The following is a 72,089-nucleotide window of genomic DNA, read 5'->3' on the forward strand; positions in this document are numbered from 1 at the left end:
GTGGCGGCAGGGAGGCGCCCGGAGAAGGCGGGACCAGCCTGAGGCGACTTGAGGGACTGAGGAAGGGCCTTGAAGCGGCCAGATAAGGCCAGAGGGGTCAGGGGGCTGGGCCAGGTGCACTGGAGCTCTGTGTAGAGAGGTTAGGGTGTCAAGGCAGGGCAGTGGGTGGGTGGGCGGGCTGCACAATTTTGCACACTGGATTCCTAGTGTAAAAATAATAGGAGAAAAGGTAATGACACTTGTTTTTAATACAGCACACCAATACAGCACAGCCCTATCAGTCTCCATTTGTAACTATCTCATGCAAACAGGTAACAGAAGAGAACTCAGGCACTTTTGACATAAAATCAATTATGAAATTGGAATGAACATGTGAAATACAAGGAGTTCATTTACTTTTATTGAATTTAAAAAACAATAACAAAGGATGTTTTAAAAAATATTTCATATTATTGCCATCTGTGATGCTTAATCTTATGTGTCAATTGAGTGGGCCACAGGGTGCCCAGATAGCTGGTTAAACATAATAGCTGGGTATTTCCTTGAGGATGTTTCCAGGAGTGATAGCCATTTGAATTGGGGATCTGAGTAAAGCAGATGTCCCTCCCTAATGTGCATGAACCTCATCCAATCCACTGAAGGCTTTAATAAAACAAAAAGGCAGAGGAAGATTGAATTTGCTCTCTGCCTGACTGCTTGAGCTGGAACATTGTCCTTCTACCCTCCGCACTACTGGCTCTCAAGCCTTCAGACAGACTGCTATCTACACGATCAATTCTGTGGCTTTCATGTTTTAAAATTATACCAGCAGCTTTCCTATTTCGTAAGTCTCCAGCATGCAGAGACCAGATTGTGAGACTTCTTAACCTCAACAGTCAGGTGAGCCAACACTTTATAATAAATCTCTCTCTCTTTCATATATATATATATGAAAGTGCCTGAGTTCTCTTCTGTTACCTGTTTACATGAGATAGTTACAAATGGAGACTGATAGGGCTGTGCTGTATTGGTGTGCTGTATTAAAAACAATTATATATATATAATCTATATGTTGTTTCTTTGAAGAACCCTGTACACACATTTTAATATTTTAACACAATAATAAAAAAAACTCTATTGTGAATATTACATATTGAAATTATATATTTGGGTTTCTCTGGTGTTTTTCAGTCTTACTCTGAGGGTATCTCCAGGGCTCCACCATACAACTTTGGCAAAGCCTCTTTTATAACCATTTCTTCTTCCAGCACATTCTGATATCTCGTTGCTTTTTGAAGGTGATGGTACCCAAGATTACGTTAAGATCATCGTGTGAACATATGTCTCAGCCTATGGTGAGATCTCTCATGGTGCATACATTTTCTAGGATATTTTTCACTTCCCCTTACTAAGTCAGAACAAAGGGGATTGACATTATATTTGTTTTGATTAATTATGAAAATATTGATTTTCTCTACTTCCACATTCTGTATTGGCCTTGATGTGCCTACACAGATTAATGTTTTATTCTTCTTTCTTCTATATTACACTAATAAGTCTACTCCTTTCTAACTTTATTCAGTTATTTGTTAATTACAATAGTAATTCTTATTCATACCTCTGCTCTCTTTTTTTCACAGATGCCTTCTTTTTCTGACTTAAACACAAGTGGCATTGCCTTTTAGGCGTAGGGTTATATTGTTTGAGATTTTTTCTTGCTTCTTGAGGTAGGCTTCTAATGCTATGAACTTCCTGCTCAGGGCTCCTTTCGCTGTGACCCATAGATTGTTGGGTTGGTCTGTGTTTATTTTCATTTGTTTCCAGGTCATTTTTTATGTCTTCCTTGATCTCATTGTTAACCAATTCATTGTTAATAACATGCTATTAAACTTTCATGTGTTTGAATGTTTTCCAGTTTTTTTTTAAATTGTAGTTGAATTCAAGTTTCATGAATTTGTTAAGACTTATTTTTGTGTCCTAAAATGTGGTCTATCTTTGAGAACGTTCCATGTGCACTTGAGAAGAATGTATAGTCTGCTGCTTTCGAATGAATGTTCTTTAAATATCATTTAAATCCATCCAATTGAGTATGTCATTTAAGGTGGCTATTGCCTTTTTTATTTTTTATCTGGAAGATTTATCCATTGATAACAGTGGAGTGTTAAAATGCCCTACTATGACTGTATTGCTGTCAATATCTCCATTACAGTCCATCATATAAAGAAAGTCTAGATGGACTGTAATGGAGATATTGACAGCAATAGACTTTCTTTTTTTCTTTTTTTTTTAAATATATATTTTATTGATTTTTTTACAGAGAGGAAGGGAGAGGGATAGAGAGCCAGAAACATCGATCAGCTGCCTCCTGCACACCTCCCACTGGGGACGTGCCCGCAACCAAGGTACACGCCCTTGACCGGAATCGAACCCGGGACCCTTCAGTCCGCAGGCCAACGCTCCAGCCACTGAGCCAAACCGGTTTCGGCTAGACTTTCTTTATATATTTAGATGCTCCTACATTGGGTGTATATATGTTTACAAGGGTTAATATACTCTTGTTTGATTGATTCCTTTAGTATTATGTATGACCTTCTTTGTGTCTTTTATAGCCTTTGTTTTGAAGTCTATTTTGTCTAAGTATTGCTACCCTAGCTTTTTTCATTTCCATTTACATGGGATATTATTTTCTATGCCTTCACTTTCAGCCTGTGTGTATCTTTTGTTCTGAGCTGTGTCTCTTGTAGACAACACATATATGGGTCATGTTTTCTTATCCATTCAGCTATCCTATATCTTTTGATTGAAGCATTTAATTCATTTACATTTATGGCTATTATTCATAGCTATTTACTTATTTACTAGTGGCCCAGTGGACGAAATTCGTGCACATTAAAAGGGGATTAATTAGAGGAAATAATTTAATATTGTTATTTGCCCTTTCTCTATAATAGAAGTGTCAGAGATGAAAGAAAATTAGTAAAATGTATATGAAAACCTTTCTCCTATCAGAGTCTGGGGCGAACCATGGGACCCAGAGTCAAGTCCCCGCCCACCCACATGCACCTCAAAATCGCGTGAGACCCAGACCCGGCTGGCCCTCGCCCCCATTGGGCTAGATCCAGACCTGGCCAGTCCCACCCTTGTCAAGCCCTGCCAGGCAGGGGACGTAGCCTCAGGTCCCCTGGCCCGGCACCAGGACGGGGGATGTGGCCTGAGGGCCCCCAGCCCAGACCAGGGTGGGGGGTGTGCCTTGAGGTCCCCCGTCAAGCCCTGCTGGGTTGGGGGCATGGCCTGAGGTCCCCCAGCCTGAAGCTGGAGTGGGGGGAGCAGCCCGAGGTCCCCTAGCCCAGCACCAGGACAGGAAGCGCACCTTGAGGTCTCCCGTCAAGCCCTGTCAGGCGGGGAGTATGGCCTCAGGTCCACTGGCCTGGTGCCGGGGCGGGGGGCATGGCCTGAGGTCCCCCAGCCTGATGCCAGGGTGGGCGGCGTGGCCTGAGGTCCCCTGTCAAGCCCTTCCAGGTGGGGAGCACAGCCTGAGGTCCCCTGTCAAGCCCTGCTGGGTGGAGGGCGCAGCCTGAGGTCCCCTGTCAAGCCCTGCCGGGTGCGGGATGCAACCTGAGGTCCCTGTCAAGCCCTATGGGACGGGAGAGGGCTTAGCCTCAGGTCCCTGCTGATTGCTTGTTAAGGCTCCTTATGGGAACTTGGCTTCAGCTGTGGGTGCAGCCATCTTTGTGATGGAGTGATGGTCAATTAGCATATTCGCTCTTTATTAGATAGGATTACCTTTTCTTCTTTATACCTATGTGCCTCTCTTCTTCTCAAAGCAGTCCCTTTAACATTTCTTGCAATACTGGTTTGGTGGTAATGAACTCCTTTAGCTTTTATTTTTTGTCTGTGAATGTCTTTATTTCACCCTCATTTTTTTAAATTTTATTTTATTGTTTAAAGTATTACACATAGTAGTAAATATATCTACTTTTTTTCCCCCATTGACCTTCCCCCAGTCTCCCCTAACCCCTGTTGAATTTTTTTGAATTAAGTCTTTATTGTTGAAAGTATTACATGTATCTCCCTTTTCTCCCTATTGAGCTCTTCTTGCTCACCCCCATCCCCAACCCTAGGCCTTCACCATCCTATTATCTGTGTCCATGGGTTATATATGTATATATGCATTAAAATTTTTGGGTTGATCTCTTCCTACCCACCCCTTACCTCCACCTTCCCTCTGAAATTCCACAATCTGTTCCATGCTTCTATATCTCTGGATCTATTTTGTTCATCAGTTTATTTTGTTCATTACATTCCATGTGTGAGTGAGATCATGTGATACTTGTCTTTCTCTGACTGGCTTATTTCGCTTAGCTTAATACTCTCCAGGTTCTTCCATGCTGCATAGTATTCCATGATATAAATGTACTACAACATTTTATCCACTCATTTACTGATAGGCACTTGGGCTTTTTCCAGATCTTAGCTATTGTAAATTGTGTTGCTATGAACATAGGGTTGTGTACATTCTTTCTGAGTGGTGTTTCAGATTTCTTAGAATATATTCCTAGAAGTGGGATCACTGGGTCAAATGGCAATTCCATATTTATTTTTTGAGGAAACTCCATACTATTTTCCATAATGGCTGCACCAGTCTTCATTTCCACCAGCAGCATACTAGGGTTCTCTTTTCTCTACATCCTCTCCAGCACTTGTCATATGTTGATTTATTGATGGTAGCCATTCTGATAGGTGTGATGTGATACCTCATTTTCATTTTTATTTTCATTTGCATCTCCCTGATATTCAGTGACTTTGAACATTTTTTCATGTGTCTCTTGGCTATCTATATTTCCACTTTGGAGAAGTGTCTACTTAGGTCCTTTGCCCATTTTTTAATTGGATTGTTTACCTTTTGTTAAGTTGTATGAGTTCTTTATATATTTTGGATTTTAAACATTTATCAGATATATCATTGCCAAATATATTCTCCCATACGGTGGGCTCCCTTTTCATTTTGTTGATGGTTTCCTTTGCTGTGCAGAAGGTTTTTATTTTTATATAGTCCCATTTGTTTATTTTCTCCTTAGTTTCCTTTACCCTTGGAGATGTATCCATAAACATATTGCCACAAGAGATGTCTGGGATTTTGCTGCCTATGATTTTACAACTTTTTGAGTTTATGCTTGTGTATGGTGTAAGTTGGTGGTCTTCCACTTGTTTATATCTTCCTCTATCTCTTTTTCCAATGTCCTGTAGTTTTCTGAGTACAAGTCTTTTATCTCCCTAGTTAAATTTATTCCTAAGTATCTTAACTGTTTGTTGCAGTGGTAAATAGGATTGTTTGTTTAGTTTCTCTTTCTGAGAATTCATTATTGGCATATAAAAATACCATTGATTTCTGGGTGTTAATTTTGTATCCTGCTACATTGCTGAATTTCTTTATTAAATCTAGTAGTTTTTTGGTGGAGTCTTTAGGGTTTTCTATGTACAATATCATGTCATCTGTGAGTAATGAGAGTTTTATTTTCTCCTTTCCAATTTGGATGCCTTTTATTTCTTCTTTTCTGATTGCTGTGGCTAGCACTTCCAGTTCTGTGTTGAATAAGAGTGGTGAAAGTGGACATCCTTGTCTTGTTCCTATTCTTAGGGGAAATGGTTTTAGTTTTTTGTCTATTGAGTATGATGTTTGCTATAGGTTTGTCATATATGGCCTTTATCATGTTAAGATATGATCCCTCTATTCTCACTTTGCTGAGAGTTTTTATTAAAAAAATGGATGATGGAATTTGTCAAATACTTTTTTTTTGCATCTATTGATGTGATTGTTTGATTTTTGTCTTTTAATTTGTTTATGTAATATATCACACTTATTGATTTGTGAATATTATATGAGCCTTGCATCCCCAGAATAAGTCCCACTTGGTCATGGTGTCTGATCTTTTTCATATATTGCTGGAACCCATTTGCTAATATTTTATTGAGGATTTTAACATCTATGTTCATCAGGGATATTGGCCTGTAGTTCTCTTTCTTTGTAGTGTCTTTATCTGGTTTTGGAATTTGGGTAATGCTGGCCTCATAAAAAGAGCTTGGAAGTGTTCCTTCCTCTTGTATTTTTTGGAATAATTTGAAGAGGATATGTGTTAGTTGTTTTTTGAAGGTTTGGTAAAAGTCCCCTGTGAAGCCATCTAGACCAGGGCTTTTGTTTGAAGGGAGTTTCTTTTATTACTGCATCTATTTCATCAGTTGCTATTGACCTATTCATGTTTTCTGATTCTTCCTGATTTAGTTTTGGAAGATTGTAATTTTTTTAGGAATTAGCCCATTTCCTCCACATTGTCCAGCTTGTTGGCATATAGTTGTTCATAGTATTTTCTTACAATCTTTTGTATTTCTGTGGTGTCAGTTGTTACTGCACCACTTTCATTTCTGATGTTACTTATTTGGGTCCACTCTATTTCTTGATGAATATGGTTAATGGTTCATCAATCTTGTTTATCTTTTCAAGGAACCAGCTCTTGGTTTCATTGATTTTTTCTATTTTTTTTTTTTTTTAGCCTCTATGTCATTTATTTCTGCTCTAATCTTTATTATTTCCTTTCTTCTACTTACTCTGGGTTTTTCTTGTTGTTCTCTTTCTAATTCTTTAAGTTGTAGGGTTAAATAATTTATTATTAATTTTTCTTGTTTTTTGAGATAGGCCTGTTGTGCTATGAACTTCCCTCTCAGGATGCTTTCACTGTTTCCCAAAGATTTTGGGTAGTTGTATGTTCATTTTCATTTGTTTCCAGGATATTTTTTATTTTTATTTTTTCTGGATCTCATTGGTAACCCATTCATGGTTTAATAACATGGTATTTAGCCTCCAGGTGTTTGAATGTTTTTGAGTGTTTTTACTGTAGTTTTACTGAAATTTCTAATTTCATTCCACTGTGATCTGAGAAGATGCTTGATATGATTTAAATCTTCTTGAACTTGTAGAGACTTGTTTTGTGTCCTATTCAGCTTCAATTTTAAATGATAGCCTTGGTGGGTATTCCTACCCCTCTTTTAGGAAGAGATATCCTAGCTCATATGGGAACTATTGTTCCAGAACAGGTTCTATGCCTCCCTATAGTGGAGACTGAAATTAACCCTGATGTTTGGACCATGCAAGGTAAGATAGGACAACCCATCACAGCCTCCCCAGTCCAGGTCCATCTCCAGGATTCAGCCTCATACCCACATCGGAGGCAATATCCTCTCAAGTCTGAGGCTTGAGAAGGACTCATGGTTATAATAGACAATCTAAGGACACAAGGCCTGTTAAAAATATGTAATGGCCCTTGAAGTACTCCCATATTAGGAGTGTGAAAACCTAATGGTGAAAGGAGGTTAGTTCAGGACTTAACACTAGTAAATGAAGCGGTGATTCACATTCTCCCAGTTGACCCTAACCCTTATACTCTAGTTACCCAAATTCCAGAGGACACAGAGTGGTTTACAGTACTAGATCTCAAAAGATGCCTTTTTCTGTATATCCCTGCATCCTGATTCACAGTTCCTATTTGTCTTTGAAGATCCCAGTAATCAGGGTAGTCAGCTAACATGGACAGTACTACCCCAGGGTTTTTGGGATAGCCCTCATTTATTTGGGAAGGCCTTATCAAAAGACCTTGGGCAATTCAATTTCTCCAGCACAAAGGTCCTCCAATATATAGATGACCTTTTACTATGTGCCTCATCAGAGGAAATCTCTGAAGAAGGGACTAAGGCTTTACTAAATTTCCTGTCAGAAAAAGGCTATAAGGTCCCCAAAGCCAAGGTCCAGTTAGTTCCCATTCAGTTAAATACCTAGGTCTTAATCTACCAAAGGGAGCACAGGCTTTGGGAGGGACTGGATAGGCCCTATTCTCAATTGAGAGGCTTCTTGGGCATCACTAGATATTGTAGGTTATGGATCCCTAGCTATGGAGATTTAGCATGCCCAATTTACCAACTAGTTAAAGAGGCACAGAAGGTTAGCCTCTCTATTTTAGTCTGGGAACCCGAGGTTGAGCAGGCCTTTAAACAACTAAAAAAGGCCCTTTTACAGGCACTGGCTTTAAGTCTCCCAACAGGCCAGGAATTCAACCTATATGTAACAGAAAGCAGGGGGAATGGCCTTGGGAGTCCTGACTCAACCTAGAGGACAGACCCATCAGCCAGTAGGATATCTGAGTAAGGAAACTGATGTTATGGCTAAAGGCTGGCCCTCCTGTTTGCGAACAGTGGCAGCTGTCACTCTCCTGATTCCTGAGGCAGTTAAGCTAACTTTGGGATGGGACAGTATACATCCCCCATACGGTGGTCTCTCTTTTAAATACAAGGGGGGGGTGGGGGGGCTGTGGCTTTCAGATAGCCGACTGTTAAGATATCAGGCCCTCCTGCTTGAGAGCCTGGCTGTACAGATCAGGACCTGCCCTGCCTTGAACCCTGCCTCATTTCTCCCTGAGGAGACTGGGGAGCCTCTGCATGATTGTGAACAGATTATCTTACAAACTTATGCGCCAGGAGAAGCCTCTAAATGATCCTGACCTGGTTCTGTGCACTGATGGCAGCTCTTGTGCTGAGCAAGGAGTCAGAAAAGCAGAATATACAGTTGTTTCTTTAAATAACACCATTCAGAGCCAGCCACTTCCCCTGGGAACTAGTGCACAACGGGCAGAATTAACTGCTCTCACGAGTTTTGGACTTAAGCCAGGGAAAACGATTTAACATCTATACTGATTCCAAATATGCCTTCCTGGTTTTACATGTCCATACAGCCATCTGGAAGGAGAGGAGTTACTTAACTGCTAATGGGTCCCCAATTAAATATCATAAGGAAATTGACCGCCTCCTATTGACCATTTTTCAGCCTGCAGAGGTCGCAGTCATACATTGCAAGGGGCATCAAAAAGGAACAGATGAAATAACAGAGGGAAGTCATAGAGCAGATATTGCAGCCAAGGCTGCCACCTGAGAGCCTTGGAAAACTATAGAAGCCCCTCTCGTCTGGGAAGACTTCCTGTGGGATATTAAGCCCTATTATACACAGAAGAAAAAGGAATGGGCTGACTCCTGAGCATATACTGTACTCCCCTTTCCACCGAATGGATATGGAGAGAGGGGGATAAGCTCCTCCTTCCTAAAGCCAATCAGTGGACAGTTACACCAGGCATTTCATCTAGGGGGTGAAAAGACTGATCAAATAATTCAGCAGTTATTTACAGGAAAGGGTCTCCTGAAGACTACCCAACAAGTAGTCAAATCTTGTGAGGTCTGCCAAAGGAATAATCCTAACAACCAGGAATTAGTATTACTTGGTCATCAAGGAACCGGAGGTTACCCAGGGGAAGACTGGCAGATAAACTTTACCCACACGCCTAAAGATAAAGGGTTTCTATGCCTCCTCGTGTGGGTAGACACCTTCACTAACTGCGTAGAGGCCTTCCCTTGTAAGACTGAGAAGGCACAAGAGGTAGTCAGAACTGTAACTTCAGAAATTATTCCCCGCTTTGGATTACCACACTCTCTCCAGAGCGATAATGGCCCTTCATGCAGGGCCCAGGTTATTCAAGTGGTCTCAAAGGCCAGAAGAAACTAGGCTTTCAAATTTGAGAATTCTAGAACATTAATAGATTTACCTCTATACATCTTGGTTCCCTTAAACGTTCTTTTCTTAGAAAATAATGCAGGTCCTGAAGAAATAGTGCTTTGAATAAAAAAGATTGCATCCTAGCATCTTCATGAATTCCCCATGCCCAGCTCTCAATTCACAAGGACTTTCACAAGGGGAAAAAGAACTTGATCTAACACTGAATACATTAATTATAAGGCGAGTTGGAGAGTATATGCACTGCTTTTTATCCATAGAGAAGGTAGAAAATATATACCCATTCAATAGAAAAAAAAGTCATATTCACACCATTGCCCTGAGCTTTCTATGAGCTGTGCCTTCTCCAGGGGAGACAAGTTGTCATGTATTTATTGGGAGCCCTGTGTTTATATGCGTAAGTATGTTACAGGCATCTCTTACAGACACCAGAGAAGTGTTATCAGACAGGCCCCTGAGTCAGACGGAGTGGGCTGCACCCACCTCTATTCTTGTCATGCCAAAGTGGACAGAGGAATTTGCCAAATCAAGTACTCATTTGGTTTGTTTCAATTTTCTTCCCCTGAGCACAGGCCTAATGTGTCTTTCTAATTTTTGTTATACTGCCACCCCCTAAACCCTGGTGGCAAAACAGAAAAAGAAATCCCCGAAGGGACTGAATTCACTGTGATCAATTGGAAGGAATCAAGGACAACCATGCAGCCAAGAGTTAATGGGTAGCAATCCAATTCGAGTCACGAGTCACGACACCAAATGTCACAGGCAGTCCAGAGACCCCAGGAAAGGTGTCATCAGACAGTCCCCTGAGTCAGAGGGAGAGGGCTGTCCCCACCTTGATTCTTGTCTTCTTGTCTAAATGAATGCAAATGAGAGACCCTGATTGCGTTGTGATAAAGCCAATTTATTTAAAAAGTAAAGCATGGCTCAGCTGGTGTGGCTCAGTGGTTGAGCACCGACTCATTAATCAGGAGGTCACAGTTCAATTCCTGTGAGGGCACATGTCCACGTTTCAGGCTCAATCCCCAATAGGGGCTGTGCAGGACGCAGATGATCAATGATTCTCTCTCATCATTGATGTTTCTCTTTCTCTCCCTCTCCCTTCCTCTCGGAAACCAATAAAAATATGTATTTAAAAAATAATAAATAAACTCTCATTTGAAAAATTAAAGCATGCACATTTATTAAAGAAGCAAGGCAAGCAAATCAGTACATCAGGCTTATGAAGCGCAGATCAGCTCTCAGCTAATATTAAGAGCCAGTTGGGTGGGGGTTTGAGACATTATAGATTACAAAATTCTGTCTATAGATTACAAAATTCTTCTGCAGAATATTTTGGTACAGATTAATTCTCAAGGTCCCTTTTTACTTTGTTGTGGCCTTCCCATAATTCATGAGAAACACCTGGCAATTTTATCTTGCCAAGCCTTGAGGTTGCTGGCTTTTCTGTGTAGGGAATAAAAAAAACACCAAACTTCCCTTTTTTCCTTTCCCCTTCCCCAAAAGGCTGATTAGTGGCTGAGGAAAGTTTCCCTCTTCTCTCCCCCTTTCCTCTGTTCTCTAATTGGAAAGTCATTTAACCATTTGCTCTCAAGCATGCCTGGTTTGGGGAGATAATGGCTTATTATTTACAAGCTGGCTGCAAATTGCCCACACTGTTTGGACTTGTTTTAACTTTCTTGGAATTTTCCTAGCTTTTCATTGCCCTTCATTGGCCCCCAAGTTCTTCCTTTAAATAAAAAATAGCCATAGATGTCATGTTTGTCTCCATCTGGGGCGGAGGAGAGGGATTGCGGGGAAGACCAAGGAGGAAAAAAAGTCCCCACTTGCCCATCCAGATCCATTTTCTGCTGTTAAACAGTTAGGTAAATGGTAAGACTGCGATGGAACATTCCAATAGGATAATTGGAGGGGCATTTCATACAGGAGTTTCCCCTGAAATGTGGGCAGGGTGTAGAGAAATCCCAAGTGACAGAACAATACTGTAGCAGGGAATAAAAACCTTGTACTACTCTGATGAACCATGAAACTGAATTAGAATGAAATGTACTAAAAAGCTAATAAAGGAACTCACATACTGACAGTTTCCTTATAAGCAGATTGTTGTTGCAGTCAGTTCCTTGCCTGACCAAGGAACAACCCTGACCGCAAGAATGTGGGCAAGTGACCAGTAAAATCGCTGCCAGAAATGTTGCCTAAATGTCCTGTTACCAGACACCAGCAGTAAAACTGCAGTTGGAACAATGAAACTGAAAGGTGAACATAGCTGATTAGCATGGTGGTGTGCAGGCAGGCTAAATAGCCATCGCAGACAGTGATAAAAATATTGAATTTATTTAAGGGAATGGGATGGGGGATGAGATATCCATGGGGAAGGGCTGCCCAGCACCGAGCAAGGGGGCATTGGGTCAATGATGGCAGCACCCAGGAGCTGGGATTTCATCCTTCTATGCAGTCACTGGCAGGAAACTTTTGTCTTCAGTGGTTTTGGGGGTTGAGGTGAGCTCGGCATGCAGATGGAATGTAAGTGTACGATCAGATATCTTCAGCACAGGTTCAATTCTTGGTGTCCAGCAAGGTTTCCCTGGTCTTTTGTTCTGTGGTGAGAGGCTTACAAATAGCCATTAAGAATTGTATTGCAGTACAGTCCTAACATTTCCCTTCTCTATCTATTTGTTAGTAATTATTCTTAACTAGTGGCCTGGTGCACAGATTCGTGCACATTGAAAGGAATTTAATGAGAAGGTGGATGGCGGGTCGGGACTGGGAGAGAGACAGGCCAGACACGTCCTGAAGCCAACCTCCCGTGGTCCCTCCCCGGCCAGCTGCACTTGGGGTGGTGCTACAGCGTGAAGGGCATCTAGGAAGTGAGCGGGGTCCCCACAGCAGGTGGGGTCCTCAGCTTGGCCTGTGGGGATCGGTCTGAAACCGGCTCTCTGACATCCCCCTGAGGGGTCCCAGAGTGCAAGAGTTGCTGTCATTGGGCAGCTCCTGAAGTTGAGCGTCTGCCCCCTCGTGGTTAGTGCGCATCATACTTACTGGTTGCTTAGCCTTTTATATATATAGATGGGGCGAAGGTGTCTATCTCTGTCAGTTGTCCTAACTAACAAAGCATCCCAGTGCTGTTGGCAGGGATATATAAATAAACAGTTACCCCACATATTAGAAACTTACCAGCTGGCAGCTTAGTATGTCCATTACTATAAGGGAGAGTGAAATGATCAGAACAGTTTATATTGTAAATGGAGGCCCAGTGCATGAAATTCCTGCATGGGTAGGGTCCCTAGGCCTGGTTGGCGATCAGGTCCGATCGGGGCCTTCCAGCTGCCAGCTGGAGCCTTCCTTCGTTCCGCGCTGCCCCCTGGTGGTCAGCACACGTCACAGTGAGCGATCAAACTCCCAGTCTCCCGGTCGAACTCCTGAAGGGACACGTTGCATATTAGCCTTTTATATACTAGTATATAGATTACTAGATACTGAAAGAATAACTAGAACACCTAGTAAAAGTCAGACATGCACCACAGGAAGCTACTGCAGCAGCCTTTAGAGAAAACATCCCTGCATCTTCTCCTGGACAGTGGGTCCCAACACATAAAAGTCCCCAGATGTGACTTTTCCCCCAAAATGAATAGAATGAGTATAAATCTGTATATCAGTAGTAGGTGTTCCAACTCCTACTAGGCAAGATGTAAAGGTCTGTTTACATAGGTTCCTCCTGAAAGGCAAAAGTATACCCAAGGCTGAGGAAACCTGTTGAGTGAGTAGGTAGGTAAAAGCTGGTCCTGACGCAGCCATGGCGTCACTTGTCTCATTTTGCTGCTTTTCTGGGCCTGGAGCTGAAATACAGCTGAGGCCTAGATGTTACCTTTAGGGAGGAAAGGGTCAGGGGGTTTAAACTGCCTGACCAGCGATATGAAAGATCTAGAGTCCAGACCACATGACAAGTGATATGCTAAGGTAGGAAAGGTTACTCGGGGTGAGGTTCTGGTTTTCCCAGTTTTGTTCCTTGCTAGGCATCTGGAGCTTTCTGTCCCGGTGAGTTTCTGTACCTGGCCCATCTTCATTGTTCTGGGGGTCTCAGGGTTTATATCCACCCCCAAGGATTTTTGGCACTGAATTTTTTTCAGAGAAGAAGCGGTGTCATATCTCTTCTATAACTGCTTTCTGCTGAAAAGGAATGACGTCTCCCTTCAGAGCTAAAAATCCTTGCTCTCTGTCAGAGGGACCATAAGACCTGGGCACAGAAAGAGGTTGTGATGGTATCTAGGGGTGGTATTTCCTGAGTATAAGTGAAAGGAGTTAATGTAGAATTAGGTAGTTAGGGTAAGGGATGGAAGAAGGAGGAATGGTGGAGCTAGCTGAAACAAAGGATGTGTTTTGCAATAAATAGGATGTTTTTTCTTAGAAGTGAAAGAGAATGTTGCAGAAAGGCCAGGAACCAATAAGAGAGCAGCACAGATAGACAAAGAGCAGGCCTTTAGCAGATATAAGGGGAAGAGCAGAATGCTTCCATGGCAACCCACTTGAATCTCCCTCCCAAGGAGCCACGCTGTGTTTGCAATAAATTCCTGCCTTGTTTGAACACCTCTGGTTTGTGGCTTCATTCTTTGATTCCTTGAGACAAGACCCAAGGAAAAATTTCTGCTCTCCAGTTCCAGTATCACAAGTAGGACTTATAACCTGGTGGAGACGAACTGTGGGGCAAAAGCTAGAATGACAACAATAATAATAAATAGTATGGTGGAAGGAAAAAGTTCCAGTTGCTAATGCCAAATCAAAGAATGAGAGGAAAATGAAACATTAGTTTGGGGGGTTATAGCCAAATATTTAAGGAAACAAATAAACAAAAAAAAAAAACCACTTCAGGATTTAGTTTAATTTAGCTCCTGTGAAAAATAAACTTTGAAGATAATGAACTGGAGCCTAACATTTACAACTGTATATATGGAGCCTACTGCAATATAATTTTCCCCCTAAAGTCACCCTCATTTTTATTAAAGAGCCAAATTAAGAGCAATTCATTTACTATATTGTCTACTTACAATTTGGCCTGATTATTTGCATGAACACAATAAGAATAACAATTGATTATGCAGGCTTTTAAAAACCTGCTTTGCTGGAATGTCATGATTGAGTTTTAATTAGCTCTTCAGGGCAAAGAACTGAGCCACCTAGCTGACATGAGGTTTTCCTGAAATTACTGTAGACTTGGGTGAGTTTCTTAAGTTCTTGAGGTCCCCAATAATGTGTTGAGGTTCTCTCCTTGCCATCTTCCAGGAAAGCAACCTTTGTTCCTTATCTGTAAAGACTGCCATGAACCATGTGATCAAGCAAAGTACCAGGCTTTTTCTTGCAAGTGGCTTTTGATTAGCTTTGAAGTTTTGAGAATGCTTTCTGGTGGTGCCCAGAGTTCAGGCACATCCTTTTCAGACATGACATTCCACAATTGGAAACTGGTCTCATTGAACTCCTGCAAAGAAACATATTGCCATGACTCACTCATTAAGAACTGCCAGATTCAGGAGGGATCAAGTAAGGAGAAAAATATAAAAGCTTCCATTTTGTTTATGAAGGCATAATTTACCAGATTGTTCTAGGGAAACACATGTAAGCTTCTTTATATCTGGAAGACAGAGAGATTTCCAAATAACTAATCTTTTGTCCTGATTAGTTGCCAGAATTTTATGTTTTTAGTCATTCTTCAGAGTTCTATAATTTTTCACTTATCGGGCCATCAAAATGAAAGGTGAACATGGCTGGTTAGCATGGTGGTGCTCAGGCAGGCTACTAAACAGCCATCTCAGACACTGATTTAAAAAATTAATTTTATTTAAGGGAAGGGGATATCCAAAGGAAGGACTGCACAGCACCATGCCAAGGGGACATTGTGTCGATGATGGCAGCACCCAGGTGCTGGAGTTTCATCCTTATATGCAGTCACTGGCAGGAAACTTGTCTTCAGTGGGTTTGGGTGCTAAGGTGAACTTGGAATGTGGATGGAATGTAGGTGTGTGGTCAGGTATCTTCAGGACAGTTTCAATTCCTTATATGGACTGACTCTTGGTGTCCAGCAAGCTTTTCCTGGTCTTTTGTTCTCCTGTGGCAGGAAGATTACAAATGACCATTAAGGATTGCATTGCCCTGCATTCCTAACAGAAACTACTAGTACATGATGAAGGGTTCATGTTTCTCCCCTGGGGGCTTTGTTATTCTCTCTTACATGCAGCCATATGCAGTACCCCTGAGTGCCCAGTTCGTTTCTGTGTCTCCCTGTCCACCAAGCACAACCCTTTATTCTCCACACCAACACTTATTATTCTCCACTAAACACTTATCCAATTGAACTGCATTTAATTGGTCACTTGTCATTCATAGGAAGTAAATGTGGGTGGGGAAACTGAGCTCTAGGCATCTAGTGACACGCCCTGCCCCTAGGGCTATGTCTTAGATCTTCCTAAAAGTATTTCCCAACTGAAACCAGTGTGATTGCTCTTTTGGAAATATTGAACTCACTGTGTTTTTTCTTTCCGGAATAATAGGTCGCCTACAACAAGCTCTGGGAAAGAGGAGCAAGGGAGACTTAGCCACTGGCAGAACAAAGTGAGTATACTTAATCTAATGGTTTCTATGGGTAGCTCAGGGATGCTGATAAGGTTTTTCTGCCAAATGAGACTTATGATAACTGTGGGTGTGAGGATGAGCCCATGGCTGGGTTCATTGTACTAGCTTTTGAGAGTGTCCTCCAAAAAAAGAGGAAGGAAAAGAATTCAGTCAGGTTAGACACTTTGCTTTCAGCCTTATTATACCCAGATCAGGGACCCCAGCCATGCCAGACTTTTGACCTTTACAGACAGGAGCTAATAAATGAATTCTGTGTGAAGCAGCAAAATTTATAATTCCTAATACAAAGTGCTCTCCTTTAAGAAAAATCAGGAAGACTTTGCAGCCAGAGAGCTTGTTCAAAATCTGTGTCATTGGACCCTAAATTGGAAATAATGAAACTTTTTTCTCTTTAGTTACCGTCTCTATAAAACAAAAGTAGTAATATATTATCCCCCCCACAGAGTTATAAAAATTAGAGATCATGTGTATAAACATCTGTGAGAGCAGCTTAGAAACAAACTACAGTGAAAGTGACATGATACCAAGTTACTTACCAGATACTCAGAGGGAGCTGTTACAATTATAACTAGTAATTATTGTCACTGTTGTTTAGGAACTTAGAACCTTATAGAAGGGATATCCATGGCGGTAAATATTTAAGTAAATATATGTATATCAGTTTATGGCATTGAGGAGAAAATGCAAGTAGTGTCTGAAGAATAGGAAAATAGATTAAAAATCCACCAGATAAAATGCCCCAAAGAATTCACTCTTTCAGATGGGAGATTCAGGTCTGCATGGTAAGTTATTTTAGAATGTTCTACAGCTGAGAGCCCTACCAACATGGCCAATCATCAGAGGTGAGTATTTCTGAAGGTGTACTGTACCATTTTATTTTCAAATGTATTTGTCATGCTACCTTTATGGAATTCTGTGAGTCATTACCTTTACCTAAGGTTTATTTAAAAGTTGCTTCCTGATACGTTATTACAATTCATTTTAACTTTTTCTCTAAATTTCCTGCACGAAACGTAAGAGTTCTGTATCCAAATGAAATGCACAGTGGAAGGAGCAAAATAAATTTAACTTCCTTTGTATCTCTTAAAAAAAAGAAAGAAATTTTAAAAACGAAACCAGAATTCACAAGTGACCTAGAACACTGAGCAGCATGAGCCCCCCAGTGAATATACTCAGCCCTGGCAATGGGCTTCCTTGGAGGATAAGGATCTCCACTTAACAAATATTTATATGACTGGGAACTAGGGGAATTCATGGCCACACTCCCAGCCTCAGTTTCCTTTTTCAGATATTGAGAGAATTAGAGTCACTGTTCTGGAGACTCTCCAGCTCTGCAGTGTTGAAGTACCACTTTGTGCAAAATGCCCTGCTAGGTATGATGAGAGATACTAAAGTGAAAACGACACAGCCCCACCCTCTGTAGTTCTTGTCCACTTTGGGCCTCGGTTTTCTCACCTGGAAAAATGGCCACCTGAGAGGATTCAAGATGTATTTGTAAAGCAGTGACTGTGTATGTGCCCTCTAACTGCTATCTAATATCTCTAAAACAATAAACCCATAGGGGATTTAGATGCTCAAATGAGTTAATGGAAGCAAAAGTCCTTTTTCAATGCAAACATTAATGCATATGTGAGGGATGATTCTACTGCATTTAATCTTAATATCGTGAATTTAATATCATGACTTTAGCAGGCCCCACGGCCAATTCTGTGTTTGTGATGGCATCCCACAACAGGTATCCTGTGATCCCGGGAAGCATGTCTCAGGTGCCTGTGTATCCACATAACCAACCCCAAGTCCACCAAATTCCTGGGAACCCACCTAGTTTGGAGCCACCTGTGTCTATGCAACCTGCCCAGAGATCCTTAAAAGAAGCCAAAGTTTTAGGGGTAAGTGAAGTTTCACACTGTGTGCACTGGCCACGTGGCTGGAGTCAGGCGTGGGAGGAGGTTTGGAAACACAGAAACTCCAAATCCAGCAAGTGGAGCTGGTGCTGACCCAGCCTTGCCAAACTCAGGTCTTTTAAGAAGCTCAGCTCTACAGCATCACCAGGGCCTCTGGATGGGACCTTGTATTATCTATCTTGGGCATTTTAGGAATGAAAAAACAACAACAAAGAAGCAGTAAATTGGAATGTTGGTCCTGTTGCCAGAATCCATGTTGACCCATGTGGCCTCTGGAAGAAAGTGGGCCCAGAAGGTAGATTCTAAACCCAATGTGCTTGAATGGAATCTTTCTCCAGTGGGAACAAAATAAGAGCTCACGATGATTTTTCCCCCCAAAGGCTGTCCTGGATGGGACAAGGGAAAGCCCACTCCATTACATGGGTAAATGAATACATGCATGGATTCTGATTCAGGCTGTCCAGGTTCAAATCCTAGCTTCACCCCCATTTACTGCTCATATCAATGTCAATCAATACAACCTGTATGAAAAGTTTTCTGTATCTGCCAAATTTTAAAATACATAATAATTCCATTTCTGAAACTTGTCTTATAGATATGTTTGTACACATAAGAAATATGACATGTATGAGGTTATTTATTGCAGCATGGTTTGTAATAGTGAAACTGGCTCAAATGATCCTCAGGTTCTTTTGCCTGCTGCTGTGAAGCCAAATACACGACACCATTGCTGATGGAAGGAAAGTGATTTATTTAGGTGCTGACTCCCTGAGAAGAGAGCAGGCTCATGTCTTAGCAACCATCTTAATGTCTCAGGGTAGGCAAAAGGTTTTTATAGAGGGATCGTGGAGAGAAGGGTATTAAGGAATGCTGATGACATTAGTTTTACATTTAAGCTCTCACATGGGTTTGATGCTCTCTTTCATGTCTGTCAGCATCTGGTATTTTTTTCTCTCTGTGGGTTTTATTTCTGGGGATAGGATATTGCAGGCCTGGCCAGCCATCGGCATCTATTACACAATTATGGTAGAGGCCAGTGAAAAGGGGAGTTGGAACTGCTTTTGCCTGTAACATACTTAAATATGGAATTATTAATATTTTAGACTATAAGTTTTATTAGTATATTCTTACTTTCAATCTTTGATTAGTTAGTCAATTAGACATGAGGTTTTTTTTTTTATATCCTATATCCTATACTCTGTTATAATAGGAAAAGAATGGGGATAACCAAAATATTTATCAATATAATACTGGTTAAATCAATGTATTATATGTCTAAAGAATGAAATGTGATGGAGCTATAAAAAGGATGCTTTTTGCCCTGCCAGACTCCATCTCCAGGAGGAGGCAACCAATCAATATTTCTTTCTCATAAGTATTTCTCTATCTCTCCCTCTCCCTTCCTCCTTCTCTAAAATCAATGATAACATATTTTAAATATAATATGTACATATATTATATTTAATAAAAATAAAGCTCTTTAGCTCCTTTTGTAATGATATGGACATACCCCCCAAGCTATACCATTAATGAAAAAAATAATTGGCGGCAGACATTTTGTATAATTTTCTAACATTTGTGCAAATTTAATGAAATAATATATTTGTATTCTTTGTTATGTTTGTATTATATACACATATTTATCATTTGGGCAAGAATATATATTAGTTTCTTAGAGCTGCCATAACAAAGTACTACCAATCAGGTGGCTTAGAACACAAGAAATTTACTGTCTCAGTTCATAAGTTTGTAATCAAAGTATCCATGGGACCATGCTCTTTTCGAAGGCTCTAAGGGTGTGTCTGTTCCAGGCCAGTCTCCTAGCTTCGTAGGTCCTTGGCTTGTGGCAGCAAAACTCCCATCTTGGCATTCTCCTGGGTGTGTATGTTTCTCTTCACATGGAATTCCTTTGAAAGGATAGCAGTCATATAGGGGCCACCCTATTCCATTATACCTCATATTATCTAATTGCATCTGCAGCAGCCCTATTTCCAAATGAGATCCCATTCAAAGTCACTGGAGGTTTAAACTTAAATCCTATCTAATAAAAGAGTAATATGCAAATTGACCATACCCCCCTATACCCACAAGCCACGCCCACCAGCCAATCAGGAGCGAGTATGCAAATTAACCCAACCAAGATGGCTGCGGGTACGGAGCGAGCAGGAGGCTTGGGTTTCCTTGGTGATGGAGGAAGCCAAACTTCCTGGCCGGTCCTGGCCTCCGCTCAAGGCTACAAAGTTTCAATTATAGAAGATAAATAAATCCCAGATCCCAGGGCCTCCGCTTAGGTCGCCAGGGGGCGTGGCTGGCCTGCAAACCACCACAGGCCCCTCGCCCAGGCCGCCCCATGCCCCAACGGAACCCCCACCCTGATCCAGGACACCCTTCAGGGCAAACCAACTGGCCCCCACCTGTGCACCAGGCCTCTATCTTATCTAATAAAAGAGTAATATGCAAATTGATCGTCACTCCAACACACAAGATGGCTGCCCTTATGTGGACACAAGATGGCCATCAGGGAAGGGCAGTTAGGAGGGATCAGGCCTGCAGGGGAGGGCAGTTGTGGGCGATCAGGCCAGCAGGGGAGCAGTTAGGGCTGACCAGGCCAGCAGAGGAGAGAAGTTGGGGGTGACCGGGCCTGCAGGGAAGGGCAGTTGGGGGTGACCAGGCCTGCAGGGGAGGGCATTTAGGGGCAATCAGTCTGGCAGGGGAGCAGTTAGGCATCAATCAGGCTGGCAGAGGAGTGGTTAGGGGGTGATCAGGCTGGCAGGCAGAAGCGGTTAGGGGCAATCAGGAAGGCAGGCAGGTGAGCAGTTGGGAGCCTGCGGTCCTGGATTGTGAGAGGGATGTCTGACTGCCCGTTTAGGCCCAATCCCGGTAGGCCTGATTGAGGGGGTCCCAGATTGGAGAGGGTGCAGGCTGGGCTGAGGAACACACACCCCCATGCACAAATTTCGTGCACCGGGCCTCTAGTATATTAATATGAGCCCTGGCCAGAGTTTCTCAGTGGTTAGAGTGTAGGCACGTGCACCAAAGGCTTGCAGGTTTGACTCACAGGCAAGGGCAGATAACTGGGTTGCAGGTTCAGTACCCAGCTGGGAGGCAGGCAATTGATGTTTCTCTCTCATATCAGTGTTTCTCTCTCTTACTCTTTATCTCTCTCCGTCTTCCATCATCCCTCCATTTCATTCTAAAAATCAATGAAAATAATATCCTTAGATGAAGATTAACAAACAGAGATATATAAATTTGATGAAAGAAGACACAATTCAGTCTAAAATAAGATTCCGAAGAAGTAAAAGATGAGCACAAAGACTTATCTACAAAGATGTTTATTGCAGTGTTGTTTATAATATGGAAACATATTATACCTGCCCAATATCTTTGGTCTTAATCCTCCACAGATCATCCACATAATGGAATGTGGAAAGACCTTAAAAAGCATATATTTAAAGAATACTTAATGCCATAGTGACGTTTTCATAATGAAATATTAAGTTAAATATGCAGAGCCTTTTTGTATTATCAGTGTGTATATTTAAAAAAATAATGGAAGGTTATGCACCAAAATATAAGTGGTTATTTTCTTTGAGTGGGGGGCAGTTATGGGAAGTATTGTTTCATTAGTACATTTTAAATATGACTTTATTGACCAAGATAACAAAATATTTATTAAAATAAAAAGGAGGCCCAAGAGTGCAGGGGTTAAGATCTGGCCTCAGAAACAAAGATCTCCGCTTTTGGCTCCCCTGACAGGCCATCCAGATCCTGATCGGCCTGATACACATCGGCCTGGGCATCATCATGGGGACCATCAAGCCTGGGCCCTACACCGCTGTCTCATTCTACGGAGGCTATCCCTTCTGGGGAGGCATCTTGGTAAGTAATGTAAGTTGCCCTGCAAGTGAGGACCAGAAATGCCAACACACTGGCAAGTTGTGTACTTTGCTGCGTAAGTTTTTTAGCCAAGAGAGCACATGGGCTGTGAACCCAGCTCAGGCCTTGTTCACCAAGAACTTTAGTCCATGTGGGAAGCCAGAACAAATACCACAGACTCGGTGGCTAAACAACAGACATTTATTTATTATCTCATAGTTCTGGATGCTGGAAGTCCAAGATCAAGGTGTGGGATGGGTTGTTTCTCCTGAGGCCTCTCTTTGGAATGTAGATGGCTATCTTCTTCCCTGTGTCTTCACATGGTTTTCCCTCTGCATGTGTCTGTCTTATTAGAACACCACTCAAATTATTTTAGGGCCCACCCATATGACCTCATTTAACCTTAATCATCTCCTTTATTTTTTTTAAATAAATTTTATTGGGATGGCATTGGTCAACATGAACATATAGGTTTCATGTGTGAATTTCTAAGTTATAAAATCTGTATATAGCCTCATGTGCCCACCACCCAAAGTCAAATCTTCTCCTGTCACCTCATATTAGGACCCCCTTTCCCCCACTCACCTTCCTCTGCAACCATGACACTACTGTTTTTGTTCATAAGTTTCAGTTTTATATCCCACATATGAGTGAAATAATATGGTTTTTAGCTTTTTCTGTCTGACTTATTTTACTTTGCATAATGTTTTCAAGGTCCATCTATGTTCTTGTAAATGACTCTATTTTATCCTTTCTTATGGCTGAGTGTTAATCACCTTCTTAAAGGTCCTATCTTCAAATACAGATGCTCTTCAACTGATGATGGGGCTACATCCTCAAAAACCCATCATAAATTGAAAATATCCTGAGTCAAAAAATGCATTAAGTACTACACTGTAGAGAATGGGTTGTTTAGGCTCGTGATTGAGTGGCTGACAGGGAGCTGAGGCTGGCTGCTTCTGTCCAGCATCACCAGAGAGTATCTTACTACATATAACTCACCCAGGAAAATATCAAAATTCAAATCCAAAGAACAGTTTCTACTGAATGCATATCATTTTCACACCATTGTAAAGTAAAAAAAAATCATAAGGCAAACTATAGTGAGTCTGGAAACATCTATACAGTCACATTTGGAGGTCTTAGGGGTTTAGACTTCAAAAGATGGATTATGAGGAGACAAAATTCAGTTCATATACCAAGTGACAGCCCTGTAAAGTGCCTTTGCCCCAAAGCAGGCAGCTTCCTAATTAGCCCACCTCAGAGGTTAGGAAACCTTTTCCTAGTTCATCAGCCCAGCGCTCAAGTGTTGTTGGACTCAGGCTCAGAGCTGGTGCTCCAGGAGAAAAACCCTTTCCCCAGGAGTTAAGATTGGCTTCCCAGCCACAGAACAGACATTAAGCAGTGGGAACTCAAACCGGAGTCCTCTGATGGGCTCAGAGTCCACCTTGTTGCAAAATATTTGGTATATTAGATGTTGTGTTTTTTATTTTTTTTTTCTGGAAAAGCCCACAGTTTTTATCACATTTTCAGGGTGATCTGGAACCTCTTAAAAGGTTAAGAACCAGAGGTCCTTTCTCTTGCCAATGTATTGCCTTTATGATTGTTTTCCACTCTTCTTAGTGTCTTCCCTCTTCCACAGGTGCACGCGCGCACACACACACAATCCAATCCCTCTCCCACCAACCATGTCTGTCTCTACCTGCCAAAACACAGTTTTTCTCTCTAATCACTTATCTGTGACCCAAGGCAACTTTCCTCACAAATAGCAAAACTCCAGAGTAACCTGGACATCAACCAAGTCACCATACACTGAGATTTAAATAAAAATAGCCTAGAGTCATTCACCACCCTCATACACACACAGCCTCTGCAAATGGCAGGGCTTAGATTCTTGGGAGCGTTTTTGTCCGAGTACCTGCTCTCTCTTGTTCCCATTCTTGTCTCATCTTCTGAGGCTGAGATCTTCTCTCTCTGTTCAGCACAGAGCCAGACTTGGAACTTAGTCAACCACAGACACCTGTGTGTATAACAGACTTCTGTGGAGTTTGGGGAAATGGAGAAAACTAACACCACAGCCACAAAACAGTTCCTATTGAGTGTTAGATTCTCTTAAGGCATCTCAAAGACCTTGGCCATCTCCCCTTCCACCAGGCTGCTCAGGTCCCATCACCCTTATGACACCACCCTCCCTTTTTCCTACAGGGCACCTTTGCTCTTTGTTGCCTTCTTGACTCCAGGACTATTTATTTCCTAAAGGTCATATGGTCCTCCTCCAAACAAAAGGCCCTCTCCTTAGGCATCTCAAAAGGACCAGCAGGGACATCAGAAGTCCAGCCTTCTGTTTCTTTCCTTCCCCATCAAGTCTCTATAAAAAGAAGGACATAATGATTCACAGTTATTCTTCCATTTATAGGAAACATGGCATTCCTCTTAGAAGGCACAGGTGGCTAGAGTAAGTTTTCATTGTGAATATCAATTTCCATTCCCTGATGTAGAATGAGTACAGGATGAGGGTTAAGAACATGAGATCTGGGGTCAACTACCTGGATTTGATTCCCAGATATGCTATTTGCTGGATGGTCTTGGGTGTGTTATTCAAAATCTCTAAGCCTCAGTCCACCCCTCTATAAAATAGGAATGATAATGGTGCTTGATGGGCCATCATCGAGTTAAGTAAGGCAAAGTTAAAAGCAGTTTGGGTAGGACTGAGCAAAGCTTCCATTAAATCATAGCTGATGCCCTCTCTAACCCTCACTGATAACAAAGAATTCCATCAGCCACTATGCCTGCAGAACATTAGTGTTGAAATAAATCCAAACATTCTACCCTGTAGCCCTCATAGTTGATGTACTGCATATTGCAGAGAAGCAACATTCTTTGGATTAACTAAAAGACACATTGGGCTGATATCTCAGTAGTGAAAATGTGTGAATCCCTTCCCCCTTCCCTCCAGAACCCCTGTGCCTGAGTGAATCATTTTGGGAGGCCAACAAGATGTGCCTGTGGGAAAAGAAAAGGCAAGAAAAGAAGTAATTGTATTGAGTATCTACCATGTATAGGATCTACCATGGGCAAGATATACCAAATGCTAGAAGCAAGGGACAAATTATCATGATAATAACACTTAGGAAGACATACAGTTTTCCTCATTTTTTGAAGAGGAAATCGTCATTAAGAAAAATTAATAACTTACACAAGATCACAGGAGTTTAAAAACTGGTATACTGGATTCTAAAATATATATTTATCCCTAGTCACTGCCCTGTCATGTGATACAAAATAGCCTTCCTTCCACATCTTCCTTCCTTCCTTCCTTCCTTCCTTCCTTCCTTCCTTCCTTCCTTCCTTCCTTCCTTCCTTCCTTCCTCCCTTCCTCCCTTCCTCCCTTCCTCCCTTCCTCCCTTCCTCCTTCCTTCCTCTTCCCCAAGTTGAGTAGGAGATCCCAGCAGAGGATCCTAGCATGTTTGAAAGAATATGTGTGTGACCAGAAGCTTGGAGCTTGAAGGTGGGGCCCTGACCACTGACCTTTTTCTAAACTCCCTCTCTTCGGTGCCAGTTCATCATTTCAGGATCCCTCTCAGTGGCATCAGAACAGCTACCAAGATCTTCTTGCCTGGTAAGTCACATCCTGAGACAGGCTCTCTGAACCGTGGACCCTTAGGAGAGACACACAACAAGGGAAAGAAGCTCACACACAATGCCTCCTTCATCCTTGCACCTACTTATAACCAGACATAGGGCACTGACATGCATATTCACTCATACTCACTTACAAGACCACATGAACCTGGACAGAGTTACAAATGGGAAAAAGTCCAGAAGATTCGGTGGAAGGAAGGGCAGCTTCAGGGTATGGAGAGACAGAGAGAATAACTTTCCTAAGAGGATCTTACAAGAGGAGGCAAAAATTTACTAGGGGTGCATGGCTCTCGCCTCTAGCAGAGCAGGCACTGACTGCCTGCAGCACACAGAGCCCAGTGCCAGACATTTCTACAGGGGAGCAAGGGGAAGCTCAAGCAGCAGCTTCCCAAAGGAATCCTTTCAAACAAGTTCTGTGAATTAACGCAGGCAAGGATTGGTGGCCCCAAGTATTGGACCATGAAAGTACCTTTGTTTCCCCAGGATGGCCCGGTCCCACACCAGATGAGATCTATTTAAAAACTCCACAGGGAAAATCAATTCTGGGTGTGCCTTTCTGCACGTGGACCAGAATCATGGAGCATCAGAGTTGGTCACATCCCAAAACACTTTGGTTGAGTCTTCTAGCCATGTCCTGTGGGATAAATGAGTCCAGTGATTCCTAAACATTATTCTTGGGGATACTTGTCCCACAAGATATTTTATGAAGATGGTTAGATAACTTGGGAGGGATCTCTATTTAGTAGTCTCCTCTCCAGGGGATCCATATTCCTTGTTAAAGGTTCTGAGAAGTCCTGCACAAAAGACCTAACTTTGTGCAACCCAGGTGTTTTCAAAGTTAATTTACCACCAAGCCTACTGTATTTTGCACAAGACATCTCTTTACTTGCCTCACATCTAGGGTTCCTGGAATTCAAATTATGAAGCACTTGTTGAGTCCCTGTTCATCTCAGCTACAATTGTTTTCCTCTCTCATACTGACCCTCTCTGTACCTTCTTCAGCTGAAAAGTAGCATGGGATTGAGTATCGCCAGTGCAATCTGCTCTATGATTGGAATCATGCTCCTCATCACAGATATGGTTATCAACTCCCTATATAGGTACCAGGACCCCTCTCATTACATTGATATGGTAAGTATCCCTCTTGACCAATTCTCCTCCGGGTTCCAATGTCGCTGTCTTTAGGAAATCATTGGAAAAGGCCCAACTCCACCAGGCTTCTTTACCAAGCACCAAAGAAAACAAAGCTCTCTAAATCAGAATAGAGTTTCAAGTCCATTACCTGTAGATTTATTGCTGTTACTCTAAGCATGTGACTTTTCTTAATCTTGTTTCCATCTTTATAAAACAGTACCTACCTTTTGACATTGTTGGGAGAATTAAATGCAGTTATACAGAAAATACATCAGTACCCACCAACCTGCTCATCTTCCTGCCCATTACTGTGGACAGAAGGATCAGCAAAGGTGTTAAAAAAAAAAAGGATATAGTGTGAACATTTAAGGTTTTGCAGGCCATCTGGTCTCTGTTGCAAATACTCAATCCAGTGTGAAAGCAGCCATAGAAATGAATAGGCGAATGAGCCATCCCATGCTATAGACCCATTCTGTCAAATAGAAATCTAATGTAAGCCACATGTGTGATTTTACATTTTCTAGTCTCTGTATTAAAGAGTGAAAAAAACGGAAATTAATTTCCACAATACATTTATTTAACTCAATAAATACAAAACATCATTTCAATGTGTAACCTGTATAAAAAGTTATTAATTCAATATTTTGCATTTTAGGTGCCACATCTTAGAAATCCAGTGTGTATTTTGCCTTTACAACACATCTCAAGTCCTCACGGGACAGTTGGCTAACATCTGAAAATTCAGCTATAGATGAGTCCGATATAAACTCAATGTCTCCCTCTACACAGCAACCCTGCCCTCTCTGCTCACTCAAGTTATCACTCCATGTGCTTCTCCCCTCTCCCTGGCCCCACCTCTCTTCTACATCACTACCTGCCATTTGCTACAGCTTTTCCATCAACATCTGAACACACGTCTGTCTCTTTCATCTTCGATAACACACTAACCTTCTCTTGGTTATTTCAGCTATCACTCCATTTCTCTGGCTCTCTCTGCAGAAAATTCCTTAAAAGAATTGTCTGCCTCACTGTTTCCAATGCTCTCCTCTCATAATCTCTCTTTAACCCATGCTAGCCATACTTTTAGCCTCAGTTCTCCAAAAACCTCCTCTACTCAAGCGCCCAGTCATTCCTCCTCTTTGGTGGACTTCCCGTTGGCTTCCAGGCCCTGCAGCTGTTGTTTCTGCACCCACACTGGTTGCTCTCTTCTCTGTCCCTTTTGCTGGTTCTTGTCTTTCCTCCAACTTCTCACACTCCGTCCTCAATCTTCTTCTGTTTCTCTCTCTACTCTCTGCCTTAGCAATCTCATACAGTCTGGTGACTTGAAACACTTTCCTTATGACAATGACTCCAAATGCCTATGTTCCAGCAAATCATCTCTCAAAAACTCCAGTCTCCAGTATCCAGTTGTTCACTTACCATCTAATATTTGGATATTAACATATCCAAATCTCATCTCCAGATTTTACTTCCCAAACTTTCTCTCAGGTTGCCATTTCTAGGTTGATGGCAACTGCATCCTTCCAGTCACTCAGGACAAACTCTGGTGAAATCATTCACTCACTCTGCCTCTGGCACCTCTGAGCCAGTGCCTCAGGGAATCCTGCTGAATTCACCTTTAAAATGCATCCAGCATCCAGCCATTTTCACCAGTTCCTCAGTCACCACACTGGCTGGAGCCACCACCCCTGACTTCTAATCTCAGTTCTGCCAATATCTGATCTCTTTCATCCCGTGCAGCCACACACCTCTGGCTTCAGTCCAGAAGAAGGAGGGCTGGATTTCAACATAGCTTACCAAAAGATGAGCCAAGGGATGGGGTGCCCCAAGGTCTCAACAAGCATGAATTAATACTCACCAAATAATAGCTATCTAAACTGCTTAAGGAACCCTTCTCCCTCATAGAAGGTTTTATTTATTTATTTATTTATTTATTTATTACAGTTGAGAAACAATACCATATTAGTTTCAGGTATATGGTGTAATGATTAGATACACATATCTTATGAGGTAACTACATTCCCTATACTGTACTTTAATTTACCTCCCTGTGACTGTTTTTATAATTCCTTATTTGTTGTTCTTAATACCCTTCACCTTTTTTTATCCATCCTCCCAACTCTCCTCCCATTAGAAAGCTTTCTTTATAAAAGAATTAGAGGCCTGGTGCACAAATTCATGCACGAGTGGGGTCCCTCGGCCTGGCCAGTGATCAGGCTGATAGGGGCCGTTTCACCCTGTCCCGATTGGGGCCATTGGGAGCTGACTGGCTGGGTAGGGGCCACAGGAGGGCTCTAGGGCGTATCCGGCCCTCTCGCCCACTCCTAATCAGCTGGACCCCAGAGCAAGCTAACCTACTGGTCAGAGTGTCTGCCCCCTGGTGATCAGCGTGTGTCATAGCGACTAGTCAAGCGGTCAACTGATCCATCGGACACTTAGTATATTATGCTTTTATTATATAGGACGTTGTTGTTAAAAACATTTGAAAAAAAACCAGCATCATTTGTAAAGGCCCCTCCACCCTAAGCTTCTGTGATTCCGTTACTCAGACATCACCAGCCTGCTGTTCCCCTAGCCTAAACACATGTCCAAACCCACATCATTGGATCTTCAACTGAAAATGAAACTTTCTCTCCTCAGTGCCCTGAGGCACTATTATTGGCTCTTTTATAGCTCTTACCAAGTCTGATTTAAATTATGACTATCTCCATCTGTATCTGCCTCCCTCACTAGACTGTGCCTCTTGGGATGCTTTCTTAGCCATTCATAGCAAATAGATGTTTAATAAGTGCTTGATAAATTGAGAGGGAAGAGAAGGAAAGTGCTGAGGAGAGGTCTTTCCATGAGAGAATTCTCTGAGCAGCCAGCTATCACCAAAGCCATTTTAAAAATTATAATTGACCAACATTTGTTTGATACCTATCATGTGCCATGCACTTTCACTTTCATATTCAGTCTCTCCTGTAATTGGAATCCAAATGTTATTGGGGTCATTCATCTCTTGTCCTTTTATGATTGAAGTGGATTCTACCCAAATTCTCTCCCCAGATACAGTGGGAGATCCCATTTTCCTGAGCATTGTTGAAGAACAGCCAGGGAAGGGCTTAGATGTCTCCTGATGCTACATGAAATCGACTACTGCTGAATTAGTTCCATTTGAGGATCCTTTTACTGACCATTTTTCTTAAGTTAAAGACAGTCCCAATTATTTCTCTCCACAAAATGCCACAGTCACAAGCCAGGAAGGTTGCTTTAGTAGCTGACTTTCTCTAAAGATTCAGAGAGGTGGTGGATGTAACTACTGATGCCTAGAGGTTAGACATCCCTGCTTTATAATATCTTAATTTCTTACAAGATGCCTTTCTTTGCAGACTCCACCTTCTCTTCATGTTTCTCAGTCCCGTCTTTCTCCTTTATTCATCTTTCTTTGCTCTATCCATCTCCCTTTGCTATCTCTGAGGATTGTCCATACTCCCAAATTTCTCTTCGCTTCCTACACAGAACAGTTTCACTGTCTCACTCCAGACCCTATCCTTAGATTTTGTGCCCTGTACCCGAAATAAGTCATCAAGGTGTTTCCCTAAACAATGACTATTCTTTTCCTTAGAAGAACACAGGTCGTAAGTGTTAAAATAATTCTTTTACAAACACACTTGACCCTCACAAAACCTGGTGAGATCATTTCTCCATGAGGCTGAGATGAGGTTAGAGGTCTTCCTCAAAGCCCTAGCCATGGTCCATTGCAGAGCCATGCTTTGAGCCAGACCTCACATTCCCGGGGCAGCACTCATGACCTCCGTGTTCCTCCTGGTTCCAGGCCTTTGGACTAGCTACTTCTGCCGTGCTGTTCATCTTTAGCCTCCTGGAGTTCTGCATTGCCTGCACGTCTACCCACTTTGGCTGCAAACTCGTCTGCTATTCACATAACAACGTGAGTGTGTAGGATCGTCAGTGGGTGGAAAGATGCTCAAGAGTGTGAGAACTAGAGAGGTTTTCAAGCTTCCTCTTCTTTCCCAGGCACATGGGGAATCCCAGAATGTCTAAAGGCCTTTGTACAATTGTGGTTCTGACTAACGCAACTCCATGTACTTGTCTTTTTCAGGGCACTGTGGTTGTTCAAACCGTCTATGTGACACACCCAGTGGCCAATCCTGAACCAGTGAACTCTCCACCATCTCATTCCAGTGAGGTCCAGGACTCCCAATAAGCCAAAGGTTCTAGAAGCATCTTTCACTGGAACTAAAAGAAGAACTCCCCTTTCTGATCTTCTGATACTCAGCTTCTTCCTTCCCTGACAAACTAAGAAATGTGTCTCTCCAACTGTCGGCACCCTGTACTTCATTCACTTCAGCTTGGTTAATCATGCTGTTTCTTCATTTAAATGGAGACAGGACTTTAAAGTGGATTTGAGCAAAGAGGTCCTCCCTAGGGCATCTGTCTAGTGCACATATGCATGTGCTTTCCTGTGTGAGCTTATGAGCTAGTGAAACAAATGTCTAGACAACCCAAGCTTCATTCTCCCAATCATTCACTCACTGAATAAAAGTGCACTGAGCATTTGATACATTCAGAACTCAATTAATGGCGGGATGAGGGTGAACATGGTGAATTTGCAAAGTCCTTGACCTCAAGGAATGTCTGCCTCACAAGAGAAGAAGAACACGCTAGCAATTTTCTCTAACTTAAGGCAGAATGTGGGGATGTGTACAGAGATATCAGAGAGGGAAATGATTTATTCTGGCATTGATTGGAAAAGCAGAGAACAAGCCTGGTTGAGGAAGCAGCATTTGTTGGGGGCATTAAAAGAGAGTGTGTGGTTTTTATGTTGTTTTTTAGTGCAATAATATACCATTATTTTGAGAAGACCTTCAGAGAGAATCATCCACTGAAATTATTATGCTTTTTATATGCTGTTGCCACTGATGCAATAATACTCAAGAACAAGCATTGTCTTAAGATATCTTCCAAAGTTATGAGGCAATTACATCTTTATTTAACAAAGTTCAGAACTCATTCAAAGAAGTTATGTATATAACTTCTAGATGTCGGCCCTTTCAATTTAAATATTATTACCCATGATGGCCAATTGGCTCCCTAAAGGTTATGTGCCTGCAGGTTATGGAAATTATCTGTAAATTCCAGGTGCCATCAAGTTTTCCTTTGCTGCACAGCCTGGCAATGACTCTTTTTATTATTATTAAGTACAGACATGTTTTTACTCTTGTAAATATTTTTAGGCTCTGACTTTACCTAAGAAGTTTCCTCTCAATAGCTTGATGTTCAAAGTTCTGTCTCTTTCTGCACCTGTGCCTTCTCTGACCAGGGAGCCTTTGGATGCCCATCAGCCAGTCAGGAACAACTGAGATTCTACAGTGTGTTTTCTAGAACTTAGTGGGTCTTAGGAAATGACAGACAACAAAAAATGTCAGTTGGAGCATGTACTGTTCTGATTTAGACCAGCCCTCCACCTATCTGTTTTGTAAGCTGAGTCCAATGTTAGTACACTGAGCTCCCCATCATGGGCTGACTTGTTTGGACCAGTTTTGGAAGGCTGGATGGTCAGAGTGAGTCTGGCCCTCTCTCCTTCTTTTTCTTTGTTGTTGCCTCTCACTGCCCCATCGGATTTGACATCTTCTCACTCCACAGATCTCTAGTCCTCCAAATTGATCCTACACTCTCTTCTCAGCTTCCTTCCTGACTTATCTGACCTCTGAGTTAACATAAACACTCCAGATGTGTCTCACCTCCTACATGTGCATCATCTCAGAGAAAGCATCTTCCAACACACCTGGTGCTTCTTCAGAGATGGATACCTTCTACCTGCCCTGCTGAAATCACCGTGGGGCTAGTTTGAAAAGAGTCCCTTTTTTATCCTACTACCTACTTTATTAGTTCTGTGTGCTAGGCCCATCATCCCAGAGGATTCCTTCCCCAACCTGGAGTGATAGCTCACTGCCTCCAGCAGGTAATAAAATTGCATACTTGCCCTGCACTGTCCCACAAGCAATCTGTCTGCACACCTCCATTTTTAGGCTCTGACTTTACCTAAGAAGTTTCTCCCATTTTCTTCAGATCAATGACACATAAAAGCTGGAAGAGACCTACGAATCAATGGAAATGCACAGTTTCCATCGATGGAGGGCAGAAATATTCCCAGGGTTATCAAGCTTCATTTATGACCATTTCATTTTGCAGTACATTCAGATACCTCATTGCTTTTTGAAGGTGATGGTACCCAAAATTATATTAAGATCATCACATGAACATATGTCTCAACCTATGGTGGGATCTCTCTTGGTGCATACATTTTTTGGAATATTTTTCACTTTCCCTTCCTATGTCATAACAAAAGGGATTGATATTATATTTGCCTTGGTTAATTATAAAAATACTCATTTTCTCTACTACATTCTGTACTTTGCCTTGATGTGACTACACAGATTAATATTTTATTCTTCCTTTTCCTATGTTAGACTAATAAGTCTACTCCTTTATAACTTAATTTTGTTATTTATTACTTGCTAGTGTCCTGGTGCATGGATTCATGCACATTGAAAGGAAATTAATTAGAAGAAATATTTTAATATTTCTCTACTCGCCCTTTCTCTATAACAGAAGTGTCAACCAAATTCACGGTCAACAATGACAGATCGAAACACAATTGGCACCAGTGAGAGCTTTATATGTATTGCGCATGCGTGAGTTAACTTAACCTTTTATATATATAGAATAATCGTGCTTAATTAGACTTGCTTTCTGATTTAGCTAAACTTTTTCCAGCCCAGCTTCTCTTTCAGGGAGTTGTCAGCAACACAGCAGTAAATATCAACACGAAGCATTTTATTATTGTAGATCACACAGGGAGAACAAAGGGTAAAATATTTAACTGTAGCAGTGTTTGACTATATTCTGCTCAGTGAGAAAACCTGAAATCATTTATTGGGAGCCCTGTGTTAACTTGCATGATTAGGATTCAAGGTTCTTCCTTTAAATAAAAATAGCCATAGATGTCATGTTTGCCTCCATTTGGGGCAGGGTGGGTGTGGGGACCCTATCTAGAGTGTGTTGGATGTTCAAGGCCACTCTGAGCATGGGAATCCTAATCAGGGTGTTCAAGGCTAAGTTGCTATAAGCAGGTGCAAGAAGCAAGGACACGCTATCTTACTGTATGTATACTGCAAAAGGGAGCCCTTCTCTAACCCAAAAATAGTGAGGTCACTATTTGGAAAGAAGCCTCTTTTGTCTAAGTTAGTATTAAAGTACGTTACTGACCAGCAGGTAGCAGGCTCAGAGGTGGCTACTTAGTGAGGCTGTAGCTCTAAGGATGGCTCCTGTATAGCTCCTATGTTGAGGCTACTACTTTGTAGGAAAGATGTATTGTTACCTAGCTGGTGTACAGCTACTGGGGACTGTACTTTGAAGAACTGCTTTGTCTAATAGCTTATGTCTCAGCAATGGCTACTTGGGCTACAATAAAGACTCTCTTATATACTCACAACTTCTCAGGGCTTCTCCGTCAAATACCCGGCATCCAAGAAGGTCCAGTCCCTGGCAGAAGGGCTCAAACCTGATGTTGGGGGAGACCAAGGAGGCAAACAAGTCCCTACTTGCCCATCCAGATCCATTTTCTGCTGTTAGAGCAGTTAGGTAACTGGTTATGTTATCAGAGAATCACACAGGTGGAATTTTTCCGTTGCTAGTGGGATTCTTACGATATCTTGAGAAAATGAATTTCCTAAGACTCACATGGGAGAATGAGATGTGGTAGAAAGGTTTATTCAAGTGAAATTATATCCCTGGGGTGCAAAGTCCCATTTCTCTTAAACCAGTCCTGGAAAATGTGCAGCTGGGGCTTCAGCAGAGCTAGAAGCAAAGCCAGTGTCCAAAGTTTCCATTCCATGAAGGAGTTGAGTTGGGCACAGCATCAGTCTAGTCACAGTGCATCAGTCCATTGTATGGAGTCCACAGGGCTGTGAGAGACATGGGTGCATGCAGGGGAACATGCCCCCTGTAACAGGGGAGCCAGGAGCACAAGAGGGCCAAGAGAGAAAAGTCCTTTGATCAGGAGCTTATCTATCTCAAATTCCACCCTTGTGGTGGCCATGTCTATTCTGGCCAATGCCCTGAACCCAGGTGTCTGACAGATAACTACTTTCCTTTACCTCATTTAGACCTTACTGGGCATACATCTATTATCTAGTCTCTTCCCCCAGTGGTGTGTGGGGAACAGACCTGGAGAGTGTTAAGTGGCAGATTCCTGGCAGAGCTGTACAAATGGCATGCCTATATTATCTGGCCTTCTTTTTGACACTTTTCTGTTAATAAATAAATAAATAAACAAATAATAACCGGGTTAATTATAATGGTATCAGTAAGACTGCAAAATAGGATAATTTGAGGGACATTTAATTCAGGATTTCCCTCCAAAATGTGGGTTCTGAATCCAAAATAGGAGTTCTGAATTCAAATGAAATGCACAGTGGAATAAGCAAAGTAAAGTTAACTTACTTTGTGTCTCTACAAAAGAAATGTGGGCAGGGTGTACAAAAATCCCAATATTGTAACAGAAAATAAAAAATTTATACTATTCTAACTATTAAACAGAATTAGAATAAAATGTACTAAAAGTAATAAAGGAACTCACATACAGCTTACTTTTACTAGTAAGCTAATTGTAGTTCCTCCCTCCCTGACTGGAAGAATTTTGGCAAATGTCGAGCAGAAATGCTGCCTGAACATCCTCTTCCCCTTCCCGGAAGCCAACAGTGAAACTTCAGGTGGAACAATGAAACTACTTGATGAAGGGTTCCTGTTTCTCCTCTGAGGGATTTGTTATTCAGTCCAACAGGCAGCTATACGCAGTACCTTGAGCGCCCAGCTCAAGCAACCCTTTCTTTTCCACACAGATACCATTAAACACTGGGGTAGCTGTTACAATTGAACTGCATTTAATTGGTTCCTTGTCAATTATAGGAAGTATATGTGGGTGGGGCAGCTGAGCTCCAGGCAGCTGGTAACCTGCCTTGCCCCTAGGAGATGAACTTTGTTTTGGATCTTTCTAAATATATTTTGTAACTGAACCTGGTGCGTTTGTTCTTTCCAGAAAAACAAGTTGCTTGTTCTTCTGTTTCTCTCTCTACTCTCTGCCTTAGCAATCTCATATAGTCTGGTGACTTGAAACACTTTCCTTATGACAATGACTCCAAATGCCTATGTTCCAGCAAAACATCTCTCATAAACTCCTGTCTAGTATCCAGTTGTCCACTCTCCATCTTATATCGATATTAACATATCCAAATCTCATCTCCGGATTTTATTTGCCAAACCTTCTCACAGGTTGCCTTTTCCAGGTTGATGGCAACTGCATCCTTCCAGTCACTCAAGACAAACTCTGGTGAAATCATTGATTGACCCACTCTGCTTCTGGCACCTCTGAGCCAATGCCTCAGGGAATGCTGCTGAATTCACCTTTAAAATGCATCCAGAATCCAGCCATTTTCACCAGTTTCTCAGTCACCACACTGGCTGGAGCCATCACCACCTGACTTCTAATCTCAGTTCTGCCAATGTCTGATCTTGGAAAGAGATCTCTTCCATCCTGTGCACCCACACACCTCTGGCTTCAGTCCAGAAGAAGGAGGGCTGGACTTCAACATAGCTTACCAAAAGATGAGCCAAGGGATGGGGTGCTTCAAGGTCTCAACAAGCATGAACTAACACTGACCAAATAATAACTATCTAAACTGCTTGAGGAACCCTTCTCCATCATGGAAGGCTGTTTTTATTTTTCAGTTACAGTTGACAAACAATGCTATATTAGTTTCAGGTATATGGTGTAATGGTTAGACACATATAACTTATGAGGTGACTACATTCCCTATATTGTACTTTAATTTGCCTTCCTGTGACTGTTTTTGCAACTCCCTTATTTGTATTTCGTACTACCCTTCACATTTTTCACCCATCCTCCCAGCCCTCCTCCCATTAGAAAGATTTCTTTATAAAAGAATGTTGTTGTTAAAAAACATTTGAAAAGGACCAGCATCATTTATAAAGGCCCCTTCTCCCTAAGCTTCTGTGATTCCTTGTCTAAGACATCATCATACTACTGTTCCCCTTGCCTGGACAGATGTCCAAACCCACATCACTGAATCTTCTATGGAGAATGAAACTTTCTCTCCTCAGTGCCCTGAGGCACTATTATTGGCTCTTTTATAGGTCTTGCCATGTCTGATTTAAATTATAACTATCTACATTTGTATCTGCCTCCCTCACTAGATTGTGCCTCTTGGGATGCTTTCTTAGCCTTTCGTAGCAAACAGATGTTTAATAAATGCTTGCTAAATCAAGAGGGAAGAGAAGGGAAGTGCTAAGGAGGGGTCTCTCCATGAGAGAGGATTCTCTGAGCAGCACCTATCACCAAAGCCATTTTAAAAATTATCGTTGACCAACATTTGTTTGATACCTACTATATGCCATGCGTTTTCATATTTATTCTCTCCTGTAATTGGAATACAAATGGTTATTAGGGTCATTTATCTCTTGTCCTTTCATGATTAAAGTGGATTCTACCCAAACTCTCTCCCCAGATACAGTGGGAGATCCCATTCTCCTGAACATTGTTGGAGAACAGCCAGGGAAGGGCTTAGATGGCTCCTGGTGCTCATGTGAAATCGACTACTGCTGAATTAGTTCCATTTGGGGATACTTTTACTGACCATTTTTCTTAAGTTAAAGACAGTCTCAATTATTTCTCTCTACAAAATGCCACAGTAACAAGCCAGGAAGATTGCTTTAGTAGCTGACTTTCTCTAAAGGTTTGGAGGGATGGTGGAGGTAACCACTGATGCCTGGAGGTTTGACATCTCTGCTTTGTAATGTGTTAATTTCTCACTAGATGCCTTTTTCTGTAGACTATACCATCCCTTCACGTTGCCCAGTCCCATCTTTCTCCTCTAAACATCTCCCTTTGCTCTCTCTGAGGACTGTCCATACTCCCAAATTTCTCTTCACTTCTTACAGAGAATAGTTTTACTGTTTCACTATCTCACTCCAGACACCATCCTTAGGTTTTGTGCCCTGTACCCGAAACAAGTCGTCAAGGTATTTCCCTAAACAATAACTATTCTTTTCCTTAGAAGAACAAAGGTAATAAGTGTTAAAATAATTCTTTTACAAACACACTTGACCCTTACATAACCTGGGGAGATATTTTCTCCATGAGGCTGAGACCAGGTTAGAGGCCTTCCTCAAAGTCCTAGCCATGGTCCATTGCAGAGCCATGCTTTGAGCCAGACCTCACACTCCAAGGGCACCACTCATGACCTCCATGATCCTTCTGGTTCCAGGTCTCTGGAGTAGCTACTTCTGCTGTGCTGTTCATCTTTAGCCTCTTGGAGTTCTGCATTGCCTGCACGTCTGCCCACTTTGGCTGCCAACTTTTCCACTTTTCACACAACAACGTGAGTTTGTAGGACCCTTAGTGGGTGGAAATATGTCCTAAAGAGTGTGGACACTAGAAAGGTTGTTAGGCTTTTGTTTCCTGTCTGGGCACATGGAGAGTCCCAGAATGTCTAAAGGCCTTTGTGCAATTGTGGTTCTGACTAACGCACCACCATGTACCTGTCTTGTTCAGGGCACTGTGGTTGTTCAAACCATCTATGTGACAAACCCAGTGGCCAATCCTGAACCAGTGAACTCTCCACCATCTTATTCCAGTGAGGTCCAAGACTCCAAATAAGCCAAAGGTTCTAGAAGCATCTTTCACTGGAACTAAAAGAAGAACTCCCCTTTCTGGTCTTCTGAAACTCAGCTTTTCCCTTCCCTGACAAACTAAGGAATGTGTCTCTCCAACTGTCGGCACCCTGTACTTCATTCACTTCAGCTTGGTTAATCATGCTGTTCCTCCATTTAAAAGGAGACAGGACTTTAAAGGGCATTTGAACAAAGAGGTCCTCCCTAGGACATCCCCCTGTGGGATGTCTAGTGCACATATTCATGTGTTTACTTATGTGAGCATATGAGCTAGTGAAACAAGTATCTAGACAACCCAAGCTTCATTCTCCCAATCATTCACTCACTGAATAAAAGTGCACTGAGCATTTGATACGTTCAAAACTCTATTAATGGCAGGGCGAGGGTGAACATGGTGAATTTGCAAAGTCCTTGACTTCAACGAACTTCTCCCTCACAAGAGAAGAAGAACATGCAAGCAGTTTTCTATAACACACGGTAGGATTTAGGGATGTGTAGAGAGAGATCAGAGACGAAAATGATTTATTCTGGCATTGATGGGTGAAGCAGAAAACAAGTGTGGTTGAAGAAGCAGCATTGTTGGGGTATCAAAGGAGAGAGTGTCATCTTTGGGGTGTTTTTAAAAAAATCTTTATTTTTGAAAGTATTACATATGTTCCTCTTTTTCTCCCATTAACCTCCTCCAACCCACTTCTGTCCCCCACCCCAGGCTCTCACCACCCCATTGTCTGTGTCCACGGGTTATGCATATATGCATACAAGGTCAGGATTGATCTCTTCCCACCCACCCTCCCCTGCCTTACCTCTAAGGTTCAACATGTTTCTATGACTCTGGGTCTATTTTTGTTCAGCTGTTTATTTGGATCATTAGATTCCACATATGAGTGAGATCAGGTGATACCTATGTTTCTGTGACTGGCTTACTTTGCTTAGCATAATACTCTCCAGGTCCATCCAGGCTCTGGCAAGTGGTAAGAGTTCTTTCTTTTTTTATTGCTGCATAGTATTCCATTGTGTAAAAGTACCTGTTGGGGAGTACTTAACTCCTTAATCCTGCTCGCTGCGCCAATTGTTGGAATAAGTTCTTCCTTGATTCTGCTCGACTATGCCAACTGTGGGGTCTCAGTTCTCCTGCCAGGAACTGGACCTTCATGGGTGCCGGGTATTAGAGAAGACAATATATGAGCAATCACAGGCATATAAGAAGTCTTTATTGTAGAGTAAATAGCTGTTGCTAGCAAGGCAGTCCACAAAGTAGTCCTTGCTAAAACAATAGTAAACACAAAGCAGCCCTTGCTAATAGAGTAGTAAACACAGGAGCCATTACTAACAAAGTAGCCTGACCAAGTAGCCGCACAAGGCAGCCCTTGTAGACAAGCAGTCCCCATACATAAAAGTAGCCTTAGTAACATAGGAGCTATCACACAAGTCTGACCAGGCAGCCTCTCACTGGCTGGTCAGTAACACACTTTATACTAACTTAGACAAAAGTGGCTTCTTGCCAAATAATGACCTCAATACTTGGGCTATGGACAGGCATGAAGTGTACACAGTAAGATCGCTGTGTCCTTGCGCAGATTGACTTTGAACATCCTGATTAGGATTCCCATGCTCAGATTGGCCTTGAACATCCAGCGTACTCTGAACAGGGTTCCCACAGTACCACAATTTTGAGAGTGTGGTTTCTAAGTTGTTTTTAGTGCAATAAACTGCAATTTTGAGACCATTGAAGAGAGTTCATCCTCTAAAATTATTAGGCTTTTTATATGCTGTTGTCATTGATGCAATAGTACTCAAGAACAAACATTAAGATATCTTCCAAAGTTATGAGGCTATTATATCTTTTATTTAACAAAGGATAGGAACTCACTCAAAGAGAAATAGCTATGTCTATAACTTCTAGATTTGTACACATTCAATTTAAATATTGTTATCCATGATGGCCAATTGGCTCCCTAAAGGTTACGTGCCAGCAGATTACAGAAATAATCTCTAAATTCCAGGTACCATCAAATTTTCCTTTGCTGCACAGCCTGGCAATGACTTTTTGTTTTTATATTATTAAGTACAGACATGTTTTCTCTTGTAAATATTTTTAGGCTTTGACTTTACCTAAGAAGTTTCCTTTCAATTGCTTGATGTTCAGAGTTCTGTCCCTTTCTGCACCTGCATCTTCTCTGACAAGGGAGCCTTTGGCTGCCCATCAGCCAGTCAGGAATGGCTGAGTTTCCAAGGCCTCCAGTGGGTTTTCTAGAACTGAGTGGGCCTTAGGAAATGACAGACATGACTAACCATGAAATGGAATTAGAATAAAATGTACTAAAAACCTGCTAAAGGAACTCACACACAGACAGTGTCCATATAAGCATATTGCAATTCCAGTTAGCTCCTGCCTAAGAATTTGGGCAAGTGACCAGCAGAAATGCTGCCTGAACGTCCTGTTCCTATTCCCGGAAGCCAGCAATGAAACTGAAACTGGACACAATGGGTCCGAGGCTGTATGTTAGTACTTGAGTCAAATTAAGCAGAGACAGGGTTGAATCATAAAATGAGCATTTATTCCAGTAGTGCTGGCAGTACGGGGAGAGTAGTTGGTCACCCTGGGAATTCTGCTCTGACCCCCCTCACCAGTTGGCTTATTATATATACACAGGAGTGAGAAGATAGCTGTGTGCAGCTGTGAGCTGCAAGTATAACATGGAAAGGGGAGGGGAGGGTCTGCAGTCTGGCCTTCAGGAGCTCAAAGTCGGATAACCAGGTGGCTAATCTATGATGTTACAAACAGCTCAGCCCATTCCTGGGACCAGAGAATGGTCAGCATTCAGAAAAAAACTCCCTGAGCAGGTCAGGGTTCGGGCACAGCAACCAAATCAAAGCGTGTCCTTTGGTCTGTTTTCAAAATTTATTTCTTTTCTGAGTAATGGACCCATCGAGATATCTTATCTTTTTACAGCCTTGTTTCATACTTCAGTTTCCCAGAGTCTGTAAGAAAACTTCTTATTTAGTAAGTAAGGTGAATAATTATTAGACAACTGTGGCTCTATTCTTATTACATGCCTTCCCCACGATCAAAACTAAATGATGAAGGGTTCCTGTTTCTCCTCTGAGGGATTTGTTATTCGTCCTACATGAAACTATATAAGTGCCCAGTTGAAGCACAACCCTTTGTTCTCCACACAGATACCATTATACACTTATCCAATTGAACAGCATTTGATTGGTTCCTTGTCAATTATAGGAAGTATATGTGGGTGGGGAAGCTGAGCTCCAGGAAGCTGAGCTCCAGGCAGCTGAGCTCCAGGCAGCTGGTAACCAGCCCTGCCCCGCCCCTAGGAGAAAAACTTTGTTTTGGATCTTTCTAAATATATTTTGTAACTGAACCCTGTGCGTTTGTTCTTTCGGGAAAAACAAGTTGCTTACAACAAGCCCTGGGGAAGAGAAGCAAAGGAGACTTAGCTACTGGCAGAACAAAGTGAGTATACTTAATCTAAGGGTTTCTATAGATAGCTCAGGCATGCTGATAAGGTTTTCCTGCCAAATGATAACTATGGGTGTGAGGATGAGCCCATGGCAGGGTTTATTGTACTAGCTTTTGAGAGTGTCCTCCAAAAAAAGAGGAAGGAAAAGAATTCAGTCAGGTTAGGCACTTTGCTTTCAGCCTTATTATATCCTGATTAGGGACCCCAGTCATGCCAGACTTCTGACCTTTACAGACAGGAGCTAATAAATGAATTCTGTTTGAAGCTGCTAAATTTATAATTCCTAATACAACGTTCTCTCCTTTAAGAAAAATCATGAAGACTTCAAAGCCAGAGAGATTGTTCAAAATCTGTCATTGGACCCTAAATTGGAAATAATGAAACTTCTTTATCTTTAGTTACCATCTCTATAAAACAAGAGTAGTACTATATTATCTCCCCTGCAGAGTTGTTATGAAAATTAGAGACCACGTGTATAAAGATCTGTGAGAGCAGCTTAGAAACAAACTACAGTGAAAGTGACATGATACCAAGTTATTTACCAGATACTCAGGGGTAGCTGTTATAACTAGTAAATATTGTCACTGTTGTTTAGGAACTTAGAACCTTATAGCAGGGACATGCATGGTGGTAAAGTATTTAAGTAAATATATGTATATCAGTTTATGGCATTAAGGAGAAAATGCAAGTAGTGTCTGAAGAATAGGAAAATAGATTAAAAATCCACCCGATAAAATGCCCCAAAGAATTCACTCTTTCAGATGGGAGATTCAGGTCTGCATGGTAAGTTATTTTAGAATGTTCTACAGCTGAGAGCCCTACCAACATGGCCAATCATCAGAGGTGAGTATTTCTGAAGATGTACTGTACCATTTTATTTTCAAATGTATTTGTCATGCTACCTTTATGGAATTCTGTGAGTCATTACCTTTACCTAAGGTTTATTTTAAAAGTTACTTCCTGATATGTTATTACAATTCATTTTAACTTTTTCTCTAAATTTCCTGCACGAAACGTAAGAGTTCTGTATCCAAATGAAATGCACAGTGGAAGGAGCAAAATAAATTTAACTTCCTTTGTATCTCTTAAAAAAAAGAAAGAAATTTTAAAAACGAAACCAGAATTCACAAGTGACCTAGAACACTGAGCAGCATGAGCCCCCCAGTGAATATACTCAACCCTGGCAATGGGCTTCCTTGGAGGATAATGATCTCCACTTAACAAATATTTATATGACTGGGAACTAGGGGAATTCATGGCCACACTCCCAGGCTCAGTTTCCTTTTTTCAGAAATTGAGAGAATTAGAGTCACTGTTCTCCTGGAGACTCTCCAGCTCTGCAGTGTTGAAGTACCACTTTGTGCAAAACGCCCCGCTAAGCACAATGAAATACTAAAGTGAAAACGACACAGCCCTGCCCTCTGTAGTTCTCAGCCACTTTGGGCCTCAGTTTTCTCACCTGGAAAACTGGCAAGGTGTGAGGAACCAAAGAGATGTATTTGTAAAGCACTGACTGCATACATGTCTTTTAACTGCTACCAGTAACCTCATAGGGGGGTTAGATGCTCAAATGAGTTAATGAAAACAGAAGTCCCTTTTTAATGTGAACATTAGGGCACATATGTGGGACTACTCTACTGCATTTATAGCTTAACAGCATGAATCTGATGACTTCAGCAGGCCCCACAGCTAATTCTGTGTTTGTGATGGAACCCCACAACAGGTATCCTGTGATCCCCGGAAGCATGTCTCAGGTGCCCCTGTATCCACTCAACCAGCCCCAAGTCCACCAAATTTCTGGGAACCCACCTGGTTTGGAGCCACCTGTGTCTATGCAACCTGCCCAGAGATCCTTAAAAGAAGCCAAAGTATTAGGGGTAAGTGAAGTTTCACACTGTGTGCATTGGCCACGCGGCTGGAGTCAGGGGGTGGGAGGAGGTTTGGAAACACAGAATCTCCAAATCCAGCAGGTGGGGCTGGAGCTGACCCAGCCTTGCCAAACTCAGGTCTTTTAAGAAGCTCAGCTCTACAGCATCACCAGGGCCTCTGGGTGGGACCTTGTATTACGTATCTTGGGCATTTTAGGAAAGAGAAAGAAAAGCAACAAAGAAGCAGTAAATTGGAATGTTGGTCCTGTTGCCAGAATCCATGTTGACCCATGTGGCCTCTGGAAGAAGGTGGGTCCAGTGAACCAGAAGGTAGATTCTAAACCCAATGTGCTGGGTGGGACAAGGGAAAGCCCATTTCATTGCTTGGGTGAATGAAGATGTGCTTCGATTCTCTTTTTTGTTGTTGTTAATCCTCACCTGAGGATATTTCTCCATTGATCTTTTAGAGAGAGAGAAAGACAGAGAAACATCGATGGGAGAGAAACATATTGATTGGTTGCCTCCTGAATGCACTTAGATCAGGGCCTGGGCCTGGGCCTGGGCTGGGGAGGAGCCTGCAACCGAGATACGTGCCCTTGACCAGAATTGAACTCGGGACCCTTTGGTCTTCAGGCCAATGCTCTATCCACTGAGCCATACCAGCTAGGGCAAGACAGGCATGAATTCTGATTCAGGGTGCCTGGGTTCAAATCCTAGCTTCACCCCCATATACTACTCATAGTAATGTCTATGGATACAACCTGCATGGAGGGCTTTCTGTATCTGCCAAATTTTAAAATACATGATTCCATTTCTGAGACTTGTCCTGCAGACATACACATAAGAAATATGACATGTATGAGGTTATTTATTAAGCATGGTTTGTGATAGTGAAACTGGTCCAAACGACCCTCAGTTTCTTTTGCCTGCTGCTGTGAAGCCAAATACATGACACCGTTGCTGATAGAAGGAAAGTGATATATTTAGGTGGTGAATACCTGAGAAGATGGCAGGCTCATGCCTTAACAACCATCTTAATGTCTCAGGATAGACAAAAGGCTTTTCTAGAGGGATTGTGGAAAGAAAGTTACTAAGGCATTTTGATGACATTAGTTTCACATTTCAGCTTTCACGTGCCTTCGATGATCTTTTTCATGTCTGTCAGCACCTGGTGTTTTTTTTTTTTTTTCTCTCTCTCTGTGGGTTTTATTTCTGGCATCAGGATGTTACAGGCCTGGTGAGCCATCGCCATCTAGTACACATTTATGGTAGAGGCCAGTGAAAAGGGGAACTGGAACTGCTTCTGCCTGTAACATGCTTAAATATGAAATTAATATTTTACACTGTAAATTTTATTAGTATATTCTTACTTTTAATCTTTAATTAATCAATTAGATGTGAGGTTTTTTATACCCTATACCCTGTTACAATAGGAAAAGAATGGAAACAACCAAAGTATTCATCAATATAATACCAGTTAAATCTATATATTATATGTCTAAAGAATGAAATGTGATGGAGCTATAAAAAGGAAGCTCTTTGCCCTGGCTGGAGTGGCTCAGTTGTTTGACCATCATACCATGTATTCAGAGGTTGCCAGCTCTATTCCCAGTCAGGGCACATGCCCAGTGGCAGATGTCATCCCCAGTAGGGATTGTGCAGGAGGCAGACATTCAATGTTCCTTTCTCATCAATGTTTCTCTCTCTCTCTCTCTCTCTCTCTCCCCCTCTTCCTTCCTCTCTCTCTAAAATCAATGATAACATATTTTTAAATACAAAATATATTTTTTAGATAAAAATAAAACTCCTTGGCTTCTTGGGTAATTATATGTTATATCATTATTGAGAAAAATGATTGGGGGCAGACACTTCATATAATTTGCTACCATTTGTGAAAATTCAATGAAATAATATATTTGTATTCTCTGTCATGTGTGTGTGTGTGTGTGTGTATCATTTGGGCAAGAATATGTATGTTTCATAAAGCTGTCATAAAGTACTACTAGTGGGGTGGCTTAGAACACAAGAAATTTACTGTCTCAGTTCAGAAGTTTGTAATCAAGGTATCCATGGGGCCATGCTCCCTCTGAAGGCTCTAGGGGTGGATCTGTTCCAGGCCAGTCTCCTAGCTTCTGGTAGGTCCTTGACTTGTGGCAGCATAACTCCCATCTTGGCATTCTCCTGGGTGCTCATGTTTCTCTTCACATGGCATTCCCTTAAAAAGATAGCAGTCATATAGGGGCCACCCTATTCCAGTATACCTCGTATTACCTAACTACATTTACAGCAACCATATTTCGAAATGAGATCCCATTCTGAGGCACTGGAGGTTTGAACTTCAAAATATTAATTTGAGCCCTGGTTAAAGTTGCTCAGTTGTTAGAATGTCAGCCTGTGCACCAAAGGGTCACAGGTTTGATTACTAGTCAAGGGCACATACCTAGGTTGCAGGTTCAATACCCAGTCCCAGTCCTGTCATGCATGGGAGGCAGCCAATTGATGTGTTTCTTGCACATCAGTATTTCAGTGTTTCTCTCTCTCTCTCTCTGCCACTCTCTCTGCCACAGTCCCTCCCTTCTGCTCTCTTTAAAAATCAATGCAAAAAATATCCTCATGTAAAGATTAACAAATATATATGTACACCAGTGCCCTGGTGCATGGATTCATGCACATTGAAAGGAAATTAATTAGAAGGTGGCTGGCAGGGCGGGACTGGGCGAGAGGGGCCAGACATGCCCTGGAGTTAACCTCCAGTGATTCCTTCCTGGCCGGCCGCACCTGGGGCCGTGCCGTGGCTCGAAGGGAGTGAGCAGGGTCCCTCCGGCAGATGGGGTCCCTCAGCCTGGCCTGTGGGGATTGGGCCAAAACCTGTTCTCCGATATCCCCCAAGGGGTTCTGTATTGCCAGAGGGCGGTTCTCGGGTGATGCACCCCGGAATCGGGCTCCCTCCTCTATGGTTCCAGGGTGCGTCACTGGAGAACCACAGCTGCCAAGTCACCAAGTGTTAAAGGTCTGCCCCCTGGGGGTCAGTGCAGGTCATAGCTACCAGTTGGACGGTCGAACAGTCGCTTAGCCTTTTATATATATATATATATTAATTTGATGAGGGAGAGAAGACCCAATGAAATCCAAAACAATATTCCAAAGAAATAAAAGATGAGTACAAAGAGTTATCTCCAAAATGATGTTCATTGCAGTGTTGTTTATAATACGAAAACATATTATACCTGCCCAATATATCTGGGCAATCCTTAAAAAAACATATATTCAGAGAATACTTAATACCATGGGGAGGTATTAATAATGAAATATTAAGATAAATATGCAGAGTCATTTTGTATTATCAATGTATATATTTAAAAAAATAATCGAAGGCTATACACCAAAATATAAGTGGTTGTTTTCTTTGAGTAGGGTGAAATTATGGGAAATATTATTTCAATTGTACATTTTAAATATGACTTTATTGACCAAGAAAACAAAATATTTATTAAAATTAAAAGGAAGCACAAGGGAGCAGGTTTAAGATCTGGCCCGAGAAGCAAAGGTCTCAACTTGTGGCTTCCCTGACAGGCCATCCAGATCCTGATTGGCCTGATACACATTGGCCTGGGCATCATCTTGGGAACCATCCTGCCTGGGACCTTCATAACTGTCTCATTCTATGGAGGCTATCCCTTCTGGGGAGGCATCTTGGTAAGTAATGTAAGTCGCCCTGCAAGTGAGTTCCAGAAAGTGCCAACATACTCAGTTCCACCTTGGCAAGTGGTGTATTTTGTTGCAGAAAATTTACAGCCAATAGAGTACATGGGCATCTTTCTAATTAGCCCACCTCAATAGAGCATGTGGGCTGTGAAACCAGCTCAGGCCTTATTCACAAAAATATTAGTCCTCTTGGGAAGCCACAGACGGGATGGCTAAACAACAGACATTTATTAACTCATAGTTCTGGATGCTGGAAGTTGTTTCTCCTGAGGCCTTTCTCCTTGGTGGGTAGATGGCTGTCTTCCTCCTTGTGTCTTCACCTGGTTTACCCTTTGTGTGTGTGTCTGTATCCTCATATCTCTTCTTATAAGAACACCTGTCATATTGGATTAGGGCCTGCCCATATGACCTCATTTAACTTTAATCATTTCTTTAAAGGCCCTATCTTCAAATACAGATGCTCTTCAGCTTATGATGGAATTATATTTCAATAACCCATCGTAAACTGAAAATATCCTGAGTCTGCCCTAGCTGGTTTGGCTCAGTGGATAGAGTGTCGGCCTGCTGACTGAAAGGTCTCGGATTCAATTCTGGTCAAGGACACGTGCCTGGGTTGAGGGCTCGATCCCCAAGGTGGGGCACGCAGGAGGCAGCCAATCAATGATTCTCTCTTGTCACTGATATTTCTCTCTCTCTCTCTCTCTCTCTCTCTCTCCTTTCTATAATCAGTAAAAATATATTTTAAGAAAAGTGCATTAAATACTACACTACAGAGAATGGGTGGTTTACCCTCATGATCGCATGGCTGACAGAGAGCTCAGGGTGGCTGCTTCTGTCCAGCATTACCAGAGAGTATCTTACCACATGTCGCTCACCTGGGAAAGATAAAAATTCAAAAACCAAAGTACAGTTCCTACTGAATGCATATGGCTTTCACACCATTGTAAAGTCAAAAAAATCAGAAGTCCAACTATAGTGAGTCTGGAAAAAACTATACAGTCACATTTGGAGGTCCTGGGGGTTTGGACTTCAAAAGATGGTTTATGAGGAGATAAAATCCAGGTGAATAACAAGTGACAGCCTTCAAGGTGCCATTGCCCCAGAATGGGCAGCTTTCTAATTAGCCTACCTCAGAGGTAAGGAAACCTTTCTGTAGTTCCTTAGCCCAGTGTACACATGTTGTTCAAATCAGGCCCACAGCTGGAGCTCCAGGAGAAAAACATTTCCACCAGGGGTTAAGAGTGGCTGCCCAGTCACAGAACAGTCATGAAGCAGTAGGGACTCAATCTGGAGTTCACTGATGGGCTCCACCTTTTTGCAAAATATTTGGTATATTAGATGTTTTTGTGTTTTTCTGGAAAAGCCCACCGTTTTTATCACATTCTCAGGGTGACCTAGAACCCCTTAAAAGGTTAAGAACCACAGTTCTGTTCTCTTCTCAAATGAATTGCCTTCATGATTCTTTTCCATTTTCCTTAGTATCTTCCTTCATACACACACATACACACACACACACACACACACACACACACACACACACACACTCCAATCCCTTTCTCACCAACCATCTCCTTTTCTCCCTGCTATAACAATTTTTCTCTCAACTCACATATCTATAACCCAAGGCAACTTTTCTCACAAATATAAAAACTCCAGAGTAACCTGGAATTCAGCCAAGTCACCATATACAATGCGATTTAAATAGCCTGGAGTTGTCCACCACCCTCATACACACAGCATCTGCAAAATGGCAGGGCTTAGATTCTGGGGAGCATTTTTTGTCTGAGCACCTTCTCTCTCTTGTTCCCATTTGTGTCTCATCCTCTGAGGCCTAAGTCCTCTCTCTGTTCTGCACAGACCCAGACTTGGAACTCAGCCAACCACAGACACCCGTGTGTATAACAGACTTCTGTGGAGTTTGGGGAAATAGAGAAAACACAGCCACAAAACAGTTCCTATTGAGTGTTAGATTCTCTTAAGGCATCTCAAAGGCCTTGCTGGCCATCTCCCTTTCCACCAGGCTGCTCAGGTCCCATCATCCCTCATGACATCACCCTCCTTTTTTTCTGCAGGGCACTTTTGCTCTTTGTTGCCTTTGACTCCAAGACTATCTATTTCCTAAAGATCATTAAAGTCCTCCTCCAAACCAAAGGCCCTCTTCTTAGGCACCTCAAAGGGACCAGCAGGGACACCAGAAGTCTAGCCTTCTGTTTCCTTCCTTACTCATCAAATCTGTAGAAATAGAAGGACAGAAGATTGGGACTAATTTTCCCACTTAAAAAACAAATGGCATTCCTCTTAGAAGGCACAGGTGGCTAGAGTAAGTTTTCATTGTGAATACCATTTCCATTCCAAGGCACAGGCATCTACCCTGAGTGGGAGGGAGTGTAGGATGAGGTTTAAGAACACAGGGTCTGTAGTCAACTACCTGGATTTGTTTCCCAGATCTTCTCTTTGCTGCATGCTCTTGGGTGTGCCATTTAAAACTTCCAAATCTTAGTCCACCCCTCCTTAAACTGGTAATAATAATGGGGCTTGATGGACCATAGTGTAGTTAAGTAAGGCAAACTTAAAAGCAGTTCACATAGGGCTGAGTAAAGCACTTATTAAACCATACCTGATGCCCTCTCTGACCCTCACTAACAGCAGGGAATCCCATCAGCCACTATGCTTGCAGAACACCTATTTGAAATAAATGCACCCAATCTACCTATCGCCCTCATAGTTGTTCCGCACCGTAGAGATGCAACATTCTTCTGAGTAACTAAAAGGTACTCACCAAACTGTAGATGGGCAAGGTCTGAGCTTGGGCTTATATCTCAAAACAGTGAAAATGCAGGGACCCCTTCCTTCTTCCCTCCAGAAACCCCATGCCTGAATATTGGTATTCACAATGAAAACTTACTCTAGCTACCTGTACCTTCTAAGAGGAATGCCATTTTTCTTTTGGGAGACCAACAAGATATGCATATGGGGAAATAAAAGGCAAGAAAAGAAGTAATTGTATTGAGTATCTACTATGTACAACAACATGTCAAACTCAAAGGCCAACATGGGCCAAATAAACCATCTCACACCTGTCAGAATGGCTATCATCAACAAATCAACAAACGACAAGTGCTGGTGAGGATGCAGAGAAAAAGGAACCCTCGTGCACTGCTGGTGGGAATGCAGACTGGTGCAGCGACTGTGGAGAACAGTATGGAGTTTCCTCAAAAAACTAAAAATGGAACTCCCATTTGACCCAATGATCCCACTTCTAGGAATATATCCCAAGACACTAGAAACACCAATCAGAAAGGATATATGCACCCCTATGTTCATAGCAGCACAATACACCATAGCTAAGATTTGGAAATATCCTAAGTGCCCATCAGCAGATGAGTGGATTAAAAAACTGTGGTACATCTACACAATGGAATACTATGCTGTGGTAAAAAAGGAGTTCTTACTTTTTGCAACAGGTTGGATGGAACTGGAGAGCATTATGCTAAGTGAAATAAGCCAGTCAGAGAAAGATAAACAAGGTTTAAGTTTATGTGGGCCACACAAAGAAAAGCTTCAATTTTCATAGAAATGTAGGTTTATTTCGATAGAGACATGCTGAATACAAAGAGCTGAAATTAATGAGTAATCATTCACATAAAATAATAGAACTTTTTAATAAAAATTAGTATTTTTTCTTGAACATTAACTTACCAGAAACTGAATAACTACACAAATTAATAAATGTAATGCAAATAAACCTATTTTTCTTGTTCTTCTAAAGCGAAATATTTCCTGTTGTGCACACCAAACAAGTTAGTCCAAGACTAATGACATGGCAATCGGCTGCTAAAATATTTGCTGCTAGTATTAGTGGAGAGAAATGGTATGCCTGTGCATAAGGTGCGTAAAGGAAATGAATGCAATACAATTATGGTAATCAGTCATTAGCGAACGTTGTAGTTTGTTATTAATAATTATGTATAACAGGATATTGTAAAAATTAAGTTACAAAAATTTTATTAAAATGTTTCTTACATACCATTATATTGGCTGGGCCGCAAAAATATTCGTTGTGTGCCTCATGTGGCCCATGGGCTGTGAGTTTGACATGCTTGATGTACAGGATCTACTATGTACAGGATCTAAATGTTAGATGCAAGCGACAAATTATCTCATGATAATAACACTTAAGAAGATGAATAGTTTTTCCCATTTTTTGAAGAGGAAATATACACTTAGAGAAATTAATATCTTACCCAAGATCACATGAGTTTCAAGTTGGAGTTTAAAACTAGGTATACTGGATTCTAAAATATATATTTATCCCAATTCACTGCCTTGTCTAGTGGCGCAGAATAGCCCTTCCTCCCTTCTTTCCTTCGTTTATTCCCTTCCTTCCTTCCCTCCTTTATTAATTAATTTATTTATTTTCCCCAAGTTGAGTAAGAGATCCCAGCAGAGGATCCTAGCATGTGTGAGAGAATATGTATGTGACCAGAAGCATGGACGCCTAAAGGTGGGGTCCTGATCTCTGACCTCTTTCTAAACTCCCTCTCTTCTGCCAGTTCATCATTTCAGGATCCCTGTCAGTGGCATCAGAACAGCTACCAAGATCTTCTTGCCTGGTAAGTCACATCCTGAGACAGGCCCTCTGAACTGTGGACCCTTAGGAGAGACACACAATGGAGGAAAGAAGCTCACACACAATGCCTCCTTCATCCTTGCACCTACTTATAACCAGACATAGGACACTGACACGCATGCTCACTCATATTCACTTAACAGGACCACATGAACCTGGACAGAGTCACAAATGGGAAAGAGTCCAGAAGATTCGGTGGAAGGAAGGGCAGCTTCAGGGTGTGGAGAGACAGAGACAGTAACTTTTCTAAGAGGAGGCAAAAAGCTACCTAGGGTGCAGGGCTCCCCTCCAGCAGAGCAGGCACTAACTGCCTGCAGCACACAGAGCCCAGTGCCAGACATTTCTACAGGGAAGCCAGGGGAGGCTCAGGCAAAGGAATCCTTCCAAACAAGATCTGTGAATTAACATGGGCAAGGCTTTGTGGTCCCCAAGCACTAGACCAAGAAAGTACCTTTGTTTCTCTCACAAGCAGGTTATCTGGGGCAAGGGGCCCCAAACTGAACCAGTCCCACACCAGATAAGATCTATTTTAAAATCTCCACAGGGAAGGTCAATTCTGGGCATGGCTCTCTGCACAAAGACCAGAATCATGGAGCATCAGAACCTGTCACATCCCAGAACACTTGGGCTGAATCTTTGGGCCATTTCCTATGAGATAAATGAGTCAAGTGTTTCCTAAACATTATTCATGGGATACTTACCCTACGAGATACTTCATGAAGATGGTTAGATAAACTTGGGAGCGATTTCTATTTAGTAGGCTCCTCTCTAGGGGATCCATAATCCTTATTAAAAACTGAAAAGTCCTGCACAAAAGAGCTATTTAACTTAGTTTAACCCAGTTGTTTTCAAAGTTAATTTACCACCAGACCTATTTTGCACAGGATATCTCTTTACTTGCCTCACATCTAGGGTTCCATGAATTCACGTTATGAAGCACTTGTTGAATCTCTGCTCATCTCAGCTACAGTTGTTTTCCTCTCTCATACTGTCCCTCTGTGTCTTCTTCAGCTGAAAGGTAGCCTGGGATTGAGTATCGCCAGTGCAGTCTGCTCTGTGGTTGGAATCATGCTCCTCATCACAGATACAATTATCAACTCCCTATATGTCCACAACAGCTCCCATCCTTGCAGTGGTATTGTAAGTATCCCTCTTGACCAATGCTCCTCTGGGCTTCACCTGAGCTATCTTTAGGAAATCATTGGAAAAGGCCTGACCCCACCAAACTTCTTCACCAAACACCAAAGAAAACAGAGGTGTTCTCAGAATCAGAACAGAGTTTCAGGTCCCTTACCTATAGCTCTATTGCTGTTACTCTAAGCATGTGACTTTCCTTAGTATCACTTTCCATGTTTATAAAACATTACCTACCTTTCGATATTGTTCAGAAAATTAGATGAAGTTATACAGATAATGCACTGGTACCCACCAACCTGTACATTTACTCACATGCTCACCTTCCTGCCCATCTTCATGGACAAAGAGGTCAGCAAAGGTGTTCAGAAGAGGACAGAGAGTGAACATTTAGGTTTTGCAGGCCATCTGGTCTCTGTTACAAGTACTCAACCCAGTGTGAAAGCAGCCATAGAAATGCATAGATGAGTGAGCCATCCCATGCTACAGACCAGTGCTATAAAGTAGAAATGTAATGTAATCCTCATATGTGACTTTACATTTTCTAGTCTCTGTGTTAGAAAGTGAAAAAAAAAAACAGGTGAAATTAATCTTAATAATATATTTATTTGACCCAATAAATTCAAAATGTCACTTCATTATGTAATATGTATTAAAAACTATCAATTCAATATTTTGCATTTTGGGGGCCACATCTTTGAAATCCAGTGTGCATTTTACATTTACAACACATCTCAAGTCCTAGGGAGCCATTTGGTTACCAGATGGGAAACTGAAGCTATAGATGAGTCTTCATGTAAAACCAATGTCTCCTTCTGCACAGCAGCTCTGTCCTTTCTGCCCATCCAAGGTTATTACTCCATGTGTTTCTCTCTTCTCCCTGATCCCCACCTCCCTTCTACATCACTGTGTGATATTTGCTACAGCTTTTCCATCAGCATCTGAATATACTTTTGTTTCTTTCGTCTTAAAAAAACAAACAAACAAAAAAAACAACAACCTTCTTTCAGTTACTTTAGCTACCACCCCATTTCTCTGGCCCTCTCTGTAGAAAAGTCCTTAAAGCAATTGTCTACCTCACAGTCTCCAATTCTCTCCTCTCATAATCTCATAAACCCACTATAGGCATACTTTCAACCTCACTTCTCCAAAAGCCTCCTCTGCTCAAAGTCCCCAATCATTCCTCCTCTTTGGTGGACTTCCAGTGGCTCCCAGGCCCTGCTGCTGGTGTTCCTCACCCACACTGGTTGCTCTCTTCTATGTCCCTTTTGCTGGTTCTTATTTCCCCCCCGCCCAATTTCTCATGCTCAGTCTTCAATCTTCTTCTGTTTCTCTCTCTACTTCCTGCCTTGGCAGTGTCATCCAGTCTGGTGACTTGAAACACTTTCTCTATGACAATGACTCCAAATGCATAGCTTCCCGCAAAACATCTCTCACAAACTTCAGTCTCTTGTATCCAGTTTTCTACTCACCATTTTGAAATTAACCTATCCAAATCTCATCTCCAGATTTTACTTCCCAAACCTTCTCACAGGTTGTCTTTTCCAGGTTGATGGCAACTGCATCCATGCAGTTGCTCAGGATAAGGACCTGGTGAAATCATTGACCCAATTTCTGTTTCCTGCACCTCCCAGGAAACTCCTCAGGGAATCCTGCTGGTTTCACCTTTAAGCATCCAGAATACAGTCATTTTCACCAGTTTCTCAGTCACTGCACTGACTGGAGCCACCACCACCTGACTTCTAATCTCAGTTCTGCCAATGTCTGATAGGAACTCTTCCATTCCGGCCACCCACACACTTCTGGCTTCAGTCCAGAAGAAGGAGGGCTGGACTTTGACATAGTTTTAGCAAAAGATGAGCCAAGGGAGGGAGTGCTGCAAGGTCTCAACAAGCATGAATTAATACTCACCAAATAATAACTATTTAAGCTGCTTGAGAAACCCTTCTTCCTCATGGAAGGGTGGTTTTTTTTATTTTATTTTTCAGTTACAGTTGATATATAATACTATATTAGTTTCAGGTGTACAGCGTAAGGATTAGACACATATAACTTATGAGGTGACTATATACTCTATACTGTACTTTAATTTACCTCCCTGTGACTATTTTTATAATTCCCTATTTGTACTTATTAATAACCTTCACCTTTTTCACCCATCCCCCCAGCCCTCATCCTATGATTAGAAAGCTTTCTTTATAAATCAATGATTTTGTTAAAAAAACAGATTTGAAAAGGACCAGCATCATTTTTAGAGGCTCCTTCTCCCCATGCTTCTGTGATTCCTTGACTAAGGCATCACCATACTGCCGTTCCCTTTGCCTAGACACCAACCCCACATCATTGAATCTTTTTTTTAATCTGACATGCTTTTTTTAAAATTTCTTTGTTGATTAAGGTATTACATATGTGTCCTTATTCCCCCAATACCCCCACCTCCCATTTATGCCTCCACCCCCCTGTTGTCTGTGTCCATTGATTAGGCTTACATACATCATTGAATCTTATACTGAGAATGAATCTGTGTCTCCTTGTGCCCTGAGGCACTATTTTGGCTCTTTTATAGCTCTTACCAAGTCTGATTTAAATTATGACTATCTCCATCTGTATCTGCCTCCCTCACTAGACTGTGCCTCTTGGGATACTTTCTTAGCCATTCATAGCAAATAGATGTTTAATAAGTGCTTGATAAATTGAGAGGGAAGAGAAGGAAAGTGCTAAGGAGAAGGTTCCCCATGAGAGGATTCTCTGAGCAGCCAGCTATCACCAAAGCCATTTAAAAAATCATAATTGATCAACATTTGTTTGATACCTACCATGTGCCATGCACTTTCACTTTCATATTTATTCTCTCCTATAATTGGAATCCAAATGGTTTTGAGGTCATTCATGTCTTGTCCTTTCATGATTAAGGTGGATTCTACCTAAACTCTCTCCCCAGATACAGCGTGAGATCCCATTTTCCTGAGCATTGTTGGAAAACAGCAAGGGAAGAGCTTAGATGTCTCCTGGTGCTCACGTGAAATCGACTACTGCTGAATTAGTTTCATTTGGGGATCCTTTTACTGACTGTTTTCCCAAGTTAAAGACAGTCCCAATTGTTTCTTTCCACAAAATGCCACAGTCACAAGCCAGGAAGCTTGTTTTAGTAGCTGACTTTAAGAGGTGGTGGAGGTAACCACTGATGCCTGGAGGTTAGACATCCCTGCTTTGTAATGTCTTATTTTCTCATAAGATGCCTTTCTTTGCAGACACCACCTTCCCTTCATGTTTCTCAGTCCTGTCTTTCTGTTCTATTCATCTTTCTTTGCTCTCTCTGAGGACTGTCCATACTCCCAAATTTCTCTTCGCTTCCTACACAGAACAGTTTCACTCATTCACTTTCTCACTCCAGACCCCATCCTTAGGTTTTGTGCCCTGTACCCGAAACAAGTCGTCAAGGTGTTTCCCTAAACAATGACTATTCTTTTCCTTAGAAGAACACAGATAATAAGTGTTCAAGTAATTCTTTTTACAAACACACCTGACCCTCACAAAACCTGGTGAAATATTTTCTCCATGAGGCTGAGACCAGGTTAGAGGACTTCTTCAAAGCCCTAGCCATGGTCCATTGCAGAGCCAAGCTTTGAGCCAGACCTCACACTCCCAGAACACCACTCATGACCTCCATGATCCTTCTGGTTCCAGGTCTCGGGAGTAGCTACTTCTGCTGTGCTGTTCATCTTTATCCTCCTGGAGTTCTGCATTGCCTGCACGTCTGCCCACTTTGGCTGCAAACTGGTCTGCTATTCACACAACAATGTGAGTTTGTAGGATCCTCAGTGGGTGGAAAGATGCCCCAAAGAGTATGAGGACTAATGAGGTCGTCTGGCTTCCCCTTCCCACGCAGGTGCACAGGGAATCTCAGAATGTCTAAAGGCCTTTGTGCATACATAGTTTGCACTAACGCACCTCCATGTACCTGTCTTTTTCAGGGCACTGTGGTCTTCCAAACCGTCTATGTGACAAACACAGTGGTCAATCCAGAACCAGTGATCTCTCCACCGTCTTATTCCAGTGAGGTTCAGGACTCCAAATAAGCCAAAGGTTCTAGATGCATCGTTCCCTGGAACCAAAATAGAACTCTCTTTCTGAGCTTCTGAAACTCAACTTCTTCCTTCTCTGACAAACTAAGGAATGTGTCTCTCCAACTGTCGGCACCCTGTACTTCATTCACTTCAGCTTGGTTAATCATGCTGTTCCTCCATTTAAAAGGAGACAAGACTTTAAAGTGGATTTGAGCAATGAAGTCCTCCCTAGGACATCCACCTGTGGGACATCCAGTGCACATATTCATGTGCTTACCTGTGTGAGCTTATGAGCTAGTGAAACAAATGTCTAGACAATTCAAGCTTCATTCTTCCAATCATTCACTCACTGAATAAAAATGCACTGAGTATTTGATATGTTCAAAACTATTTATGGCAGGAAAAGGGTAAACATGGAACATGCAAATTCCTTGACTTCAAGCAACTTCTACCTCACAAGAGAAGAAGAACATGCAAGCAATTTTTTTTAACATAAGGCAGAATGTGGGGATAGTACAGAGAGATCAGAGAGGGAAATGATTTATTCTGACAGTGATGGGGGAAGCAGAGGACAAGCCTGGCTGAGTAAGCAGCATTTGTTGGAACATTAAAGGAGGTAGTGTGTTTTTTATACTGTTGTTTTTTAGTGCAATAACAAACCACAATTTTGAGAAGACCTTTGGAGAGAGTCATCCACTAAAATTATTAGGTTTTTTTATATGCTGTTACCACCAATGCAATATTACTCAATAATAAACATTGTCTTAAGATATCTTCCAAAGTTATGAGGCTATTGTATCTTTATTAAATAAAGGATAGTGACTCGTTTAAAGAGAAATAGTTATGTCTTCTAAATTTGCACACTTTCATTTACATATTGTTATCCATGATGGCCAATTGGCTCCCTAATGTTATGTGCCAGCAAATTATAGAAATAATCTCTCAATTCCAGGTGCCATCAAATTTTCCTTTGCTACACAGCCTGACAATGACTTATTTTTTTATTACTAAATACAGAATATGATTTTACTAAAAAGTATTTTTAGTCTCTGACTTTACCTAATAAGTTTCCTTTCAATAGCTTGTTGTTCATAGCTCTGTCTTCTTCTGCCCCTACATCTTTTCTGACTAGAGAGCCTTTGGCTGTCCATCATCTAGTCAGGAATGGCTGAGGTTCTAAGGCCTCCAGTGTGTTTTCTAGAACTTAGCAGCCTTAGGAAATGACAGTCAGCAAAAATGACAGATGGAGCAAGTAATAAGCTGGTTTAGACCAGCCCTCCACCTGTCTGTTTTGTAAGCTGAGCCCAATGTTAGTACACTGAGCTCCTATCTGTTTTGTAAGCTGAGCCCAATGTTAGTACACCCCCTCATAAGGAGGTGGCTTATTTGGACCATTCTTAGAAGGCTGGATTGTCAGAGTAAGTCTGGCCCTCTCTCCTTCTAATGTTGCCTTTCACTGCCCCATCCAATTTGACATCTTCTCCCTCCACAGATCTCCAGTCCTCCAGTTGATCTTACACTCTTTTCTCAGAGCTTCCTTCCTGACTTATCTGACCTCTGAGTTAACATAGACACTTCAGATGTGTCTTACCTCCTACATGTGCATCATCTCAGAGAAAGCATTTTCTAACGTGCCTGGTGCTTCTCCAGAGAGGGATACCTCCCACCTGTGCTGCTGAAATCACCATGGGGTTAGTTGGAAAAGGGTCCCTTTCTTATGCTACTACCTACTCTATTAGTTCTGTGTACTAGGCCCTCATCCCCAAGGGCCCCTTCATCAACTTGGGGTGATAGTTCACTGCCTCCATCCAGTAGGCAATAAAATTGTGTGCTTGTTCTGCATCATCTCATTTCTCTGCACACCTCCCTTTACTCCAATTCTTTTTAAAACAATGACACATAAAAGCTAGAAGAGACCTTGGAGTTCTATGGATAAATGCAAACACCGAGGTAGAGAGGGCAGAAATATTCCCAGCTCAAGCCAGCTAGGAGCACAGGCAAGACCAAAACTCCAGAAGGCCAATCCAGGGCTCCTTGAAGAGACATGTGGTGGGAAAAGCAATGTGATTAAGGTCAGAAGACAGTTGTTGTTTTTTTCACCTTAGCAAACACTACCCTCAACCTTACTTTCTCCAACACCTTCATTTCCCATTCCAAGGACAATGTCATTAATACTCCCTTGCCCCCGCCATGTTGCCAAGCTCAATGGTTCTGTTTCTTTCCTTATCTTTCTTGACCTCTGCAGGATTTGACCCAACAATCCACTCTTGATTTATAACAGTCTCCTGATTCTGCGCCAGTGTCTCCACATGTCCTCCTCATTCTTCTACAATGGCTCCTCTTTCTCCTCTTGTGCCTCAAGCTTTGCTCCCAAATATGGCACGTCCCTTGGTCCTCTTCTTATTTTATGTACTTATTTCTGGGGGCTTGAGATTCAAATCTCAAGTAAGATTGTGAGATTCAAATATGCTAATCAGTGCACAAAAGTACTGCAAAGTATTTATACCATTATCCAACTAGGCCTTGGTTCCCAGGACCCATCATCAACCAATTGGGATTTCTTATGAAAGAGGTTGTTCTATTTCCTTTCTCATATGCTGCCACTCTTATTCACTGTAGTACTGGAAGTCCTATCCAAAGCAATCAGATAAGAAGGAAAAAAATAAAAATAAAAGGCATTCAAATTGGATAGGAAGGAGGAAAACCGCCCTTACTTGAGATAACATAAAACCCTATGTAGAGAACCCTAAAGAATCCAATAAAAAACTACGAGAACTGATAAATGAATTCAGTAAAGTAGCAGGATATAAAATAAATATACAGAAATCTGTTGTATTTTTATACACCTATAGTGAACTGAGAGAAATGGAAACGAAGAAAACATTCCCATTCATAATTGATTAAAAAAGAATAAAAACCTAGGAATAAATATAACCAAGGATGTGAAAGTCCTCTACTCAGAAAATTATAAGACACTGAAGAAAGAAATTGAAGAAGATCCAAATAAGTGGAAAAATATATCATGTTCATGGATTGAAAGAATTAACATCATTAAAATGTCCATACTACCCAAAGCAATCTATAAATTCAATGCAATTCCTATAAAGACACCAATGTCTCACTGTGCTAGAGGCTGGAAGTCCTAAATGAAGGTACTGGTGGGGTCATGCTCCCTCTAAAACCTGTAGGAGAAGGAGCCTTCCTTTTGTCTTCCTAGCTTCTGGAGAGTTGCCCACAATTTTTGGCATTTCTTGGCTAGTAGTTGTATCACTCCAGTCCTCCATCTTCATGTCATGTTTTTCTTAAATGTCTCTACTCCATCTCCCCACTGTATATGTCCCTCTATGTATTTAAATTTCCCCTTTATTAGGACAGCAGTCACATTAGAATAAGGCCCACCCTGTTGACCTAATTTTACCTCTATAAAGACTCCATGTCCAAATAAGGTCATATTCTGAGATACTGGGGAATAGGACTCTAATGTATTGTTTTTAGGGGACCCAATTCTACCCATAACAGCACTCCTCAGAAAGTTCTCAAGTGATTTTTTTGGACTTAGAATGTTGAGCACATCTTCTGCTTTCAAAGGTGGACTCTGGTCACCAATTCTTGGAAAATAGGAAACAGTCCGTCTAGCCTCCTATAGCATTATGCTACAGATATAATGACAAGAGTTAATAGGGGATAAATAATAATAATTTATTGAGGGATTACTATAAGCTAAATGCTGTTCTAAGTCCTTTAAATGAAATATTGTCATTTAATCCTTGTATCTACTCTGTGGGCTAAGGGCTATTACTTTTGTTTTGTAGGTAAAATAAAAGCACAGAGAGATCAATAATCTTGCTATTGCTACATTGGCATTATGCCTGCTTTCAAAATCAGAGTATTTCCTTCTTTCAGATGGACCCCCTTTACTCAGGCCAATCTCCTCTCACTTGAAATAAAGTGGGCAGTCAACTTGACCGTCCTGCGTTCTTCCAACTGACTGTATTTATCCATGTCAATTCAGAATAGCTTTTAAATAAAAGAGTCAACATGTGGTCAAATTGCACTCTTTATTGAAGAAAAAGGTGTACCAGAAAGGACTTCATTAGAATGCATTTCTCATGAGGTTGCTTGAAAAAAAATTACAATTCTTCACTAATTCACAATTAATCTTTTGTTCTTGAATGGAGTCACACCAGTTCTTTGTAAATTATGAAGTAATGGAGTTGGGGCATTCTGACAGTGAGAAACCTGAAGTGAGGTTAAGTGATAGAAAATTGATCATTATTAAACTCTAAAATAAGAGCCTTGACCTGAGCTTTTGAGTCAAAACAAGATAAAGTAACAGCAACAAACAAACAAATAAACAAACATGTAAACTTAGAATGTGACCAGTTGAAACCATACTGAAAAGATAGTACCTACTCTGTCTGTCCTGGGGGAGTCAAAGGCCCATCAGATCTATGGTCCATCAGAAACTAGAGGTTTTGATAGATTACAATAACCATATTAAACTAAAATGTTATTACTCTACATAAAATGACTTTACCTTTAGCTGGACTTTGGTGAGTCCAAGATTCCTCTTGGGTTCTCTAACTTCATGTTCTAGGTCAGAAGGAGCAATATCTGAACAACCATTGGATTAGAGAGCTACCTGGCTCACATATAAGATTTTGGGGCATCGTTGCAGAAGGCATTTTAATGGAAACAGTGTCATTTTCTTTTCTTGTGTTTTTTCTTTTTGTGTTTTGTTTTTAAGTCCATAGCTGAGCGTTAGCACAGACACGCACACAAAAAAACCTGAATGTGCATAGACATTTTGAAGAATTTTATAATCAAGTGAAATATAGATCAGTATTTAAACCTAAGCTCAATAGTTATTGAGCAATATAGGGATTAGAAATAAAGGATATGCAGTTTATGAAACTAATTTTAATGAAACTAAGACCTTTGTTATCTAGCAACATTGAGTGTTAATCTGATATATAAAACATCAATAAACTTCCTAAATATCTTTCAAATTTATCTTCTTCTCTTTATTCTCTGTTGTTCAAGTTTTAGGTACTCAGCACTTGGCTGTCATGTGGCCTGTTGGAGCAAACACCTAATTATCCCTATCTCTAGCCTTATTTTTCTCCAATTCTATCTCTATTCTGCTGGATCACGGGGACACTATGATTGACTCTTTCAAAACTACTCTACTCCACATTTATCTAAATCCTCATGGCAGCACCATCCCCTTTGCCATTATTCAGTTCAGGGATGGGCTAGTGTGAGGCAACTGGGCCAATGGGACGTAAAGAGAGGCTTTCTTTTGGCTTCTGAGAAAGAGAAGTTAGTTTCTCCTGATGGATGTGAACCAGGATGTATGCTGTCCTAGCCATCTTATTATCTCTAGGTAAGACAGCCTTATGATAAAGCTGCAAATAGCAGAGGAAGATAGAAAGAATCTATGTTACTGATAGTATCAGTGACCGTCTGACTCAGTTGAGCCAGAAGTACCCCCTGCTTATAGACTTGCTGTTATAAGAGATGACATATTTTCTGATTAGGTAATTTGCTGCAGAAAATATTCTAATGGAAACAACTACATAACCATAAAGTCTGATCAAGAGACATTGCTGTAAAACCACTTCAACAGCACTCCTGGTACTTCCAGACTAAGTTACAAATTCTTTAGTAAGGTGATTGAGCCCTAGTAGGATTTGGCCTCAAATTGCTTCTCCAGCTTCATTTTCCATAACCCTCCTCCACATACTATTCTATAGGAATTCCACCAAACACACTATTCTTCTGGCTCCAGGCAGAGTTTTAGGTTAACTTATCAATATGCACTTTTTATTGGGGGGGGGGGGCGATTAATAATTTTAAAAGACTTTAAACAAACTGCATAGGTAAAGAGATAAGATTATCAGCCATTATAATCATAATCCTCTAAAGTCTTAGGGTTCATTCTTGGTGTTGTACATTTTATGGGTTTGGACAAATGTGTAATGACATATATCCATTATTATAGTATCACGAAGAGTAGTTTCAGTGCCCTAAAATTTTTCTGTGCTCTGCTTCTTCATATTCCCATCCTCTGGGCAACCACTGATTGTTTTACTCCAGAAAAAGTAAAAGTCTTCATAGTTTTGTCTTTTCCAGATATCATGTAGCCAGAATCATACTATATATATATCCTTTTCCAATTGGTTTATTTCACTTAGTAATATGCATTTAAGGTTTCTGTTTGTCTTCTCATGGCCTGATAGCTGATTTATTTTTAGTACTGAATAATAGTCCATTTTCTGGATGGAGCACAATTTGTTTATCCATTCACCTACTGAAGGACATCTTTTTAAAAAAATATATATATTTTATTGATATTTTTACAGAGAGGAAGGGAGAGGGATAGAGAGTTAGAAACATCCATCAGCTGCCTTCTGGACTCCCCCTACTGGGGAATGTGCCTGCAACCAAGGTACATGCCCTTGGCCAGAATCAAACCTGGGATCCCTCAGTCCACAGGCCAATGCTCTATCCACTGAGCCAAACCTGTTAGGGCCTGAAGGACATCTTGGTTGCTTCCAAGATTTTGGCAGTTATGAATGAGCTGCTATAAACATCCGTGTGCAGGGTTTTGTGTAAACATAACTTTTCATTTCCTTTGCGTAAATACCAAGGAGCACAATTACGAGATTGTACGTTAAGAGTATGGTTAGTTTTGTAAGAAACCCACCAAATTGTCTTCCAACGTGGTTGTACCATTTTCATTCCCACCAGCAGTGAATGAGAGTGCCTGTTGTTCCGTATCCTCTTCAGTTTTTGATGTTGTCAGTGTTTCAGATTTTGACCTTTCTAATGTGTGAATGATAGTCATTTTATTTTTTAAAGTTCGATTTGGCTATTTTTGTGTCCTTTCCATTTTTGTATAAATAGTAGGATAAGCTTATAAAAACACCAGCTGAGATTTTGATTGAGATTGTCCTGAATTGTAGGTTAGTTTGGGGCTTATTATCAACTAGACATTAAGTCTTCTGATCCATAAACATGGGATGTTTTTCCATTTGTTTAAATCTCCTTTAAAAATTTCTCTCAATAATGTCTCCTAGTTTGTGGTGGACAAAACCATGTTGGAAAACATGGTTTCTTTAGTTCTTTTAGCACACTTATAATAGCTGATTTAAAGTCATTTTTTCTTAGTAAGTCCAACATCTAGACTTCCTCAGATATAAATTGTATTGATTGCTTTCCCCCTGTGTTTAGGCCATCATTTTCTGTTTCTTTGCATATTTCATAATTCCTTTTGTTAAAAACTACATATTTAAAATAATATAATGTGGCAATGTTGAAAATCAGATCCTCCCAGGGATTGTTTTTTGTTGTTGTTATTTTTGTCATACTGTTTAGTGGCTTTCCTGAACTAATTGTATAAAATCTTCACATTTGTCATTTGTGGGCATTGATGTCTCTGCTGTGTTAGCTTAGTTGTCATTACATAATTGGACTTAAATTTCCTTAACTGTCTTGAACCAATAAGCTTCCCAGTCTTTGCTGAGAAGCTGTGTGTGTGGTAAATCTTTAAAGCTCCGGGAGACAGTTTGCACCTCTGCCTTAGCCTTCACTTCCTGCTTTCAGATAGCCTCAGGTCCACCAGAGGTGGCAGATTAGGGCATTCTCAGGTTTTTATTGGGCATGCAAACATCCTTGCATATGCACATCACCTTTTCACTTCTAGGTATTGTCATAGTTTCAAAGTTCCCTGTGGACATCCAGGAAAAAAGTTGTTCACAGTGACTGAGCTCTGAGTGAGGTCAAATTAAGAAGAGCCTTGCCAGTAGGAATTTCCAGGGAGCTACCAGACAAATCAATACCAATTCTCTTGGCATAAGTTTTTTTCTTTTTAGGGGGGTGGCACAACTTCAATTTCATCCCCTTCCCAACCCTCTTGGGATTGTCAGGTTGGTATTTTTCACAGGTACTATTGATTCATTTAAAGGGGTAAGGGGTATGGGAGTGGGGAAAATTATAACACAAAAAAGCTCACTGTTCTTACCAAGAATCAGCCATTCTTTTTTCTCAAGTGCTCATTGGATTGTTGCAAGTCTTTGATTAATTTCCAGAGTCCTGAAAAAGTTGATTTTGACCACTTTTGCCAGTGTCCTCATTTACTTTATGAGGGAATGGATTCTTAGAGATTCTATTCTTCTATTCCAGAAGTACTCTCCTAACGGTCTTCCAAAGCTTTTATTTTCTGATGGCATTTGAAGATCTCAAACTTTGGAAACCAACATTCCATAACTAAATTTGAATTAGCATTCACTGTCCCCATATTACTGGTATGACCTGTGAAACTCCTCAGTCTATACATTTCCTCTATTAATCTCCTGGGAGATGTAAATCTAAAAGACATAATTCTCTCTCACAGTTTTACCTAGGTTGTTTGTCTTCAGTTTTACACAGTATCAAGCAAGAAACATTTCCATACATTTTCAAGTAATACTTAGTTTGGAAGTAATACTTCTGTTCCCCAATTCTAGCTAAACTCTAGTTCCTCAGAGAGGGTTCTTAACAGAAACTGTTTTATCCTGATCTGAAAGCCAGAAGCAAAATTACTCACTCTCTTCATTATATTCTGTATGTTGCAATGCTTTCACAATCCAGTTGATAAGTAAGCCTGCAATGATCATTTCTGAGATGGCGCTGAAGAGTAAAAATTGTAAAAGCATACTACCAGCCATCTGAATCAAAAAGGAAAGAAATATTCCTCATATTAATTAACCATTTAAAAATTATACAAGAACCACATTTATTGAATATTTACACATGTACCACCTATTATGTTAAGCACTTTAATTCTAGCAACGCCCTACAAATTGGATACTTTTATTCCTATGTTACACATGACAAGACTGAAAAGTACAGAAATAACCTACTATACCAATGGGCTATTGTAAGTCTTCAGGATCTGGTACTGAGTGCTCATCATTTTTGTTGTTTTTCTGCTCTCTCTTTTGCTGATCAGGGGATGATTGCAGGTTCTATTTTCTTTTAACTTACGCTTTATAAACATTATTATACATAGTGGATGGAACCACTCTCTCTCTCTTTCCACATTTCTACCATAGCCCAACGTAGGAGTTTCTGCTCTCTTAGAAAAGAATGGCTTTGGTTGCTTCCCAATGTTCTTAACTTACAGATCCCCAGGTGAGAAGCAGGGATTATCTAATTAGTGATTTTGAGAGAAGGAACCCAACTCCTCTGGGTTCTCCTTTTTTCCAGAATGGTTTGTATTTATGACCCCAAGTTCTCCTTAACATCTGATAACTGTCTGGTCCTAGCAGAGGGAGGCTGATGGTCTATCTGTAACTAGGTGGATGAGATTAATTCATGAGGAGAGGTACCAGCAAGCTCATTTGGCCAAAGATTTAAGGCTTGTTCTCCAACTATAATAATCAACAATAAAGCAGATAGTTTTATCTATATCTGCTTGATTCTTATGTTTTATCTCAGTTGGTTCCGAACATGAGAGAAGAGTGGAATCGCTATTTATTGGCCTCCTATACTAGTTTTGTAAGGCTGCTGTAATAAAATGTCACAACTGGGTGACTTAACACAACTGAAATTTATTGTATCAGAGTTCCGGAGGGTAAAAGTCAAAAACCTGTAGAGGAGAGTTCTTCCTTGTCACTTTCAGCTTCTGGTAGTTATGGCTTGTAGAAGCAAGAACTCCAATCTCGGCCTCCATGTTTACATGGCAATCTTCCTTCTGTGTCTGTGTCCAAATTTCCCTCTTCTTATAAGAACACCAGTTATGTAGGATTAATGGCCCACCCTACCCAGTGTGACCTAATTTTAACTAATTACATCTGCAAAGATCCCATTCCCAAATAATGACACCTTTTGAGGCACTGTAGGTTAGGACATCAATATATCTTTTTGGGAGATGCAAACAAGTTTTAAATATCCCCTTGGCAAATATTTGGAGGAGATATAGTTTCTTCTTATATTTCTATGCCAAAGATGGTTTATAAGTTTGGTTGCCTTTTCCATATCTTGCTCACTGCAACGTACATCATTCACCATAGTTTTTTCCATTTATATCTAAAATTTTGATCCAGTTATTATTAAACTTGGTACTTACCTGTGACCAAACATAGTCATTACTTTTTGACTGGTAAGTTAAACATGCAAGGGTTAATATAGCTGTGCCAATTGCAGCAAAGCAGAAACTTATGATGTTCATAATAATGGCAGCAACAAACTGTAATTGACATAAAAAGAAAAGAAAAACGGATCATGAGCAACATAAACATTATTTTTTCTTTTTAAAATCCTCCCCTGGGGATATTTTTCCATTGATTTTTTTTTTTTAAATATATTTTATTGATATTTTTCAGAGAGAGGAAGGGAGAGGGATAGAGAGCTAGAAACATCGATGGGAGAGAAACATCGATCAGCTGCCTCCTGCACACCTCCCACTGGGGATGTGCCCGCAACCAAGGTACATGCCCTTGACCGAAATCGAACCCGGGACCCTTCAGTCCGCAGGGCGACGCTCTATCCACTGAGCCAAACCGGTTTCGGCTCCATTGATTTTTATATAGAGTAGAAGAGAGGAATGGGAGAGAGGGAGGGAGAGAAACATCAAAGTGAGAGAGACACATCTGTGAGAGAGACACATCGATTGGTTGCCTACCGCATGTACCTGCACCCCAACTGAGGCTGGGGGATGGAACCTGCAACCCAGGTACCTGCCCTTGATGGGGAGTTGAACCTGCGACCTTTTGGTGTTCAGGCTGACACTCTAACCACTGAGAAACACCAGCCAGGGCAGCATAAACAGATTTTGGTGAAGCAATCAGTCTGTTGTGTTAAATAGAACAGTCAAGTTGAAAATTTTTATTTGATTTTCTAGAATCTTACTGTGGTTGATATCAGGATGCTGCCTGAACTCTAGCACCCAATAAGATAAAAACATTTTTTCATATAAAGTATTTGTTTATTTATTTGCCCGGCTGGCATGGTTTCGTGATTGAGCTCGAAATATGAACCAGGAGGTCATGATTCCATTGTTGATCAGGGTACATCCCAGGTAGCGAACTCCATCCCTATTGTGGGCATGCAGGAGGCAGTCAATCAATGATTCTCTATCATCATTGGTGTTTCTATCTCCCACTCCCTCTCCTTTTCTCTCTGAAATAAATAAAAATATTTTTTAAAACAAAGTATTTATTTAACAAATAATTATACAGTGCCTACAACATGCTAAATAAACATTGTGCAAGGAATTAAGCTCAGCATCCTACTCAGAATCCTGCAATCTAATATGGGAAAAAAATGATAAATTTAATTTAATAGCATTTAATAAATATCATATGGGTAAGCTTCAAGTCTAGGATTTGTGTTATTCTTACTCCAGTAATGTCACTTTACTACTTAATACTTTTCCAGAAGACAGCATCCAAAGTCTTGAATGGCACTGAGTACTGGGGCCTTGCATATGCTGCACAGGGAGGCTGTGCCTCTTTGAGAAGGCGCAGCATGTATTTTGTATGTATGTGGGGGGGATAGTTACATTTTAAAGATTTTTTATTTTGTAATGGGAAGAAGGATGTGATTTGATAGTGGTCAACCGAAGGAAAGGACTTATGTGGACATGTTAATTTTTGCTTGTCCAGCAGGTAGCCCCCTTTATGCTTTGGGAGCTCTCCTCACTGGTTTAGTTTTTATAACAGAAGTTTATCAAGCTTCTACTATAAATACAGAGGAGGGAAGTCCTCCCTCTCTTGAATCACTTAGAGCCAAGGCTAGGCCATGGTCAGTAAAAGAGGTCAATTCTCCTTCTAAGGATGGTGAATCTTGAGCAAATACTTTAAATAAGGTGAAATTTAGTCCTAGAAAAGGCAGCTGTGATGCTAAGCAATGGGGCAGTGGGAGCCTTGGGTGGTAGAGGGAAGCTATGATGTTTAGTGATGGTAACAATCTGGCCATATTCTCCTTATAGCTATTGTACTTCTTTGCTTTCTGTTTCTGGCTCTCGGGAATTTCCTCAAATCCTGTTTACTTTCTAAGCCTGGGCCTTTGCCTTCTGTAGATGTTATGAGCCTGACATCTTCCCAATAGATCCTTGATATATCCAGATTCAATTCATAACGATGGACAAAGTGTACTATTCAAGAGAGAACAGTGTATACAAAATCTCCGAAGCATGGGAAAGCATATCTTCAGGAAAATATCTGGCATTGGGTGGGGCTGCAATGTGAAGCACTGAAGGAGAGTTGGATTGAATGTGGCTAGAGAAGTGGGTAGGGGATAGATTATAAAGAATCTAGAATGCTCTGCTAAGGATTTCAGTTTTATCTTTATGAATATGTAGACCTATGCTGTTGGTAGCATCAGCTAGAAAGACTCTTCCTCAGTACAAAGCGAGGTTGTGGTAGGCTACAGAACATGCACACTGATAAAATGCTTCTGCACACTTACCCTAGGTCCATTAATGAGGTGAGAACCAGGATCACCTATAGAAAGATATTTACATTTCCCCAAATTCTAACCAGAATTAATATATGGTGTCCTCAAAAATCTATACACACTTTAACAGCTGATAACTTATGCAATTTTCACGTCTTTTCAAGTTTAACTGATTTGAAATAATGGGTGAAGTCAGACTAAGCTTTGAACAAAGAAAATTTATCTAAATGTGCCATTAGACTTTTTTTACGGGGATTCATAAAAGATAAAGTTTATGTACAAAACCAGCAACAGTTGATGAACTGAGGGCACACAAATATCAAACAAAATTATTCTTAATATTTGTGATTCCATTGCTTTGAATTATCAGCAGTGCCTGGACCAGAGCAGTCATCAGTTAGAAAACAGGCATTGACAAAAAAAATTATTCATTTCTATAGATTCTTTTAAATTTTGAAAATGAACTGTATGTTAATAAACACTGACTTTATAATCATTCAAAGAATGTATACATTTTTTTTCTGGGATACCTTGTATACAACATTATTACTTTTGAAAGGTTTTCCTTCCAGCATGAAAGTGTGAGCACTCCGTAGACCAACTCCCCAGCCAAACTTGTATAGATTACAAGAAGAAGGAGGAGGAGGAGGAGGAGGAGGAGGAGGAGGAGGAGGAGGAGGAGGAGGAGCGGGAGAAGAAGAAGAAGGAGAAGGAGAAGGAGAAGGAGAAGGAGAAGGAGAAGGAGAAGAAGAAGAAGAAGGAGGAGGAGGAGGAGGAGGAGGAGGAGGAGGAGGAGGAGGAGGAGGAGAAGAAGAAGAAGAAGAAGAAGAAGAAGAAGAAGAAGAAGAAGAAGAAGAAGAAGAAGAAGAAGAAGAAACATTTATTCAAGTAATGTACCAAAACTCAGTAAAATCTGTTGGGAGTCTGAGGTACCTGAAACAAGATGTATACCCTCTGGCCCCCTGTCAGTTCAGCAAGACCAGTCAGGTTGGTGCAGCCAAGAACACAAGGCTCCCTTTCCCCTCTGATCCCAGTTAGAGTGCTATCTTCCTGGGAGAGGTAGGTTGTCTAATTAGCATTTCTAATCTTGCTCCCAGCTACCTGTTGCTGAGGCTAAATCCCAGTGAGCTCAGCTAAGAGAGGGGGCTCTCTTCTTCTGCCCAGCCCTCACTCATGGGATTGGGACTTTACCTGGGGTGTGGTGCCAGTGAGAGTAGTAGGTCCTGATTACCCCTGCCCTGGCTCATATGGTAAGGGTTCCACATAATGTGAGGCAAATGGAAAAGACCTGGGACTATTGCTCCCCTTCACCAAGCCCTCAGCTCTTAAAGTGGGCGTGTCACTCAGAGAGAAACACTCCATTGTCCCTGTCCCCTTGTCCCCTCATCCTAGCACCAGAGCTTTGGCTTAGAGATTATGTCCAGGGAAGAAGGATATAGAATAGAAGAGCTCCAATCTCCCCAGAGGAGGTGACTTCATTTGCAACAGAGTGTGGAGAAGTTTAGACCTAAGAGTACTCTCAAAAACAGTAGAAATTGTGGTGCAAGGAAATTAGGAATTGATAGACTCATTTGAGATATAGGCTTAACTGTAGGCCAGCTAGTTTGCCAGAGAGATGGGGAAAGAAACAGCTAGGAAGAGCCCGACAAGTCAATATGTAAGGAAATACTCCCAAAATTGTTCTACTGATTCAATGTAATCCCTGTCAAAGTCCCAGCTATTTGTCCTTAACAGAAATTGAGAAGCTGATCCTAAAATTCATATGGCGTTGAAAGAGACTTAGAGTAGTGGGGGGCGGGGGGAAATCTTGAAAAAGAGGAGCAAAATTGAAGAATTCATATTTCCTGATTTTAACACTTACTAGAAAACAACAGTAATCAAGACTTTGTAGTACTGGTACAAGGATAGACATATAGATCAATGGAAAAGAATTCAAAGTTCAGAAATAAACAGAGAAGGGTACCAAAATAATTCAACGAGGGAGCGAATAGTCTATTCAACAAAAGATGCTGGGACAACTGGATATTAACATGCAAAATAATGAAATTGGGCCCTTACTTTACACCACCAACAAAAATTAACTCAAAATGAACAACAGACTTAAATATAAGAATTAAAACCACATAATGCCTTTAAGAAAAGAGGCATACATTTTTTTAATTAAAAAAATTTTTAATCCTCACCTGAGGGTATGTTTTTATTGATTTTTAAAGAAAGAGGGGCAGAGAGAGAAACATCAATGTGA

At 41.2% G+C, this 72,089-nt stretch overlaps 2 protein-coding genes across 11 annotated transcripts; both read left to right on the plus strand.

The window, feature by feature from the left end:
• Positions 1–16,287: 16,287 nt before the first annotated feature.
• Positions 16,288–38,503, plus strand: LOC308233263 (membrane-spanning 4-domains subfamily A member 8-like; the record flags this gene model as incomplete). Its single annotated transcript, XM_080640163.1, has 7 exons — positions 16,288–16,358; positions 17,874–18,093; positions 21,868–21,990; positions 25,547–25,606; positions 26,632–26,760; positions 38,112–38,225; positions 38,399–38,503. The coding sequence occupies 7 exons, from the start codon at positions 16,288–16,290 to the stop codon at positions 38,501–38,503; spliced, it is 822 nt and encodes a 273-aa protein (XP_080496289.1).
• A 3,276-nt stretch (positions 38,504–41,779) lies between these two features.
• On the plus strand, positions 41,780–58,431 carry LOC308234564 (membrane-spanning 4-domains subfamily A member 8-like; the record flags this gene model as incomplete). 10 transcript variants are annotated; one of them, XM_080642526.1, is made up of 8 exons in its annotated part: positions 41,817–41,989; positions 42,758–42,839; positions 43,720–43,873; positions 47,438–47,560; positions 52,123–52,182; positions 53,211–53,339; positions 57,021–57,134; positions 57,308–58,229. In XM_080642526.1, 7 exons carry the CDS (start codon positions 42,823–42,825, stop codon positions 57,410–57,412), a joined length of 702 nt encoding a protein of 233 aa, XP_080498652.1. In that variant the 3' UTR covers positions 57,413–58,229. The 10 variants fall into 10 exon arrangements, with proteins under 10 accessions (XP_080498655.1, XP_080498654.1, XP_080498652.1 ...); XM_080642525.1 differs by having other exon boundaries at positions 41,910–41,989; positions 42,743–42,839; positions 57,308–58,431; XM_080642524.1 differs by having other exon boundaries at positions 41,910–41,989; positions 42,743–42,839; positions 47,438–47,569.
• Positions 58,432–72,089: the final 13,658 nt, after the last annotated feature.

Source organism: Plecotus auritus, assembly GCF_963455305.1.
Source record: "Plecotus auritus genome assembly, chromosome: 9".
Classification (NCBI taxonomy): domain Eukaryota; kingdom Metazoa; phylum Chordata; class Mammalia; order Chiroptera; family Vespertilionidae; genus Plecotus; species Plecotus auritus.